The sequence below is a fragment of the Magnolia sinica genome, chromosome 9 (assembly GCF_029962835.1).
Source record: "Magnolia sinica isolate HGM2019 chromosome 9, MsV1, whole genome shotgun sequence".
NCBI lineage: Eukaryota > Viridiplantae > Streptophyta > Magnoliopsida > Magnoliales > Magnoliaceae > Magnolia > Magnolia sinica.
Genome location: NC_080581.1, coordinates 7,530,186 through 7,602,274, shown reverse-complemented (window position 1 = coordinate 7,602,274; position 72,089 = coordinate 7,530,186). Strand labels below are relative to the sequence as shown.

The 72,089-nt window shown below is 40.1% G+C and overlaps 2 protein-coding genes and 1 long non-coding RNA gene across 3 annotated transcripts; all 3 read left to right on the top strand.

Moving 5' to 3' along the window:
• The first annotated feature begins 5,414 nt into the window (after window positions 1-5,414).
• LOC131256118 (glutamate receptor 2.8-like) lies at window positions 5,415-13,865 on the top strand. The gene is made up of 5 exons (XM_058257167.1): window positions 5,415-6,257; window positions 9,198-9,475; window positions 9,689-10,001; window positions 11,397-11,803; window positions 13,453-13,865. The coding sequence occupies exons 1-5, from the start codon at window positions 6,050-6,052 to the stop codon at window positions 13,813-13,815; spliced, it is 1,569 nt and encodes a 522-aa protein (XP_058113150.1). The 5' UTR covers window positions 5,415-6,049; the 3' UTR covers window positions 13,816-13,865.
• Window positions 13,866-36,895: 23,030 nt separating this feature from the next.
• Window positions 36,896-44,327, top strand: LOC131256797 (uncharacterized). The gene is made up of 3 exons (XR_009176956.1): window positions 36,896-37,121; window positions 42,578-43,020; window positions 43,445-44,327. It is a non-coding gene; the product is annotated as an uncharacterized LOC131256797 (long non-coding RNA).
• A 1,289-nt stretch (window positions 44,328-45,616) lies between these two features.
• On the top strand, window positions 45,617-50,852 carry LOC131256796 (probable receptor-like serine/threonine-protein kinase At5g57670). Its single transcript, XM_058257838.1, has 11 exons — window positions 45,617-45,854; window positions 46,230-46,333; window positions 46,418-46,536; window positions 46,922-47,043; window positions 47,429-47,914; window positions 48,272-48,526; window positions 48,848-48,999; window positions 49,304-49,383; window positions 49,728-49,863; window positions 50,176-50,325; window positions 50,421-50,852. The coding sequence occupies exons 1-11, from the start codon at window positions 45,695-45,697 to the stop codon at window positions 50,565-50,567; spliced, it is 1,911 nt and encodes a 636-aa protein (XP_058113821.1). The 5' UTR covers window positions 45,617-45,694; the 3' UTR covers window positions 50,568-50,852.
• Window positions 50,853-72,089: the final 21,237 nt, after the last annotated feature.

The following is a 72,089-nucleotide window of genomic DNA, read 5'->3' as shown; positions in this document are numbered from 1 at the left end:
AAATGAGTTTGGTTGAGATAATCGTAGCCTCTGATTGGTGGACACTTGTTTGTCAAAACAGGACTGATGGATAATTTTCATTTTTGACCGTTCGATATATGTCCATCAATCTGATTGTCAGATAATCAAATAACCATGAATATTGGTTCATTATGCATCTAAACCGTGACCAATAATTTAGACAATTTAATTTGACCTATTTCCATGTAATTTCTTTGTGTGCCTACATATCATCCATTGCGATATGCCCGACTATCATAATTTTCCTCTCTAGATAAACTAACAATCTGAACTAGTCAGTGATGAATTTAGGGTCACACTCTCAAGAACCAGCCTGATTTCAATGGACGTCAGATTTCAGTGGATGGATAGTGACGTGACCCAGGAAATTGGAAGGAATGCAATCTACTTGGACTAGAATCCTTGGGAGCCAATTAAATATTACCGCGTAGAACGTCGGTGGGCGTTACCCTCACCATGTGGGGCCTATAAAGTGAAGTTGCGGTCTCTCGTGACCATTTGAAGTTTCGTAGAAAAATCTAAGGACGTGGGAGAAATCAATGCCTTAGTTCTGAAGGAATAATAGGTAGAAGTTGAAACCAATGTTGTAAAAGGTATGCGTGATGAACTTTCCAACAAGTTGCCCTTTTGCGTATTATCGAACACTACATTGATCTTATCACAGGGGAATATCTGCTTAATCATCCACATTAATAGATGAGTCTGAAAAATTACGAGATCTTGTAGAGAGAAGTGAAGGAACCATGAATTTGTGTATTGTTCTAGCCCTGTTGACGCCTAAGATGTTATAAAAGTCTAATACCAAGTATAAGGAAGAAAATAATAAACATCAACGCCAGAAAGTGTTTGAAGTGGATGATAACATGCTAGTTTATTTGTGCGAGGAGAAGTTTTCAATTGGTACTTATAACAAGTTGAGGAATAAGAAGATCAGTCTTGTTCCGATCCTTAGAAAAATTAAGGATAACTCTTATATTGTTGGTCTTCCCAAGTGCATGGATATCTCATGGTCTTTCAATATGGTAGACCTGTATGAGTATCATGAGCTGATTCCGTTGAATTACTCAAGTACGAGTTCTTTTCAAGCGGAGAGAACTGACGTAGGATGTGCAACGGATGCATTCTTAATAATTTGAATTAAAAGAAATCCAAACAAAAGCAAAAGTAATTCGTAAAATCCAACCCCAATCATGCATAAAGCATGACATAATTAGGTCATAGGCATGCCCTATTCGAAGAAATTCATTCCGGATAACAAGAAATTGACATTTGAAATGTGGACTATAAATCACTCGTAACTATTGATTCGGGAATCAACATGAAATGCATGACCTATCGATCTTTATGTAACGATGCTTCTAGGGTCAATCGGCTCGCAATACCAACTGAATTAATTTATTTTAGCCAAAAAAAAAAATATTGTATCATCTGTTTTAGCATTACGATTTTAGGAAAATTTTACTATTTTAGTAATTTTAAATTTTGTTGTATCTCCTTAGTTTTAGGGTTTTAAGATTTTTTAGAAATTTCTTATAATAATGCTGGGAATGTTCCAGTAAAGTTTATCTATATATTTTTATTTTTGGCAAATTAAGCTTCAAAAGAGTTTTAATATTATGGGTAACTTTCGAATTAGGATTAGAATTTTGTTATTTTTGGTAAATATGCTTCACTTATTGGAAGCCGCCATCCGTATAGAATTTGGTTTTGGAATTAAGTTCACTTGTTTTCGGCCGAAGATGATGCCGAAGATCAGATGATTCCTAAGAAGATGACACTGGAGAAGATGATGTCAGAGAAGAGTGCTGGACAGGGTGGTGGTGAGACCCAGAGGAGAAGTTTTGAAAGTTACTGTAATGCTCAAGGCCGGGGTTGAAAATGGGACTCTTGGTCAGCTTTGACCATATATAAGTGATATCAGTACACCGTATGTAGGTCTCATCTTCCCCCTTCAGTCGAATCCACTCCATCAATTCTCGTCGGAATTATGAGGAAGTATACTGCCTGAGAATGAATGATATCTTCCTACTAGGTGAACCAAACAACAACGAAACAATAGGTACTATTTTGGCTAACGTTGAGAGTTTATTTTCGTTGTAGGCTACAAATAGCTCATAATAAGGTGAAGATGACATCTTCCCAGAGAAAGCCGAGGAACATTATCAAAAGAATTGGATATACCTTCCGATGAGCCCTATCATCATGAAGCTTCGTTCCATGCTTCTTCGTAAAAAAAATAAATAATCATGAAGAGTATTGTTCAAAGCCTCTCTTGCACGCAATCTTCCTTCGTACAAATATGCGACGAACTGAAATCACGCACACTAATATCCTTGGGGTCATCCATGTATGTATGTCTGTTCCATACCGTGCATGTGTTTTTACTAGTTATTTTAGTACATGGTCCCAAATTTTTATCATATCCAAAAGGTCCGTGTCCCATCAAAAATTTTCAATGAAAGTATGAGATTTACACTTGGTCCACTTAATCTTTAGATATGCTTTAGTTTGCGGGTCTTGCATTAAAATGACCTCGTAAGATAAATGGACGGTGTGAATGAAACACTTCAATCACAATAGGCCCATAAACTCATATGGATCCAAAAAACCATCTGGCCATCATTACATACTGAGCGCTGAGTTCCGAGCAGGGTCCGATTTTATTTTTTTTTAAAAAGGGTCAGATCGAGGTCTGTAAAGGCATTTGTTGACCCTGAACTATTTATGGGGCGTTTGGCTGAGCCTATACTTAGGTCAATATCACAAAAAATTAAGCAAGGGTCTTACTGAATGGGTAAAAGCAAGGATGATCAGTCAGATAGGATGGTCTCAAGGTAAACCTCAGATCAGCGGTTCTGATTGGATGATCTCTTGACCATTGACCATCCATGTTAGCTTGCTGTGCACTGTTTGCCGAAAATGGATTGGCTACTCCCCATGCCACCAGCCAATGGCTGGTGGTCGGTGCTCTGTGGAGCCCAACATGATGTATGTATTTCATCCATGCCGTCCATTTATTTTTTCAGATCATTTTATAGTATAAGACCAAAAATAAGGTATATCGAAATCACTATAGGAAAGAGTGTTGAATGAGCTCGACCATTAAAAACCTTTTGGGGGCCATAAAAGTTTTGGATCAAGATAGATCTTTGTTTTTTCCCTTCATCTGGGCTGTATGAACTAATCAACAGATTGGATGTCAAATAAACAGTATAGTGGGCCTTAGGAGGATTTTAATGGTGGATATACAATCACTATTTTTTCCTATGGTGTGGTCCATCTGATATTAATATCCCTCTCAGCTTTGGGATCAAGACCTAAAATAATCTGTAAAAATGGATGAATGAAATGGATGAAATACATGCATCATGGTGGGGCCCACAAAGCACCGACCGCCAGCCATCGGGCTGGTGGCAAGGGAAGTATCCAATCTGCTTCCCTGTTTGCCATGTATATGTACAGTAAAAGGGGTTCTATCATTGTATTATGTAAAGATTATGTTGGGATGGATGAAAAGGGCAGAACTTACTCCAGTCCTCTGCTACCTCTTCTCTCCTTTGTGCTTCCTTCCTTCAGTCAAGATAACAGGTATGAAAAATCATATTCAAATCAGTTCAGATTCCGAATCGGTCCGGATCGAATCTAATTGAATCGGATTCCGGATCAGATCGGGTCGGATCTGGGCCAACCTGAACTCGACTCGAAAGTCTTTCGAATCTGAATGGACCTACCCGATTCGCACCGATCCAGGCCGTCGGTTCGGTTCGAATCAGGTCGGATCTAGTTGGATCGGGTCGGATATCCACCGGATCAGGTAAAAAATGTCCAGCTCTAATTATGTTAAAGATGGCTGGCCATCGGATGGGAGCGGATTAGATACGGCTCTGGCCCCACCCAAAATGGTGCGGCCTTCACAGTGGAGCCCACCTTGATGTATGTATTTTATATCCATGCCGTTCATATGTTCCGTAAAATCATTTGAAGGCATTACCCTAAAAATGGATTTTTTAAAAAAAAAAAATCCAAATCTCAAGTGGACCATACTATGGGAAACAGTGGTGATTGAAACGTCCTACCATTAAATAATTCCTAGGATCCACATTAATGTTTCGGTAATGTTTATTTTCCATCCAACCTGTTGACGAGATCACATAAAACTGGTTGAAGGGAAAAAAAACCAAGTACCAGATTTATCCAAAACTTACGTGGCACATTAATAGTCAATCACAACCTTTTCCTATGGTATGGTCCACCCGAGAATTGGATCTGCTTCATTTTTGGACTCATGCCCAAAAATGATATGAAACAACGATGAACGGTGGGGATATAGAATAAATCATCAAGGTGGATCCCAACGTGAAGTGTGATCTGACAGTGGTGTGCTAACGAGCTAACAAAAAATACAAAAATAATAATAATAATAATAAAAGGTGGATCCGAACGTAATGGCCACACCGTCTTGGGTGAGGACGCGGATTTCCTGGGAAAGCCTTTCGCAGGAAGTTCCTGCGCTGGGAACCCATGTGGGACCCACTGCAATGTTTATGCGATATCCTCTCCGTACATCCGTATTTTGAGTTCATTTAGGAAATGAGGCTAAAAATGATCCGTATCCAATGCTCAAGTGGGCTGAAAAAGTGATAATTAAACGTCCACAGTTGGAATATTCGTGAGGCCACATAAGTTTTGAATCATGCTAATATTTCTTTTTTCAGTTCATCCCAGTAGGAAGACGTTATTATCGGCATGGATGTCATGTAAACATCTCTGTCGAACCCAGGGAGGTTTCAACGGTAGGAATTTACCCAACTACCTCTTCCTTTAATACGGCCTACTTCCTTTAATACGGCCTACTTAAGTCTTACGCCTACCGTTGGAAAGTCCACGACCCATAGAATGGGCTGTGACCATTTCCCTCGGAGTAATCACTTGATTATTGACCGGTGGATATACATTCTATCCTCAGGTTTTTGGTTTTGAGCAAGTGAGGTCCACCGTAACCTTAGATGTAACTGGCCTTGCAATTGATGGGCAATGCCCTAAAAGATTCCCCCATTCAACAGAACCGTTCTTCTAAATTCTTCAGCATACCGTTAACCAGACAAAAAATGCCAGCCGTCCAAATTCGAGAAAAAAAATAAATGCTGCCAATGTCAGGATTGTCCAATCACTCATATTTTGGGTCGTGCCCCATCTACCGTGTTCGAAACAATCTGTACGGTTCTGATTTTCTGTCCGTCACTTATACCATCGTCGTATGCAATATGCATCAGTATGCATGGTTATGCTCGGCTAGAATATCAATTAATTTAATAAAATGATTCCGCGTAGGCCTGAAGAATCAGAATTTTGAATTAAAACCGGCGAAGGCCTGGACGGAAACAGTCCATAATCCGAGCCGAAACCTACTTCGGGCCCGGCCCTGTTGACAGCCCTAGTTCATCGCAGACCGGACGCTGAAGTAGACGTTTCTTAATTCGCTTACGCAGACAAACACGGCATGAAATCAAACGATCCGAGGACTTGACTTTGACACATTCTTCAGACATGGCTACCGTGGGAGCTAACCACCATTTTATATAACTTGTAGTGTCTCCCGAACCGTACACGTGGCATACAATCATGTAAATCCATACGGTTCAAATGTTAAGGGCTGGCTTCTGATGAAAGATAACTCAAAAGATGACTCTGATCTAACTCTTCCACCGAACTAATTCACAGCTATTGAATGAGTAGTTGAAGCTAAATTGGTCAGTGGTCCAAATCTAACTAGTGAAATCAGTTAAGATCGTTTGTATGGTGTGAACTTCTTGTTATGCTTCATCTAAAATGGAGGCCAAGAAAACCCCACAACTCATAAAATAGTGGTGAACTATCACCATAGTCCAACTCTCCCGATTTTTTATTTTATTTTTTTATTATTTTGTCTTGTTTTCTGTTTTGTTGGTCACCTGACTCTATATATACCGTTTACAATGAAAGAAGAAGTGAAAGAAATAAACCCAGAGCAAAGCAAGAGATACACATCATGGACATCCATTTCTTTCTATTGCCGCTACTTTTTCTTGGGCCGTCAATTGCTACCGAGCCCACTTCTAATCCATTGGTGACCGCTGATTCCATTGGAGCCAGTAACAGTACATGTGTGTCTGTGGTATTCCATGACTTCTACTCAACTCCGGCCCACCAATCGCAAACGTCAATCAGCCCATGTGATTTGAAGAACAAATGCGCAGGTACGATCTACTCTTTCCACTAACCAAATTGAGTTTCACAATAGAAAATATGAATTTAGTTATTGGTTTTTATATATTTGTAAATTTTACATGAAACCAATGTTCGATTTTTCAATTTGTACATCGATGTATGCTCGATTCCGTTGTAATTATGTCAGGTTTTAATAGCATAGATAACGGGGGATTTTAGTTTTTTTGAATTTGTTTTAAGAAACTAGGCTTTGGGGAGTAATTTCTAGGAAAAGAAACAAGAATGCCGAAGTCCACCCCATGAGTTAAGTAACTGAGTCCTACGCCATCACAGAACCCAGCCCGGGCAGCATTGGGCCCAAGTGGGCTGAGGCAAAAGCTGCCTCAGCAGGCAACTTGAGCCGATCGTACGTGTTTCAACTCTAATCTTAGGATCAAAACTATTTTACGCATGTTATTGATAAAGTTGTTGGATTAAAAAGGTTTTTTAAATTAGATTTTAAAAATCTAAAAAAAGAATCAAAATTTTGCCTTCGTTAATCAACTTGTTTTAATTGTGTTTAGTTTCATCCCACAATATTGAAAAATTATTAGAAAAACTAAGTATTTATATTAAAACTCTTCGCTTACCCTTTGTATTGAAAAATAAAGATATGTCATGGGAGCATGTGCGTGTGCGACTGTGGACGCGGTGCATCACGATGCGGTGTCGTTGATCAGACATTTTTCATTTTCTAGACATATGTTTTGTACTCATGCATATGCAAACAAAGAACCATTGCAAACCTAGCATGTGCCAACTTGCATTTATTATACCGCTCGCATGTGTCTTGAGCTCTAATGGCTACCTGCTTTTCCTTTATAAAGTCATCTCCCCTCATTTGCAAAATCATTCGAAAAATCTATCTTTTCTTTGGTTTTTTTTTTTTTTTTTTAAATTTTCTCTAAGTAAATCAATTTGAGCTTTCTTGAGTTCATGTAACTAAGATCATTAGTGCAACTGATCTAAGCCGATCGTGTAGCTGAGATCGTTAATGCAACTGATCTAAGTTGTTCATGTTAGAGGAGAGTTGTTATATCCCAGGGGCAAACTTGCTGGCACCAGTGCATCAGGGATTGTGGGGACAAATTTATCTTTAAGACAACGACAGTAACGTGCCTCAATTCTCTAGATCTTTCTATTATTATTATTTATGGTTTATTGTTTTTAAATTTTCTATTATATCTGCATATTAGAACTAACAATTTAAAGATAAATTTCTCTCTAAAAAATCTCATTGTGACTACTATATTTGAGACTCCTAGAATCAAGATTTCTTATGAGAAAAACTTTAAGAGATTGCAACAGAAAATGGAGTTATATCTGACTACCCTCAAGTTGATTTACATTATCAAAAATTCTACCCCATCACTTAAGCGATTGAACCAACAATACCTTTTAAACTATTGAAATGGAAAAATAATGACTATCTGTGTCGAAACCATATTCTTACTGCGATAACCAACGAGAACTATATGATATCTACTGTTATCTCTCCATTGCCAAAGAACTGTCGAATTATCTTGAGAAAAAATTTCAAAATGGAGGATGCTAGAACGAAGAAGTATGTAGTTAGTTGTTATATTGATTTTAAAATGTCTGATGATAAATCTATAATAAATAAGGTGCATGATTTATAGAAGGTAACTTATGAAATCTCGTTTGAAGGTATAGCGATTAATGAGGCTTTTCAAGTTGCTATAATAATCGAAAAACTTTATTCATCTCGGAAGGAATATAAAAATTCTTTTAAGCATAAGAGAAATGACATGAGTTTCGATAACCTCATTCTTCATATACTTATAAAAGAGAAAACTAGAAACAGTGATAAAAATTTTCTGGATCTAAAATTTATAACTAAGGTCTACGTTGTTGAAAATAATCATAAGGGTCAAGAAAATTAAAGTTTTGGACCATGGCCAAAGAAATAAAAGATAGACAAAATAAATAAATAAATAAATAATAATAATAATAATAATAATAATAATAACAATGAATGATGCTATATGTGTGGAAAAAATTGACACTTCGCTAACCAATGTAAGTTCTATGAAAGGTAATGAGAAAGAAATTGACTATGCACATGTTGCAGAAGAGTTTGTGGGGATCATTACTAAAGCACTCATAATTGCTTATGGCTCAAATGAGTGGTAGATTGAATAGGTGCCACCAAACATCTTTGTTACGACTGTAGTGCATTTTCCTCGTACGAAATTAAATTAGATCTTTTAATGTTCGTCTAATGGAATCTTGCAAATCTAGCGCGCGTGTGCAACTTGGTTAGCTTAAGTAGGTTCTCTTACCCAAAATCATATATAATATGTCGGAAAACTTATCCTAATTTGCGAGATATGATCATTTTTGCCTCCGATACCAGGCCTTCCCTGTCCATCTTTGCCGTGAAAGTGTCTGCGACCAGCTCTACATCAACGCAGAGTGGAGAGATTTTTTTTTTTTTTAGACTCTTTGTCAATGAATCACTTCATTCACGAAGTAGGACCCACCATGCGTGGGCCATGTGGCGAATCATGGGTTGCTATGAATAACATTACCCACCCAATCTTCTTACAGATAAAATCATTCAATGGTCAACGGTTTACTTGCAAGTCTAATTATCGGGAAAAAAAAAAAAGAAGAAGAAAAAAAAAGACCATCCATGGCTTAGCCAATGTGTGGCGTACCTTTTTAAGCGGGACTTACACCGATACACGTGGCCCACCCGACTGGAAAAAGAAAAAAAAATAAAAAATGATACAGCTGTACGTAATTGTATTACCTGTGTATCATTTTCCAAAACTCCATTGCTATATATGCCATGGTTGCACCCTTTTCTGTTCCGACATGATTTGAAGAACTCCAAAAATCACAAACCCTAGAGATTTCGTTTCTTAAGCTTGTAGGTTGTTTGACTAACATAGAATATATTGTAGGCGTTTTCTGGCTGGGAGCATCCACAAACATCTCTAAAGATCAACTGCTTAGTAAGCATTTACAGATCGGCGTTCCAATAAAAAATGGATTCAAAGAGTTCATGAAGGTGGAGTATAATCCTATGGGAAAACAGGTCGCGTCCAGTTTCCCTGTAGACGTTTTCCAGGCAGTAATAGCGACGTTGCCCTACAACATCTCTTATGAATTCATCCCGTATATTGGCAACAGCGATGCTCCGGGCTATTATGATGAACTCGTTTCTCAAGTATATCTCAAGGTTGGGTGTGTACCTATCAGCATTGATTTGTTTCATCATGTTTTTACATATTTTATGTCTGATGGGTGCTAAATTCAAATATTTTAAGTTACGCCATTCATCTTTTGGCGCTTCCATAAAAGGGTCCACAGATGAATGGTCCAGATGTCATGTATGTGTGCCATATGCAGGGACCTTGAGAGCTCAATCACTGAAACCGTTGAGTTTGAGCAGGAATATGATGCAGTTGTGGGAGATATATCAATCACAGCAGCTAGATCGGATACTGTAGACTTCACATATCAGTATATGGAGGCTGGTGTATCCATGATTGTACCGACGAAGGACAACAATTCCATGAGCCCATGGTGGTTCATGAAGCCACTAACCACGACTCTGTGGCTGACTACACTCGCTGTTGCGGTGCTGAAGGGGGTTCTGGTGTGGGTTTTTGAGCGTGAAAAGAACCAGGAATTTCAAGGCTTACCCTCTGAATTAATCGGGAAGATCCTCTCCTTCTCCTTCTCTACATTCGTATTCGCAACCCGTAAGTAGCTCTCTCTCTCTCTCTCTCTCTCTCTCTCTCTCTCTCTCTCTCTCTCTCTCTCCTGAGAAATTAGGACTGTTCATTGGGTGGATATTATGGTAGTTTTTCCCTAACCAAAAGAAAAATCGTGCCAATCCACTCATCAGGTGGGCCACGCGCTTGGCCAGAAATGGACACAGTTAAAATGAGACAGCAGCAGACTGTCTACATTCAAAATACATGTGTGGCCAACATGAGAATTGCACCAGGATGATTCTTTGCATATTTGTCACATGTGAGGCAATTGCATACAGCCCATCTACGTGTAGCAAGGATTGATTGTTATACCTGTATCGCGGAATTCACGGATAGTCTATGCATCAATAATGGAAATTTAACATTTTAATCTGAAGGCGTACCTGATTGGAAAGACATTCTCAATGCCTCAATGTCGCCGACGGGAATCTTGATCTTCCGCACCTCACACTCTTTGGAGAACTTCTCAATGGGACTGAGGTTTTCTCTCTTGTGTTAGTGAGAGGATCAGGACATGTATTTATATGAATGAGGGCTAGAAGCTTACCCATAACACTTCTCTCCTCTAGGGTCTCCACACCATTGGTTTTTTATATCCTGCTTAATAACTGTGTATAGGGACCATGGTTCAATCGTCCCGTCCCAAGCCTATTTACAATGATCACAACTATAGTTAGCATTAGTAGAAGAAATAGATATAAGAGCTGCAGTGTTGTCAGAAGATGTCTTCAATCTTCTATTTCTCCACGCTACTCGACCATTTGAGGGACTGGATCGACTAGTCAAAGGTCCCTTGTCGAAGCCCGCTCGACTCAAAGTCCAGCAATTATGTATTTGGATTCCCGGGATGCTCGACCAGTCGAGGACTAGGCTCGACCAATTAAAGGGTCCTTTGACTAGTCGAAACCTATTTATAATAATCACAACTATAGTTAGCATCAACAAAAGAGATAGATCTAAGAGCCGCAAAAACCGAAAGTGGTCCATGTTGTCCGAATCTAATCCAGTGTTAGGCTATGGGCTCCTTTTGATGTTTTTGCTTTCCTTATTATATGATAGGTGAGGCCTAATTTTGTGGAGCCCACCTTAAATCTTCTTTTTGTACTTCCTCTGATTATATATACAAAGATATATCGTGTTAAAGAAAAAGAAAAAGAAAGAAAGAAAAAAAAAAAAAAAAACTACAGTGAGGCCACTGAATCGCTCAATTTGAACAATTCAATAGTCTGATCTTAACCAATGATCATGTGTAGCCCACCTGATGGAGTCGTACATTGACAAGTTGTTTGAGTTGACTCGGGGCTCAGTTGAAAGGGAAAAAAAAAAAACATATGCAGGTATAGCACTTCTCTTGCTAACCCTTAGTTTTGCTCAATGCAGATGAGAAGCTAGAAAGCAATTATTCCAGATTCATAGTGAACTTGTGGACATTTCTAGTGTTTATTCTAGTGACCGCCTATGCTGCGAATCTGACTTCAATGCTAACCGTCGAAAAGTTGCAACCGACCATCACAGATGTAAGGTCCTTAATCACAAACGGCGATTACGTTGGGTACCAGAATGGGTCGTTTGTGTTTGAGTTGTTAAGGAATCTTGGCTTCAATGAATCAAAGCTCAAGCCTTATTCAACTGTAGAACAGTATGCACATGCGTTGGAGCATGGAAGTAGCAATGGTGGCGTTTCCGCTATCATGGATGAAATCCCTTATATCAGAGTCTTCCTCAAGAGCCATTGCCGCAAGTATACCATGGGTGGTCGGACTTACAGAACTGGCGGATTCGGCTTTGTATATCTCCATCCCTCTTCCTCTCTAATTTTGAAAGCAGAACTTTTTAAATGGTGTTTTTCCTAGTCTTAGTAGAATTTCCAAAAATCACGATATGGGGCTCTTTCGTGCGGTATGGGAATGAGCTCCTTTTCAGCATGAGTATCATTTCATGATTTGAATCCACCTGGTTTTTGGGCTCCAAGGAGAACATAAGGGATGCACATGATGAACGGAATGGATGTCATGAAAACATTGCAGTGGGCCCCACATGTCCCTTTGTAGGTTAAGATTATCCTACAAAGCTTTGCAGTAGATCTTGCCTAGAGAAAAGTCGGGTTGACATACAAAGAGATCTTGTGCGAAGAGGTCCTGTAACAGGATTTGTGCTGCTACTCCATCCATCAATACAGTGCTGACCTGACATATGGCCCGGGTTTTAAGTTCTCACTAGTGGGGTCCATGGTTCGGTGTTCCAGATTGATGGTCTATTGTGTCCCATGTGGATGGGCTATGCCTAAAATCTCCTTCTCAAACAATATTAATCTTTCGAGCTGTGGCCTACAGAGAGACGTTTAGAAGAGAAACACAAGAAGGTTCCACATTGAACAGAAAAATGCCCTGATACAAGGAGATTTAATTTTTGGGACAATCTCCATCAACAGTGGTGTACCCAACAGACCAATGATCAGGATACCAACCACAGGACCCACTTCTCAGAACTGAAAACACACGTAATTCGTATCATAAATATTGATAAAGCCATGTTTGTATCAAGCATTGAAACTAAGAGTGGCAATGGGCTGAGTGGCCCACTTAGCCCGACGAGCCCTGGCTCTGCTTTGGATCGGGCTTGAACCTATTAGCTTGGAATGGGTTATATCATATGAATATGGCATTCCAATTCTCGGTTAGGCAACCCATGCATCTTGAATGAGAACGTAGTTTCATTCCTCTAAATGTCTATTTCTTTGTGCATATGGGACACACTTGATCAACGGTTAGATTAAGAACATCAAAATAGGAAATGGGAATTTTTATTTTTATTTTAAGGGAATTTTATCAATTATCTGGCTGGATCCAAAGAATTTTTCCGAGAAATGGGCTTGGGCCTTCTTTGATAGGAACATCCGGGCTTGGACTGGGGTGAGGCCTTAGTCCTTAAGCGTAAGGCTGGGTTGGATCTAGCATCTAGCCTGGCCAGGTCCTAACCTGGCCATTACCACTCCTAATGGAAACATGATCATACTCAGGGGCGTTTGGATCGTAAGTTGCTTAAGATAAGCTACTTATTTCACAGGTAGTTTATTTTAGTTCCTACTTATTAAGAATAAAAGTATGTTTGACAAAAACAACATACGTACCTCTCTTTGGTCTCTCCTGATGCCTCTCTTCAGCAACTTATGAAAAGTAGAAAAACTAAAAAAAAAAAAAAAAACTGAAGTGATTATGTACTTTTAAGTAAAAAAGTTAGTTATAACTAATAATAAACAAACTTACTTATCTGAAATAAGTCACTTGTCTACTGCTATAGGTAGAAAAAGTAACTCATTTGGTGGTATCCAAACGAGCCCTCAATGTGATGCATTACGGGATCTTTTTTACTTCTGTTTCTTGTATTTTTTATTTGTTTTTATTTTCCACTAACCTATTTCCTTCATCTTTTGCAGGTGTTTCCAAGAGGTTCGGCGATGGTTCCTGATATCTCTAGGGCGGTCATGAATTTCAGCGAAGGAGAGAAGATGTTCGAGATGGAGAAGAAATGGTTTGGGGACCAAACAACATGTCCTGAAGCAGGATCACCGATTTCAAACAAGAGCCTGACCTTATACAGCCTCCGCACCATCTACATTATCACTGCGGTTGCTTCGGCCATTGCACTCTCCGTCTACTTCATTTGCCGCTCATATAAGCGCGGATCAATGGGCATGTTGCGGAGCAAGACTAGGATTACACCTGGACTGGAAACAATCCCCAAACACGGTACGAGTCCTGAACTTCTGCCATATGGTTTTTCCAATCCAAATTATTGAAAACCAATTGGGTGGTGAGGATCATTGGCCCAATGCAGAAAGAGGGCATGATGGGCTGAAACGCAATGATCTTTCCGTTGAAAAAATTACAGAAATAATGATTTTTTGTAAAATATGGAAACCAAAAAATTCAAATTGATCTGAAATAAGAACAGGCTGAAGCACGTTTGGAACGCTGTCCTTAAAGCATTATTTGCCCCTACTCAAGTAAATTGAGTATGCTAAAAAGGTTACAGGCAAATTGCTTCTAGGATACGACGAGTCTGGTGTAGGTCTGCGTTCAGCAAACACAAAGGTCCACTAATAGAACTCTGTTACACAATATCTTGTAGAAATAAAAGGAAAATTTCAGAAAAAGAGGCTCTGCGATATGATGCGAACGTGCAAAGTGCAAACTACGCCACTAGCACCTCTACAACTACGCTACCTCACATGCCCATGCCCTCGCACCGAGTACATGACCGAGATCGACACCGAGACCAAGACCATGCCCGAGCATGAGCACGAGGTACTAGAACACACAAGCTTGATGCACCTCAGTCCAAGAGAATAAACATAAAGGTACTCCACCTCTCTCATATAAACCAAATAATTTTCTCCTCTTTTTTTAATGTGGGACTATTCCCAAAACCCAAGAAAAAGGCATTTTGCAAACCCTTTTTGTGTGTGTATATATATATATATAATTAAAATATAGTTAAAAAATCAATATATATTAATAATCCCCCACTTGATTTTAAAAAATATATATATATTTTTTTGGAAAAATATTTTCGCCAGAATAAACAACTTATATGCATAAAGAAAAATATCTTTCGATTTGAATCTTCCCTTACTGTAAGTATCTCAGATATCTACCAGTTATTCCTAGATAATAGATCCGGAGAAACCACACACATATTCATTATGTGTTTATTAAAGTTACCACAATCTTGCTCAGCATAATTAATGACTATGTGCTTACCCTATTTCGTGAACGATCCTGAGAGAAAACTCCTAACTTTCATAAGAGACGGCACCATCTCTATGTTCATATAGGTGAAATCCTTCCAATATCTTCGTTGCTATAAGACACTTGTCCTTTAGAATGGATTTCATTAAGAGTTATAAAACTCAACCCTCTTTCGTAATGCTCAACACTTATTTATTATGGATGAGATCTTAAATAATTTAGTGCTGAAAACTTTCCACATATTAGTAACTTATTTTTAGCTGAAAACTTTCCACATATTAGTAACTTATTTTTACCCATTAAACCCGAAATTAGAGATTTTTTTATTTTAAGTTGGGTTACCATCACTGGTAAAACTTTGGTCGAAGAATTTCAACTTCATCCCTCTAGATGTTGCATTTACTACCTCTCTCAGTAGAGGTTTGGTAAAAGGTTCCATTAAGTTATTGCTTGATTTCACATAGAAAATAGTAATGATTCTATCTCGAATCAATTGTCTGACATAATCATGTCGAATACTAATATGTCTAAACTTACCATTATATGTGCCGCTATAGGTTCTAGCTAATGTGGCTTCACTATCACAATATAGTGACACAGCTGATATAGGTTTTACACAGAAAGAAATTTCTAATAAAAGATCCCTTAGCCACTCAGCCTCTTTGACTGTTATAGCCAGGACTATAAATTTATACTCCATAGTCGAGTGCGTTATACAGGTCTGTTTATTGGATCTCTAAGATACAGCTACACCTCCTAGGGTGAATACCCACTCTGTAGTAGACTTGTTGTCCCCTGCACTCGATATCCATGACATAATAAAGGTAATTGGCCCTTGCCTTTACCAATTTTGTTGAGTTAGCCCTTGCTACTCCCCTCTTTTGTTGAGTTAGCCATTGTTACTCTTCTCTTTTGTTGAGTTAACTTATCGCTACTCTTCTCTTTTATTATATTAGCATGTGCTTTCTCCCTTTATGGCTTGAGCATGTATCTTGAAATTTCAGAACTCCCATGATTCAATTTATTTTCTCTTTGGTGCAAGTAATGTGTTAGAGGTATCACAACTAGTGATTCAAATTTTATCGTGTACGTAATGCACTCTGGGTAGTGACCATCTTGGTCAACGCGTAATTCTATGGGTTTGAGTAGTGATACATAAATCGATGTAAGTAATTTGCAATGCGTATTACATCACTTGCAGGATTGGATGTCACAAATGGTCGCTCCATGAATAAATCGTGTCACATAATTCATCTGACTCATGTGTTGTACCGCCTCGAGGTATTCACGTAAATTCACGGTAGCGTTGGACACGCCGGCGAATCTCCGTAGTTATGGGATTTGGGGCGAGTCAGATTTTCTATGAATTATATTCCATATTGTAATGATCACTACGTATGATGAGTCGCACATACTTTGCTAGGCATGCATTCATATACATTAATTACGCATATTGATACCCCTCGTAGTAGTGGAGTACAGGATGTATCAGAACTCTTACAATACCTTTTTTTGAATCTCTTAAATTATTGTTGATATTAAAGGATAACCATTACTATGAGTAGGGCATTGGCCCTCTCCAATCGTACAGATGATGCAGGTGATACACAGATTGAAGTTCTATAGGATAATCTCTCTATGAAAGATTATACTGAAAGAATAAAAAGATGGTCTTATGATTTAGTTTTATATTTCCGTAATAAGCTCCCATTGAGAGGGCATTTGATAATTTGTTGAATTCTTTTATTTTAATGAAATAATAAATACGGTCGATTTTATTCTCGTGAATGGTTACCTTCATAAATGTAACTGAATGTGATCTAAATGAAAAAAAATGGTGCGATTTTTAAAGCATCCAATTCATTCAATTATTAACATTTAGTTTTCTCAGACATGATTATAAACTCTAGCCGTGAAAATTCGGGATGTTACAACAGCCCTAGTATTTTACAAGTGACATCTACTCTGTCCATAAGACACCTTCATGACTCAAAATTATCTAAATAAAAAATTCAAGTGAGCAGGGTACACTAAGGAATAGTGTAAAAGGTACACCTAAAACTTGTAGGGTTATTTGGATCACCGATTAGTGCAGTAATGTAGATAAAAAAAGTGTTATTATTACGATTTTACCACCATAAAAGTAAATACAAAAATTGTCCACTATTACATGCAGATGCTGCCAAGTTTCCTGCCAAGGTAAGGAAACTTGTAGTCATTGTACTTTTCCATGGCACAGTAAAGGTACTTGGCAATCCAAATAGGCAACACAATGTAGCTTGCCTTAGGTTTGAACCAGGTTGACTTTTGAGGTGTCCTTTTGACCTAATGAGACAATCCAAATGAATGGATTGGATGGAAACACCACAGAGCTCTCTAGATTCCTCGTAAAGCTTCCTTAAATCCACAAGGGATAAAAATAGAAATATTTTCTAATAAATTTGAAAATAAATTAATTGATGATAAAAATGAAATTACAATCCTTTAAATAATCATTTCAAAACTAGGATGGAGTTTTAGACTCAAACAACCTAAAAACCTGACTTATGGCCTGTTTGGTAACGTTGAAAATTTTAACTTAATGCGGAATTGGAAAGCAATCGGAGTTTAGTTTTGCTTGTTAACACGGAATGTGGAAAGCACTCCATGTATTTTGGTTGAATTTGCAATAAAGGTGAATGGAGAATGCACTCCGTGTATTTTTTAAATTCCAAAATTGCTCGATACTTTCTCCATTGCGTAAAACATAATCCAACTTTTAAGGTGTGACACTTCTCTAGGCCCACTATGATTTATGTGTTAGATCCACACTGCCCATCAACTTTTCTATATCGTCCTGGATCACAATCCCAAAAATTGAGGCACATCCAAACCTTAAGTTGACCACACAATAGAAGGCAGTGGGAATGAAATGACTAATGTTAAAATCTTCTTAGGGTCCATTGTGAAGTTTATTTGCCATCTAACCTATTTATAAGTTCACACCAACCTAGATGAAGGGAAAACACAAAAATCAGCTTGATCGGAGGCTTATGTGGCCTCAAGAAATTTTTTTATGGTAGGCACCCAACTCCCATTGTTTCTTGTATTGTGGCCCACTTAAATCTTACACCTGGCTCGTTTTTTGTCATTTTCCCTAAAATGATATCGAACAATGAACGGACGGTGTGGATAAAACATATGCATCATCGTATGCTCCATAGAGCTATTTGACAAGACATCCTCTCTAGCTATACCGATTAGCTAGTGGGGGTAGTACGCATTCCCACCCAAAATTGGGGGGAGCGGATCAGGTTAAGTAGCAAGTGACGTCACCAAGTTATGTGGACCCACCATGAAGTATGTGTTGTATCCACACCGTTCATCCATTTGGAGATATCATTTTAGGGTATTATGAAAAGAATGAGGCAAATCCAAAGCTGGAGTGGGCCTCACCATAGAAAATAATGGAGAGAGTGACGCCCACCATTGAAACCTTCCTAAGTTCCACCATGATATTTATTTGAGATCCAACCTGTTCATGTGATAACGCAGACATGAAATGAGGGGCCAAAAATATCAGCGTGATCGAAAACTTTTGTGGCCATTAGAAGTTTTTAATGGTGGGCATCACTCTCACCACTGTTTTCTGTGGTGGGGTCCACTCAATCTTTGGATTTGACTCATTCTTTGGATCATGCCCTAATATGATTTCTCCAAATGGATGAACAGTGTGGATACAACACATACATCATGATGAGACCCATAAAACTTGGTGACGTCACTTCAGCAGCGAGTCTAGCCACTTAACCTGACAGTAGCTAATCCGCATCCGATTGTTGGGTTTAGCGAACTGCGTAGTGTGCCACATGCCACCTACCTTGGCCTTAACCATGGGGCCTACCTTGATGTATGTATCCTATATCCACTATGTTCACCCATTTTTTCAAATCATTATGGGGCATTATGCAAAAAAATGAAGCAGATCCATTTATCAAGTAGGCCATATCATAGTGTTTCGAACAAGAAACAAAAGTATTCGATTTTGGACATTATCTTATTCAAGCATAACAAAGAGGAAGTAATAAGAACAAACATTGTATTTTATTAGTACTAAGTTCATTTACATCCCTTCAGTATCCCTTGATTCCAAGATAGATCATTTTTAATACATAAATTGAAATTGTATTGAATCTCAAATTCGGTAGTATTTCGACAATTGCTTCGATCATCTCCATAGGAGGAATGTTGTGTTGATTAACTCCTTCTCTTTTGAGCTTGTCCTTTATGTAAAGGAGAGCTTGGAGCATTGAAGGTCGAACTGGATGATCTTAGCAGCATCTCGTTCCCTTTATGAACTGGCCACATAGTAGCTTGGTTGCATGACCCGCGCAACCTGTTTGTCTGTTGCGCAGTCTGCGCAACCATTTAGTGTATTGCGCGGTCCGCGCAACTGCTTTTCTTCTTCGCTCCTCACCTTCAGTCTTCTTTCCAGAGCTCTACTCCTCTTCCAGAATCCTTCCTTCTCAAATGAGAGGGGGAATGGGGTATTTATAGGCCTCCACACGTGTCAACCCTCGATCTTTATGCCATGGGGTCCACTTTGCATCAGATCTGACCATTCATCATGATTATTCTCTGCTCTTGATTGCGCGACCCGCGTAACAGTAATATCGTTGCGCGATCCGCGCAACCCATGATCAGCTGCACCACCAGCGCAACGGCTCACAATCAGGTAACACTTTGCGCAATCCACGTAACTATTATAAGTTGCGCGACCCATGCAACATCTGATCAGTTACGCAACCCGCTCAACAGCAATCACACTTAATTTTCTTCCTTATCTTCTGATCTTCAATCTTTCTTTTATGCATCTTCTGATCTTCAATCTTTCTTCATGATTTTTATGCTCCAACAAATGCCCCTTTGATCTGTTCTTTGTTCCCCTTGAATTAAAGAATCAGGATCAATTTTCTTAAACTTCTGCATTCCATGAGGTCGTTGCGCGACCCGCGCAACGAGTGCCTGAGTACCGTACTCGACCTCATTCTCTATAAATAGTCGGCCAGTTTTCATTTCTTCACTTCTTCCCTTTACAGCAGAACGTTGCCTTTTTTCTTTCTCCCCGCAAACAAGTACCTGTTGCGTGACCCACACAACGATTTTTTGTTCGCACAAGGACCTGAGCTGTTACGCCGCCCGCACAACCTAGAACCCGTTGTGCGAACCGCACAACCGCCACTTTGGCTAACTTCCTAGACTTAACCAAATTTCTAAATTTCTTCAACATGGCCCGTACCAAGAGAACCTTCATTGTTATCAATCCTCCCTCCAATCAACCTTCCCACTAAGAGTTGCCAACCACTGAACCTTTTCAAGCTACAGCATCTCAAGCAATAGAATCCCCATCATCTCTAGCTCAACCTTCACGTAAGCGATTCAAAACGACCGCTAGGCACCCTGCTTACATAAAGGAACCAGTACTTCCCACCTTTAACTTCACTAAATGCATCGAGACACTTCCCTCTCCCATTCATAGAGCGATCGCGATCGATGATCTTGAAAGACCCCCAAAACACGGTCGTGAATACGACTAGGACGAATGGGTAAAAACGACGGTGCATTATCAGACGATTAGCCAGAAGCCACCCGCCAGAGAAGATACCCCTCCACCTTCTAGACCAAAGAAAAACCGTCGCAACAAAGCCTAGGAGTTTCAAGAGAAAATTAAAGAACACAACAAGAAGAAACTCCACAACTCCTGGGAATCGATCTGTGCCGTTCAGGGTGTCATAAAATTTGATAACCCCTACAAGCAGGGCTTTGTAGTAATTCGAGTCAGTATCCACCACCATCACTCCATGCTGATCTGCGAGCCCGGGGATCATCTGACCGCAGAAAGATTGGCCTACACAGAGTCTTGGTCGTTCAAGGAACCAAGACTATTAGAAGGTATTCTGCAGCCGCCGAAACCAAGATAGTAAATTGGCGGCATCCATTCCATGATTTTCCTCGTCCCTTCCTACGACCTTCATAGTTTACATTCATCCTGCTTTTATGAAACACTCAAGCAACATTTTAGCTATCGCCGCCTCATCTGGAGCCCGGAGGAATTCAGAACAAGAGGTCTTCTGACTCCTCGCAATTACTATTCTGAATGGGCTACCGCAGTTCTGGTGAAACACCCTGGGACTTTGTCGAAGATTAACATTTTCACCGCAATTGAAGCGACGTCGTATTCCTTCTACAAGGAATCTTCTATTGTGAAGGCATTCCTTAACTATTGGTGCCCTTCGACCAATTCTTTCCATCTCCCTGAAGGTGAAATGAGCGTCACGCTTTGGGATATTCACAGGATGATCGGTTTGCCAATAACCAAAATTTTTTTTGACGAATTTGTCCCCACCAATGAGGAACTTGCTTTCATCTCTTCGCCTGCCCGCATCCCCTCCATTTCAGAATCAACCACCAAACTTTTCAGGAAAATGTCAAAATTTTTGAACATCTACAAGATTAAGCCCATACAATGGCTGGCTCACTTCAGCAGAGCTCTTAAGTAATTTCATTACTCTTTAATTAATTCCTTTATTGCACCTTGATATATATCTTCCATTCGATTTGCTTATCTTCTTTTTTTCTTCTAGGTTTAATGGCAACCACTCTCGAGAGCTTGAGCATCTCCGGAAGGGTATGAAGGGTCGTGCTGAGTATTCTCTTTATGGGGAGCTCACAGCATTCATTGCTTATTGGCTAAGCGTAGTGGTCCTCCCAAGCTCTAAGTCAACAGATGTCATTCGTCCTTCGTTGTTTGCAGTTGCAGATGCCATGACTGAGGGAGTTAAGTATTCTCTTGCTCCTCCCATTCTTTACTCGATCTGCAGAGGCTTTGGAGAAATTGCTTCCCACATAAAAAAATCCTTCTGTCGGTTCTGCTTCGACTTACATGCCATGGCATTACTTTCTTAGTTGGCTCGGTGTCTACTTCCCATGGACTTTTGAAGTACCGAAAAAGGCTTATGTCCACCCTTCCCAAGTCTCTCTCTACTTTTTTCAAAAGAGATCCATGGCAAAGAGATCTTACGATTGGGCAAAATATGCCATTTTCTCTGATGCCAAGATAAACTACTTCCATTTTAGTCTACCTCGTTACACTGCAGATACAGAGAAGTCAGATACGGAATCACTCACTTTAGCAGAAAGGGGATTCTTTCTATCAATCTGATCATGCAGTCTCCCATCGAGAGAAGGGATGGAGTTTTGGCGAGAACCGTATTATCCTAGCCATTTTGCCCATCAATTTGGCTTTGATCAGGCAGTGCCAGAAGATTGTGGGCTGGTTACTTGAAGAATGCGGAGCTATGACACTGGCCCATTCAATTGGGCAATGGTTTGGAAACAATTATTAGGCCAAGCTAATTCTTCCTTCATTATTCCAAGCTGCGATCGTACTCATAGGGCGTCATACAACCATATGAGATGGTGGGTGCACCAATCATACTTGGTTAGAAAAGGGTCTGATAGTGACTAGGCCCATATGGCTCCCACCCCCTGAGCTTAAGGGTCGCACCATTGAAGCTGGAGTCGGTTTCATCACAGAGACCAGTCATGCCCCCTCCACTGGTCATCACTGTGTCATGATATCTGTGGACGAACCTATTCGTGAGGTAAAGCCTGGTAACACTCTCGAAGGATGGATACATATGGTGATACTCGTGAATTTGAACAAATTCATCTCCATCTCCTTGAAGAGAAGAGGTTACAGAAGATACTTCCCCTCAGCCAGAGAATATAGCCAATCCTCAAGATCAATCATCTTCTTCTACCCATCTTCACCAACAGCCAACTTCTCCTATCTCTAGGACTGTTCACCCTCAACAGCAGCAAACCTCTTCTCATGTCTCTAGGATTATTCACCCTCAGCAGTAGCCAACTTCTTCTCCGATGACAAGGTCTCGAGCACGTGCCCAAGTTTCTCCTCAAGAAAGGACCACTGCTACTGCTTCTCCGGTTTTGGCCACCACAGATACTCAACCGGAGAGTCACTAGTCTCTTCCTTCCAAAGGGAAACAAGTTATTGTTGAGAAATCCAGCGAAGAAAATTCGGACGATGAAAGTTCAACTTCTTCGTCTGGACATACTATTTCTGATGAAAGCGAGACAGAGGGAGAAAATCAAGAAGATGATTATGAGGGAGTAGTTGATATCAGTGGTGAAGATGATATAATTGCGGAAGATGTTCCCGCTGATGAGGGACATATCCTTCCTTCCTCTGAGGCCGTTCCTGCAAAAACTTCTCCCATCGTATGGGAAGAAGAAGAACCCCTAAACTATGGGGAATATGTTTATTTGCCATGTAAGAAAATCTTACTGTCTTTGTTTACTTTTGTTCTTTTTCTCTTTTTTCTCATCTTACACATTCTATTTCAGGCGATCACGCTATAAATACGGAGGTAGATAATACTTCTCCTCTAGATCTACCCCCTTGTTGCACCAACGGCCTCACCAAGATTCTCAATACCTCCACGAGCGGTAGCACGCGAACTTGCTTTTCTAGTGGAGCCAACTGATTTACCCATTCCCACTACTGTCGCTTCAAGTACTGAGGCTAGGGCTCTATCTTTCGCTGAGATGGTAGAATCTGATCCTTCTCTTACTAGAGAGACGTAGCTGCTTATTGTTCTGGTACCAGTAAAAATTATATCTTTTTCACCGTTTACACTTTCTATATTGCTTGCACATACAGCTTTATTATAACTTTATATTTCTTATTTCTTAATAGGAAATTTACCTCAAAGTGGCAGAGCAAGTTCTAGCTCTATTAGGACTTCATCAAACGTGCTATCTTTTGAGAAGGTTTCTGTGTACAAATTGGCACTGATCAGAAACTCCATTTTGGCTATTGTTGAGATGTTTAAAGATCCTGATCAATGGTTAGATTTGGCCGTTGCTTTAGATGTCCTAGATAGTGTGCACGGATGGCCAAAGTCGATGTTTCTTCCATACGCGATCCTCTTCTAAGATTCCATAATTCGATAGGTGCTCTGTCATCAGCTAAAACCGTGATCATTCCGCCTGAGATTTTGAAATACAAGAAGCAACTTGCATACTCTAAGGAGAAAGTTTCTCAGATTGCTCCCATTGTCTCTCACCATGATCAAGAACATTATCTTTGCGAGAGCAACTGAAGACTTTTACTGATGACAAGACAGCTATCCAGGATCGCATTACTCTTCTGAAGCAAGAAATCACACAATTGGAGAAGCAAAGTTCGGAGGTAGATTTGAACATCAAAAGAGTAAAAGAGAAGATGCAATGCAGCCTTCATTCTGTAGACTCTGAAAGATCTGAATTGGCTAGGAATGAAGAACTTATTGCCTTTTTGGAAGAAAAGCTAGCCGACAACCCAGATCCTACAAGAATGGAACATGCGGCTGCTCAAGTTAATCTTCAAGAAAATTTGTAACAATACTTAGCAGCGCTAGGCATTACAGGAGAACTATAAGATGTATAACTTTGATATTTCCTCTTTTTGTTACTATAATTACTTTCAGACTTGTAAATTACACAAGTATCTCATGATATTTTGATAATGATGCTCTTGCCTTGCTTATGTAATGATTAATGCATTATGATTGATGTATTATGCCTTTCTTTTCTTTTTTTTATCTACTTATGATTTGTTAGTAAGGGATTTCCTAGATGATCCTTGTCTTAATTGGCAGTGCTAAATTTTAGTTTAGTCAGTTACACACAGTTTAAGCTCTTGAGTAGTGGAGCCTACGTAGTTTTTTAGACTCTTGAGTAGTGGAGTCAAGTCTCACGTGATGGTCTCTGTAACTCTTATGAGTTAATTGGACTTCTCACTGCCTAGGGAGTTCACAAACCGCAATCCATCAGAGGGGCCCAGTGAACCTACCGGGGCCATGAACCCGGTTGGAATTATGCACAGGGTTGGCCGCAGTAACTCTCTAGAGTTCACGGGGCTCACAAGGCGACCTTTGAGGTACCAAATCTAGGGTCGTCAATCTATCAATGAGTAGGTTTAAGCTTTTCCTTATGAGTTAATACTGAAATCAAGCCAAAGATATGGGGGGCTTATGCATGGATGGCCTATCTATGGTCATGGCCAAAGAGCTCACACTGCGGCTTGCGTTTTCTTCGTCTGCAAGGTCGAGCCCATTTACGGGAGGGCATTTTCCTCCGTTTCCCATGACGCTGCCGGAAAGCATATAGACTGCATTGGTCTCACGCGTGACTAGCCGTTGAGGACTTTTTAGCCTTTAAAGGCTTTTGGTTACTAGCTCTATCAGCTGCCCGCATGGGTATGCGTACAATGGCCTTCATCGGCTTTTTAGGGTCACTGGCTTCTCGTCATTGCTCGAATGATGAAAATGATAGGTCTTATGCGTAGTTGGCCATATGAGGCTTGACTAGGCTGCCTTAAGAGATAATATTAGGTGATCATCGTTGTTGCAAGAATGATAGACATTTCTGACTGAGATTGATACGTCACCACTTCTGCTAATATCTTCAATGGTATCCATCTGTGCTGTTCATAATAAATTATCTTGGTGACAGTACCAATTTCAACAGAATTTTGCAGAACTCGCTTGATGATGACGATTAGCATTTTCTTTCCGCAACACTTGTTGGTACATAGTCTTATCTTGATGTGCTCACAAATTTCTTCTTTATTCATTCCTCTGATAGTACAAGTCATGGTCTTGTTTTATTCTTGCCCCCTTTTGAGACAGGATCGTTATTCTGATAATGTTCTGGATCAAAATCAGCCATTTCTTCAGGGATGATATCTTTTGATGAAGCGAGCATTAACCAGTAGACTAATACCTTGTCCATCTTGATCCATAACTCTGTATACTCCATTGAAGTACACTTCTTTTATTAAATATGGCTCGTACCATTTAAGCTCAAATTTGTCCCATATTCGACGGGTGACCACTATAGGTCTTTTCAACGTCAGCACCATATCCTCCTTTTTGAAAGAGCGATATTTAACTCGTTTATCAAAGGCGGCCGATACCCTTACCTGATACGATTGCAATCGTTGTTGGGCTGCCATGCATTTCTCATCAAGCAAATCCAGTTCTTTTAGCCTTATTTTTACATTTTCATCATCTGTTATGGACTGATGTACTGCCACTCTGAGTGACGCTACTTATCTTTCAATTGGGATCACCACTTCTACACCATAGACCAATGAATACGGTGTCACTCTTGTTGTTGTCCGATGAGTAGTTATGTATGCCCATAATGCTTCTGGTAACCTTTCATCCCAATCACGCTTGTTTCCCGTCACTATCTTCTTCAGTATCTTGACTATCATTTTATTAAACGCTTTTGCTAATTCATTGGCCGGGGGATAGTAAGGTGTTGAAAACGACTGATGAATGCTGAATTTCTGACATAGCTTTTTCATGCCTTTGTTTTTTAAGGGTGTACCATTATCTGTGACAATTTTCTTCGAAATACCACGGTGGTATAGTATTGCGTGTCGGATGAAATTAACCACATCTTTTTTCTTAACATTACGTAATGCAACTGCTTCTGTTCATTTGGAGAAATAATCTGTTGCTGCTAAGATATGTTGCTTTCCTTTGGACGAAGGTGGATTTATAAGACCAATGACGTCAAGTCCCCAAGCTGAGAAGGGCCATGAAGCAACCGACTGATGTAGGTCTTCCAGAGGAATGTGTATAACATCTCCGTGAATTCGACATTCATGACACCGCTTTACATAATCTATTACATCTTGAAATATGGTAGGCCAATAATACCTCGTTCGATGTATTCTATGGAATAAATTTCGACCAGCTTGATGTGCCCCACATTCTCCAGAATGTGCTTCTCGTAACATCTGGCCCGCTTCTTGTTCGTCTAAGCAACTTAGCAGCATTCCGTTGTGAGACTTTCTGTACAATACCTCGCTGCATATGATGAATCTGTTTGACCTTTGTTTAATTTGTTATCTCTGTGCTGGATCTTCTGACAAGATATCATATTTGAGATAATCTATGAAAGGCTGACGCTAATTATCTGTCATTACCTCTAAACATGATACAGGAAGTGTTTCCACAGCTTCATCAGTGACTTCTGAAGATGGCAAAAATCTTCTCTCTTCTATAGTGACTTGGAGAGGGCTTCGATTTGGGCAGGACAGGGTCGCTGCCAAACTGGCCAAAGCATTTGCTCTTGCATTTTCAGATCGCGGTATGTGCTTGATTTCGACATGACAGAACTATTCTACCAACTGCTGGGTTTTCCGACAATATGGTAAAAGTTCTTGCTTTCTTACCTCGGATTCAGTCGTTAATTGATTTATAATTAATTTAGAATCTCTAAAGATATGCAGCATTTTTATCTCCATTTCTTGAGCCATTTCTATGCCAACAATGAGGGCTCTGTATTCGGCATCATTATTTGTGCATATAGTACCCAACGTGAAGGAGTAAGGTAGCAAGTCACCTTGAGGAGTAATGAATATCACTCCTGCCCCCGCTCTTGATGCTCGAATAGCGTCATCAAAATACATCTGCCACGGGCTTTACGACTCAGTCAAAATAACTTTTTCATCTGGAAAGTTATCACTGATGGTTTCACATTCTGCTACAGGGTGCGCTACAAGAAAGTCCGTCGCTACTTGTCCTTTTACCGCCCTTGCCGACTCATACGTAATAGTATACTCTGAAAGCAACAACATCCATTTGGCCAGTCTCCCAGACAACATCGGCCTTGTATTAAAAACTTTATCGGATCTGTTCTTGAGATCAAAGTTATATCATGGGAGAGATAATAACGTCTCAATTTCTGAACTGCAAATATCAGCGCCAAACACTCTTTCTCGATCGGAGAGTAATTGCATTCTGCACCCATTAGAGTTCGGCTTAAATAATAAAAAGCAGTTTCTTTCCCAACTTCATTCACCTGAGCCAACAAAGCTCCTAAAGAATTCTCAATAGCAGATATATACAAAATCAGCAGCTTCCCTTTTATCGGAGCTGTCAGTACCAGCGGCTGTTTCAACAATTATTTTATTGAGTTAAACGCATTCTAGCAAGCTTGGTCCCACACAAATTTTGTACCATTCTTCATCAAATGGGAAAATGGCTGACATCTCCCTACTAGATTTGAAATGAAAAGGCGAATATATGCCAGCTTTCCTCGTAAACGTTTCAATTCTTTTAGTGTTTTCGGTAGCGACATATTTTGAATAGCTTGGACTTTCCCTGGATCGATCTCAATGCCCTTATGCCGGACAACAAAACTGAGAAATTTACCTGAAGATACTCCAAACGCACATGTAGTTGGATTCATCTTCAGTTGTTTCTTTCTGAGTCGACGAAAAACTGATACCAAATGTTCGCGATGCTCCTTATGATCTCCTGACCAAACCACCAAGTCATCACAATAGCATTCAACATGTTTGTGCATCATGTCTTGAAAGATATTCTGCATCGCCCTCTGATATGTCGCCCCAGCATTTTTAAGACCGAACGACATAACTTTATAATAGTAAATTTCCCATGACGTTCTGAATACTGTTGGTTCTTCATCTTCAAGTGTCATTCTAATCTGATTATATCCTGCATAGCTGTCCATGAAGGACATGATACCATACTGGATCGTACTGTCAATCAGTAGTTTAGTGATCGGGAGAGGAAAATCATCTTTCGGACAGGCCTCGTTCAAATCTCTGAAGTCAACGCACACCCTGACTTGTCCGTTTTTCTTCTTCACGGGGACAATATTCGATATCCACTTAGGATACTCGACCTCCTTGATAAACCTGACCTTTATTAACTTACTGACTTCTTCTTCTATTAGGGGAACTAAGTCCGGATGAAATTGTCTTTGCGCTTGCTTAACCGGCCTTTTCTCTTTAGAGATATTTAATCGATGCAATACTACAGAAGGTTCTAAGCCCGGCATTTCTACATACGTCCAAGCGAAGACGTCTTTATTTTCCTTGAGGATTTGAACGTATTTTTTAGACTCTTGCTTAGAAAGACCGGCGCTGACGAATGTGTTCCTTGGCTCTTCTTCAGTACCCAGGTTTATCTCTCGCAAACTGTCTATTGTTAGCTGCCCCCCGTCTTCCATCTGCTTCGGAGTCATTTCAGGATGCTCAATTGTTTGAGGACCCTCTTCTGATAATTGTTTGGTTGTAACCATATTCACCAATGACTCTGCCCCCAATCTTTGAAATTTTCTTCGCTTTTCCTGAACGACCCCAATAGGAATTTGAATTCCTCTCCCATGATTCAAGCCGATGAGTTCTTCTAATCAAACCCCATGCTTTTCATGATTTTCTTGATTGTCGGACTATACTTTTTGAGGTCTTGCGGTGTTAGTCTACCGCGGTACACATTATTCTTGGTCTCCTCCTGCCTTCGCTTCCACTGAAACATAAAATTCTATTGGCTCCAGGTGTTTTACGCTAGCTTTGACCTGAAATCTTCCTGGGGCGGTCGAAAATGGCTTATTTCTCTCAACATACAGCAATGACACTGTATAATTAGACTGCAAAATTTCAGGGTTAGTGGCGGCTGCCTTGGTTGTCTCAGATGTTTTGGTACAAAATAAATTTTTTTTCTTTGCTTCTGTAGTCCTGGATGATTCTGCATTTTCTGTTTCTTCTTTAATCATATTTACTTGACTGTCCTTAAGGACTTTGCTTTCATCATTCTTTCTTTCATCTTCGGTGAACCCTTCATAGTAATTAGCATTCGCAAAGAAGGACTTGGCCTCTGTATATAGCTTCGCATCGGCCATTACTTTATACTATATTCTATCTTTACAGTATTTGAAGCATTAATGCAACGTAGAGGATACAATGCTGTATTGATGGATCCATGGCCTTCCTAGGAGAAGATTGTATGTCGTCACAGCATTTATATATAACGTGGCACGCAACATCAGTAATAAACTCTCCTATTTCTAGCATCACTATAATTTTACCAAGTGTACGCTGCCCATCTTGATTGAAACCCTGTATCATAATTCCACTAGGGCATAAATCTGAATGACGATAACCCAGTTTACCCAACATCGAGAGTGGCTAAAGGTTCACCACAGACCCATTATCTATCATAACCCGCTTGACCTTCTTCCCGCGAATATGGCTTTCTATCATTAGCGGCCCATTATGCTCTATCTCGCAGATCAAATCGTCATCGAAAAAAGAAACGACCGGTAGGCAGTTTTCTTGCTCATCATGCTCTTCGCGTTCCATCTCTGCTAGTAAAGTTTCTCTGACATTATGATTGGACAATGCTTAGACTAAGCTCTGCCGAAATTCCTCTGACAACTTAAGTGCATCATATACGCTTAACTGAGCCGGTATGCCCTTCAAATGACTTACTACGTCATAGGTCACCTTTGCCGTCTCACTCTTGTTTTCTCTCTCATCTCATCACTCTACCTTTCAACGACTTCTTTCTTTATAATCCTTGTTTTCTGCTTCACAGGACTTGTTATTTTCTTTCTCGATCACAACGTAATCACCGCTACTTTCTTTGTCGTCTTACGTTCCTCTTTCTCTTTCATTTCTCGGCCCTTTTCTCGGATCGTGAGCACATTCATTGTTGCCATTGTACCCCTTTCTTTTTCTTTGCTAATTACTATTTCGCCCCTATCTATCATTCGTTGTATTTTACATTTTAATGTATAACAATTCTCCGTTGGATGCCCTACCAGGCGATGATAACGGCAAAAATCTCTCTCTTGTTCTTGTCACATCTTCAGGGCATTTGGGTTCAGGTAATTCTATTGTGCTGGCTTTTAGCAGCTGGTTCATCATAGGAACGACATCGTCCTTGTCGAATGCAAACCCCTCATGAGAATTGAGCATCCTAGGCCTTTTTCCACTGTATCTATTTCTTGATTGACATGCTTCTTTTCATTCCGGCCTCTTTTCCCTTGAGTCCCTTGTATCTTTGCTTCTCTTATCACGATCGACGGTATTTACGATCATCCTAATGGGCACTCTCCTAGCTGTCTCATGGTGAAACGCTGACATCTTATGAGTCATCAATTCCAAAGCATGAGCCTTAGTGGCCAGGTCACGGAAAGTTTTGATGTCGACGCTGGTGAGTCCAAACGCGATTCCCGTCTCCATAGAATTCAGACACATTTTGACATGTTCTTTTTCTTCTGGTAGCTGCCTACACGAGGCTCCCAATGTCTTTCATCTATTTATAAACTTTTCTACCGATTCTCCTTCTCTCTGCCACACAGAAGCCAATTCTGTAATACTAACGTCACGTTCCAAAGAAAAGAAGTTTGACATAAAGGCGTCCTCCATTTGTTCCCAAGTATGTATCGACCTTGGGGCTAAGCTGGAATACCATCAGAATGCCTTGTGTGTCAGTGACGACCCAAACAATCGTAAGCAATACTACGGTATTGTAGAAAAGTTCCCCATACTAGTAATGAAGTGCATTAAGTGTTCTTCTGGCGATCCTTCCCCATTAAACTTCTGAAAATCTTCTACCTCTCTTAGATATGACGCTCGGTACCTGAAACGGCTAGTATTTTCACGTTCTCTTTCTACTCTGACAGCTTCTTCAACGACTTGTCTCACTTCATCTTGTATTACGATTCTCGTAGTGGGAACAGACCCTCGTGACCCTGCCCCCTGAAGTGGAAAGCCTTCAGGCTGGTTTTCTTATCCGTTCATCGTGCCCATCATTGGTGGAGTTATTATTTGGGCTACATTGTATGCAAGGGTCGCTAAAGCCTTTCTAAGATTTCTACACTCTTCCATTAGTGTTCTTTGTGCTTCTGCCATTGCATTCATACGATCTTCTGTAATTGGTATATTATCTTGATTTGTCCCGGCCATATACACTGCAGCTTCTCTACTCTTTGATGAAGTCATAGTTGGAGTGGGGCGGGAATATGTTAACATAATAGGACTTACGAAGAGAGGAGAGGCTGGAGTTTCATTCGACTTCTCTATGCTTCTGGTGCCACTGATGGATTGAGGAGATACAGACATTGGTGAGCTTGTCTGGGGTGATACCGACATTGGTGACTTGCCATTAACGCTTTACCTTTCTACTCTCTCGTCCATCTGACCCTTGGGGAGACCAATGCCGGAAAGTCACGTGACGCTAACTGCGGGACTATTCACTCAGGATATATCGCAGGAGGGGCGAGTTCAAGATTTTTTCTAGCTGCATTGCGCGTTATCAGCCCCCTAACTCTTAGCGAAGGCAGATCCATCCCGGGGCTTCTTGCATTTCGTGCTCTCATCCTGCGAGACATTACGACGGTCCAACCCTTATCTCCTTCCGATAGTTGAGGCGAAGCAGATACAACCATAGCTGTCGCTCGAGTCAGGTTGTCATTGCTCGTAGGAAGTCGAGTCATGTACTCCAGAGGTCGATTCAGTGCGTATTCTATCACGAATCCGCTCGGAGTGAAACGAAAGCTCACTTTTCTTGCAGAAATTGCCATTGGTTGTAACTTGTAGTAGAATTCAGAAACCTTCAGTTATAAAACATAGCTATAGTTAGTATCTGAAAGATCAAATAATCTATCGTAGAGATGAAGAGGAGGATGTTTCCATTGAGAGTCGCCATTTTGGCGTCAGCAAGACGCCAAATTATTATGAAAGTTCTTAACTATCTTGATGTTAATGTTAAATAAGATAAATAGTCCCCAGCAGAGTCGTCATTTTGTTTCGAACAAGAAACAAAAGTATTCAATTTGGGACATTATCTTATTCAAGCATAATAGAGAGGAAGTATTAAGAACAAACATCGTATTTTATTAGTAGTGAGTTCATTTACATCCCTCCAGTATCCCTTGATTCCAAGATAGATCATTTTTAATACATAAATTGAAATTGTATTGAATCTCAAATTCGGCAGCATTTCGACAGTTGCTTCGATCATCTCCATAAGAGGAATGTCGTGTTGATTAACTCCTCTTTTGAGCTTCTCCTTCATATAAAGGAGAGCTTGGAGTATTGAAGGTCGAACTGGACGATCTCAATAGCATCTCATTCCCTTTAAGAACTGACCACATGGTAGCTTGGTTGCGCGACCCGTGCAACCTGTTTGTCTGTTGCATGGTCCGCACAACCATTTAGTGTGTTGTGCGGTCCGCGTAACTACTTTTCTTCTTTGCTCCTCACCTTCAATCTTCTTTCCGGAGCTCTACTCCTCTTCCAGAATCCTACCTTCTCAAATGAGAGGGGGAATGAGATATTTATAGGCCTCCACACGTGTTAACCCTCGATCTTTGTGCCATGGGGTCCACTTTACATCAGATCTGATCGTTCATCATGATCATTCTCTGCTCTTGATTGCGCGACCCGCGTAACAGTATTATAAGTTGTGCGATCCGCACAACATCTGATCAGTTACGCGACGCGCTCAACAGCAGTCACACTTGATTTTCTTCCTTATCTTCTGATCTTCAATCTTTCTTTTATGCAGCTTCTGATCTTCAATCTTTCTTCATGCTTTTTATACTCCAACACATAGGAAATAGTGGTGAGTGACCATTAATGGGTCAAATTTTTTTTATGCTACATGAGATTTGGATCATCCTCATTTTTGGGATCAACCCCTAAAATCATTTGGAAAGATGGATGGACTACGTGGATAAAACACATACATTATGACGGGGCTACACAATAACGTCCAATAGCTAGGGGCCATCGTTAGTATGCAATTTGGATCTACCGAGGTGCATGGGACCTAACTGTGAAGCCCACGGTTATGTATGTAACTACATTCATGTTATCGATCCATATTAAAAGCTCATTTTTGTGCATGATCCAAAAACTGAAGCAGATCCAAATCTCATATGGGCATAGTACAAGAAAAATTGGTAAATGCCCATTAAAAATTTCTTGCAAGTTACAAAAGCTTTGGATTAAGATGATATTTGTGTGGCCTTTTCATGTAGGTGTTTTTTAACCTTATCAACAGATTGGTAAATAAACATTTTGATTGAATCCATGAAAATTTTAATGGTAAGGATTCTATCGTGATTGTTTCATAAGGGCAAATGTGTCAACTTAACATATTCTAAACATTTCAGGCATTAGTTAACAAACCAGTTGTTCGAAATTCAATACTAGGTTTTCAACCTCATATTCAAACTTTTCATTCGGATTTCAGATTCAAACTTCCAGCTTCAGATTTAACAAATGGGCCCTTAGTATAAATAGAAAATATAAATAGAAAACTTACTATTTATAGACAATTATCAGCTCTACTGGACTTTATAGTTTTTGGCCAAAAATAGAAAGTGCCCAATTTGGCTTAACTATGTTATTTTCCTAAATTTTTAGAGTTATTTTCATGTTAGGGAAGACTCCTAAAATTCAAAGGATCAAAAGTTATAATCAAACTAAAGCTTACTATTTATAATAAAAATGAAATTAAAAGAAACTTTTGACGATCGACAAGACAGAATCTCATAAATCTAGTGTGGGCAACCTGACATAGCATGTTGGTTGCGTAAAGTAGCTTCTCCTCCTCTAAAATTATAAATGATACGTTGAAAAACTCATTCCAATTTGCGAGACAGCTGTTTTAAGGCTCCAACGGTCCAAATCATTTCTTCCTCTGATTGGGCCTTCTTTGGTCCACCTTTGTCATGAAAGCGTCCGCCGCCCGCTCTGCATCATAAAACAATTGGGATGCAAGTGGGCGAGGGAGGTGAGATCAATGGACAACAAATGGTATTATACAATGCATGTGCATGTCCTACTGATTTGTTCGCTGTTCTAATTTCGACTTCCTGTAATCTTCACAGCATGGCCCACCTTTTTCACGGCTAGAATTTGATCTCCGCTGAAATATATGACACGCCGGTGGAAGATGCCAGTGTTGTAATTTAAATATTCAACGTTGTAGGGGAACATTCCTCGTTGCATGAAACTCAGCTCGAGCTTACGTTTGAGAGGAAGGGACTCTTGCAAAAGCTTTTAAGATTGGTGGTCACTCACCCTCCGAAAATGTGGTACTGATGTACGGCTATCTTTATCATCCAAATTGTGGGTCCCGCTGTAGATGGAGCATCTCTAAAATCACACTGATCAAGCAATATTAACCATCCAATTTTTTTCTTTTCTTTTTTTATGTTCCATCCACATGTGTGTCAAAGATCTGGACGGTCTAGATTTCTGTATAACTATGTCATCTATATGTTTGAATTATCATCACCATTTTTCTAAATGGTGCACAACAAACATAATGGGTGCACCATTTAAATTAAGTGACGGTGACTCGTCCTCATCACATCATGGCACTGATCTATACGGCTGTCAGTAGGGCTGTTCACCGGTCGAGCTAGCTCGAAAAACTCGCTCCACTCGGCTCGAGTCAGCTCGAATTGGCTCAGCTTGAATGGCCAATTCGAGCCGAGCCAAGCTAATTATTTGAAGCTCGAGTTGACTTCAAAGCGAGTTTGACCAGGGGGCATTTCAACTCGACTCGACTCCAACTCAACTTGACTCGACTCGAACTCGACTGGACTCGAAGCTCGAACTCGAGCTCGACTCGACTCGATTAATAAATATATTAAATATTATATATTATATATATTATATTAATATAAGTTTTAACTTTATTTAAAAAATAATTTTAAAAAAAAAAAATTTTTTAAAAAAAAGAAGAAGAAAACAAACCCTAGAGTCTCTACCTGACCATACGCACCCCCTTTCCCTTTCCCTTTCTTCTCTTTCTCTACCCGCTACCAGCCGCACACCCGCCCAGATCTCCACCACCAGTTTTCATTTCAGCTACACAATAGTATGATTTCAATATCTTGAGATCTACTTCTTAGGTGAGAAACCCAAGAAATCCGAGATGGGTTCTTCTCAGATTTGTTAGAGCTTCAAAGAAATCCAATGATCTAATTGGCTAGAACTCTTTACTTGGATTTCTGATGTGTTCTGTTCTGTTTCTTTTTTAGTACTTGGATTTCTACTAGAGGAAGAAGATCAAGAACAGATCGGTTCTTACAGGTTTCCTCATTCGATTTGAAGCTTTATTTGATTTTTTTCATTGGGTTTTGCTTTGATTCTCCTAAGATTTTTAAAATTTACATCAATGGAGGAGGATTAAGAACAAAATCCATTACTCTCTCACCCAACAAGCTCGAGCTCGACTCGACTCGAACCACTAGCTCGACTCGAACTCGACTCGACAGCTTTGACAAACAAGCCAAGCTTCAATGTTGAGCTCGAGGCCGAGCTCAAGCTCGAACTCGAACTCGAGTACATCATGGACAAGCCAAGCCGAGCTTGGCCCACCTCGGCTCGATGCCCACCGCTAGCTGTCAACCACCCAAATTGTGGGTCCCATCATAAATGGAGCAAATACTAATAATCAATCATAACCATCTAATTAATAGCTATCAAATGGATGCATTAATGGAACATATTTCTAAAATGGCACTGATAATCCATCCTAACTATCTAATTAATGGCCATTACCTTATACCCTAAAATGATATGAGAAAAATGGATGGACGGCGTGGATAAATAGATAGGAAATGGATTGGCTATGTGTTTCAAGTGTCATTGCTCTATGAGCCCCACCAATGGCTGATGGTCGGTGCTTTGTGGGCCCCACCATGATGTATGTGTTTCATCCATGCCGTCCATCTATTTTAAATTAGTTATATCCCGATCTCAAGTGGACCACATTATAGGAAATGGTTTTGAATAAGCCTTGACCATTAAAAACTTTTGGGGACTATAAAGTTTTGGATCAAGCTGATCTTTGTTTTTTCCCTTCATCTATGTCTGTATGACCTAATCAACAGATTGGATGTCAAATAAACACTACAACGGGCCTTAGGAGGATTTTAACGGTGGATGTCCAATCACTATTGTTTTCCTGTTAGTGGTCTCCTTTATCTTCTTCCCGTGCAGATACACTCGACGTTCTAAAAAGAATGGGCCAGATTTTGCATCCACATCTATCAACTCTTTAAAATGACAAAATAAAAAGGGATGGACGGCGTGGATAAACAGATAGTCGGAGCCCACAGATCCAGAGACGGGCACGGGTACGACGCAATCCACGTTCCTCCTCTTAAAAAGACATTAATACCCGAGCTTTTTCTCAATAACCACACAAATACCCTCCACGGAAGGCACGAAATCCAAAGCTCCCAGGGGTAATCCCAGTCTTTTCACTCTGGAGTGATGATTTCTCCACCGGTGACACCACTCGCATAGATTCACCCCAGGTGAAAGGTAGAATCTCTGTAGCAAAGCTGCTCCGATATTCTTCGTTCGCCCCCCACCGAAACGTTACGTATCGGAAATGTCGGCTCGTGTGCCTGCCAGAAAACGTTTCGAGTTTTGGGCGTTTCGGTATCGGAGGTATTTCCGAAACTATTCCATTTGACATCTCTTCGTGTCGTTGTCTACTTCTGTTTCGGTAGGGTTTCTAGGGTTTGCAGAATTTTGTTACTGTGGATGAAGAAATGTAGGTTACGGATGGCATTTTTTGTAATTTCATTTTAAAAAACGTCGGATTGAGGAATAGATTTCTGCTGTAATGAACTGAATTTTCCGTATTTGGATTGTTTTATGCTGTGATTTGTCTTGATTGTGGGACCGTCAGTTCGCACAAGTGGGGCCCATGGCTTGGCCATCCGGACCGTTTATCTGATTGACCCCGCCGTAGATGGACTGTGCCCCCAAATATCTTCCCCAACGTGAGCACTGCACCGTACTTTTTACATGTGGTGCATGGTATATTTGAGTCTTGCATAATGTGGGCCCCACCATGCAATCGTACACGTGTAGGAATGAGGTTGATCCACTCACCAAGAGGGCTGTACGCGAATGGTAGCGAACTGGATTTGACGGACGCGGATCGCTGGATCCGTGACTATGGGGCCCACCATGATATATTTGCTTTATATGCACACTGTCCATCCGTTTTGCCAGCTCATTTTAATGAAGCACATCCAAATCTCAGGTGTACCACACCACAGGAAACAGTGGTGATGGAACGGCCACCATTAAAAACTTCTTGGGGGCCACAAGTTTTGGATCAAGCTGATATTTATACTATTGCTTCATCCGGGTGTGTTTGACCTTATCAATAGGTTTGATGGCATATAAACATTACAGTGGGTCCTAGGAATGTTTCTAGGGTAGGCATTCAATCACCACTGTTTCCTGTGGTGTGGTCTACTTGAGCTTTGGATCTACTTCATTTTTGGGCTCGTGACCTTAAATGAGCAGGCTAAACGGATGGGTGGCATGGATAAACAAATACATCAAGGTGGGCTCCACAGTTACGGATCCACAGAATCTGCATCCATATTTGATGTGAATTTCTTGTTTACACCGTTTGCATGGAGTCTTTGTAAGCTTAAGCTCTGTGAGGCCTACCGCAATGTCTGTGTGGCATACGCTCCACCCATCAGTTTTGCAAAATCATGTTAAGAGTTAGGACATGAGCCCAACAATGAGGTAGATCCATAACTTGAGTGGGCCACACCACTAGAAACAATGGAGATGGAAATGCCTATCATTGAAACCTTCCTATGACCCACCGTGATGTTTATATGCCATCCATCCAAACGTATTGAATGTGGACACTGTTTACGCCTGTCCATGTTTATTTGCACACACCCATTTTCCAATTTTGGGAATTGAAAGTCCATCTTTATCAATTCCCTCCATAGACCATCTTCTGTTTTCATAAAGTTGTGGCCTGCTTGTTTAATAGATTGGCCTACTTTTGTGCTAGGAGTCTAAAATATCTACAAGGTGTGGGCCACCTCATGCACAGCTCAAGTGTCCCATGCACATGGGGGTCCAAATGAGTCATGTCACTGGACCCAACTGGTATCTGGATCCATTGGATTGGGTCTATTTCAACACAGGCCGCCAACTTTCAGACGGGTCCAATCTGGAACCTCTCATGTCGATCTGACCTGTCCTGAACCTGACTTTTTAATGGGTCAGGTTTGGACCACCTACAAACAGACCCAACCTGTTCCTTTGTCATACCCAGTTCTTTTCCCAGTATATTTTAGACTAGTTATCTATAATCACTTCTTATTGCTTTCGGAAACTCACATGCTAAAAGTAGCATATTTTTTCTGAAGTATCTTACTTAAGGCAACTAACCAATACCTAAAAAAGCATGTGGTGGGCATTGTTTCAAGGTTCATATTCAGGAATTATTCAGTGAGGCAACCATCCACAATTCAGGAAAAATCGGAGAAGTACAGGAAGTTTTGGTAAAAGGCAAGGTCAACAAAACATAAATTAAGATAGGACATTTAAAAGTAAAATGGTTATGATTTAAACTTAATGAGAAAAATTAGATGGTTAAGATCAAGGTTTTAAATCGGCATATCGGGTATAATGTCGATCACCATTGATACAGCTTGTATCGTCTCTGTATCAGTCTGTTTCGGACCTTTACGGGACAATACAGATGTATCGTTTATAGGCAATACCGGTATGCATTGGGCGATATGTACCTGTTTTGGACAATACTGAAAAATTGGTTAAGATTGCTCTAGCAGTGAGAAATTCCAGTTATGCTCCATCTTGACCTGACTGGATGTGATGTTTTACCAATCATAGCTAAAAAATGATATAGTTTTAATTGACAGGACAGAGTAATCGCAAGTCTAGAACTATGGAAAAGTGCTTTTAAATCTAAATGTTTTAAAATCACTCAGACTAAAACAGACTATGGAATGCAGTTTAGGCAATCATAGCAGCAGTAATGAGGAACTAATTAAGATGTTGACCACTTTTACATCATGGGTTGATAGTTCGTGAGAACAGAGAGATTGAGAAGGATATTGCTCAGAATTGGAGCTGGGTGGATGAATTGGAGATGTTCCTGTCATTGCATACCAGTCAAATTGAAGGGGAAATTTTATGGGATGGCCATATGACTAATCACACTTCATGGAACAAAATGTTGGGTATTCAAGGAATCACATATTGATACAACGAGTGTAGGTGACATAAGGACATTGAGATAGATGAGTGACAAGATGAGGAAGGATAGTATTAGAAATTAATGCACTCGAGGGAACATAGGAGTATCACCAGTGAGTAATAAGATGAGGGAAAGTAGAGTTAGAGAGCTTGGCTATCTAAGTCGAGTTACTGGGTGACCCGAACTCAACTCGGTTTGAGTTTAGATTGGACGAAGTCAACTTGGTTCGGATCGAGTTGGGTTGGGTCTAAATGAGTTGGACAAGTCGAGTTTGCCGAGTCGAGTCTTCCCATGCCCAACTCTAGTTAAAACATTTGTATGGCCCACCATAACGTTTATTTTCAATCCAATCTGTTCATAAGATCACGCAGACCTGGATGAAGAGAAAAAACAAATATCATGTTGATCCAAACCTTCTGTGACCCCTATAACTGTGTCAATGGTAGACGTTCAATCTCCCGCTCCTTTTTGCTGTGTGGTCCACTTGATCTTTGGATCTCTCTTATTTTTCGGTTCAAACCTTGCCACGAGCTCACCAAATGGATGGACGGTTTGGATATAACACATACCTCATGGTGGACCCACAGAATTTGGTGACGTCAGCACACCAGCCAGGTGGGTGGTGTGTAGTACACCAGCCAATCCTCTTCCATGAGTGCTGGCTTAGAAAAACTCCATTACATAGTAATTTGTACTTGATTGCTATCTCAGTTCCTGAATATGGCATACAGGTCAATGCAATCCTTCCTATTGAATATGGAAGGATTGTCCAAAGAGACTGTTAGCAATAGAGAACCCCAAAAATGTTTTGTCTACAATGGGAACAAGTGAGGAGACGAGGCAATCGATGCAATCCCTTCTGTCCAGTATTGGAGGGCTAGCTGTTGCAATGATCCCAACCATTGAGAACAATGGAAATCCCACCATTAAAATGGGAACACCTGGAGATGCGAAGTTGTCATTGCAAACATCTGACTGTGATGGGGTTCCTTTAGTAGGCCAAAAATTCATTTCCGATGATGCTGCTTATGAATTTTATGTTAATTTTGCAAAGCGGTGGGGCTTCTCAATCCGACGCCAGTGCACTGTTGGGAAAGAGGGCATGGGCCGGGGTATTTTTAAACAGTTTTTTGTTTGCTACTGTGCAACAATGCGCTGCAAAGGCCTCCAACAAGACCAATAAGAAGAGGAATCGCAAAATGTGGCATTGCAAGTGTAAGGCATATATGAGAATTTATGTGGGGATGGACTCAAATGCCCAAGAATGGGGCATTTCTGGCTTTAGCAACAATCACAATCATGAACTATTAGACCCCAGTGAAGTGTGCTTCCTTCCTGCCAATCGCACCATATCCTATACTGATAAAACCTGCATCTGCAGATTTGTAAAAGCTGGTGTCTCTGTGCGGCAGATGATGAGGCTGTTGGAGATGAACCAGGTTATTTGACTTTTACTGAAAAGGATGTGAGGAACTTGCTACAATCTATTGGGAGTCTTGATTGAGAAAACAATGCCACAGTGCTGCTTAGACTCTGTAAGAACAGGAAGGCTGTGGATCCCAACTTCAAGTATGAATTCAAGATCGACAGAAACAATAGGTTGGGGCACATTGCTTGGTCCTATGCATCATCCGTTTTCTCATACAAGGTTTACAGTGATATGTTTTTGTTCGACACAACTCTCCGTTTGGATGCCTAAGAGATGCCACTAGGAATATGGATTGGTTTGAACTAGTGTTCGAATTATATTCGATATTATCGAAATATCTCTGATATTATCTTTATCTCTAACTTAGCGATACTGATAACACCGGTAGCTATACCGATAACGCTGGTAGTATCAGAAATTCCAGGTATTAGCAATGTATCGCTAAGTATCGCCAACGTATCAATATTGCAAATATAATTGCAAATATTTTCAACTATGTAAACTCTAGGTGTCGCTTGTATTGCCAATGCATCAATATCACCGATGCATCACCAATATTTTCTTACAATGGCACATGCTCTTTAGGCCTCATTAAATGGAAGCTTGTTATGTATGCATTCTTTTTGCAATTTTTTTAATTATTATTTTTAAATATACAAATATGTACATTTTAACATATCCGGAAGTTTCACCGAAAATTCCACCATTTTTCTCATGTTCCCCCACATTTCTAGTTATCAGCGATATTGTCGGCGATATCGATATTATTTCCGTATCCCTGGCCAGCAAAACTTGTAGCGATACCGATACTTCGAACACTGGTTTGAACAACCATGATAATGCTTCTTTTTTTGGATGTGCCATTCCATGTAATGGAAAAGTTTGTTTCTTTTCTTGGGCTTTGAAGGTAAATGCTATATCAATCCTTCATGGCATCTCTTCTCCGTAGTTTTCCCAAGCTGATAGGCACCTCTACGCATAGCCACATGTGCCAACCTAGCACATCCAAACCATGCATCAGGTGTGATCCATTGTGTAGACCTGGCCCAAAAGTAGGCTGGTCTACTCATCAGGCGGGCCACATATGTATATTTAAAGTTGATCATTGTCAATGTTTTTCATGTATGACCCACCTAATGAGGCTATATCATCATCATCACCATCTATGCCTTATCATAACTGATTGGGGTCGGCTACATAAATACTGCTCTGCTGCCACTTTATTAAGGACCATATCTTCAGTTAAAACATAGGCCATCTAGCCTGGTGTTTTGTTGAGAGTATGTATATGGTGGGTTATATCTGATGGTTCAGATGTTCAAAATACAAGTAGCACATGTAGCAGTATATATTTAGTGTTTGTGAGTCTCACGAAGTTTCTCTTCTTTCTTCAAAGTCCTAACATGACTAACTATATTTGTATTGCAGACATTTTTGTACTTCATGGATGGAAAGGTTCCCCAAACTATTGTCACCGACCATGATCTACGTCTTAAAGAAGCGGTTGCTGCTGAAATGTCAAACACAAAACACGCATTCTCTGTTCAACTCATAGATGTGAAGTTCTTTGATTGGTTATGCAGAGTCGGGCCCCATTATGATGAATGGAAGGTGGAATTCTATAGGATTTATAGGCTAGAGACTGAGGAGTTTGAACTGGGATGGAGAAAGATGGTTGATGCATTCGGCTTACGTTCAAATGCCCACATTGCTAGTTTGTTTGAATTACATACATTCTGGGCACTGCCATATTTGAGAAGCCATTTCTTTGCAGGAATGACGATGGACCAAACAGAGGCAGGAAATGGCTTCATCCAACGATTCTTGAGAGGAATGACGCAATGACGCGCCTTTCACATTTCCTACAGCAGGTATGCCTCTCCTTAATTAAAGGTTAGTTCTGTAGTTGCTAAACCCCAGAGATCCATGTGCTAGTGTGGTGCATATATGCTGGAGATCTGTTCTGTTCGTCGGGTGGGCCCCACCGTTGCTATGCCCCAGACTGAAATTAGGCAAATGCATTAGGCGAATGTGAAAATAAAAAATAAAAAATATGGCTGGCTAGACAGGGACTTTCAACACTGCCCATTTGACATACAGCCGTACAGGTGTGGCCCTCATTTGTGAGCCAGCCCCATAAATGGTTGGGACAACGTGATGAATGGTTATGATCTCTTACACTCATGCCATGTTAGCATGTATGGCATGGGGTAGCATTCATCACCGTCAATCATGCGAAGCTCTCAACGCTTCACCTCATTTCAAAGCTTTCTTTTCTTTTCTTTTCTTTTTCAGGCACCGTTCAGTGATATTAGAGATCAACGGGTGGGACATCCAACGATGCAACAAAAGATCTCAGACATTCAGCTCAAAGCAGCAGCACCCACTGAATCATAATCATCTGTCAGCCTCACACCATACGCCTTCCACATGCCCCAGGAAGAGCACACGTCAGCTGGATAATACACATTTTTCCAGATGAAAGAAGGCTATTTTCTTGGGAGACACCATACGAAGATTGGCGGTGGCCACAAGGTGATTTGGGTGGCTTCCAACTAATCCCTTAGCTGCAATTGCTGTCTATTTGAGTTCTCGGGGATCCTATGCCGACGCGCTCTCCATGTTCTTTCAGTCACTAACTGCTTCCGCATCCCCGACCAGTATCTACCTAGATGTTTGGCTGCATTACTTCAATGCCTCCAAAACCCATCCATATGCACCCAAGGGACTTGCCAAGCGGGTTCAAGTTCTACAGTCTATTTGCTTGGACTATTATAATAGAATCCACCTAGACAGAGGAATGCTTCGATTGTACTAATCAACACTTTGTGGGTCTTTTATCCCATCTTAAAGAGCAGCATTCCGTACAAGATGTGAGAGACTGCGATGGATGGGTGGGGTGGCGAAGGCATTGATTGGACCTTGGACGGAATATGCCAATGGTATTATCCAAGGTTCAATGACCGTTGGATGGGAGGATTTGGAATTTGTGGCAGATGGTGGTAAAAAAAGTAAAAGATGTAGATAGGGGCCTCGTTATGATCAATGTGGGGACATGACCCACGAAGAGGAGTGAAAGGTAAGGGAGGGGATTTGAGTTTGGTTTGTTTTAGAGCTATCAAAATGTATCTATGGATGAATGATGATGGTGTTTTCGTGGAAATGTTTAATTCTTTTATCTGCTTTTCTTGTTCTTGTGTAGTCTATACACCTAACTTGTGGTGTATATGCAATTCATAGCCGTTGGATCACAGATGATTGTGGTGATGAGTGGGCTGCCGTTGGTTTTGAGGTATTGGCCTGCTGTGTTATGCAGCAACCTGCCACTGATGGTGGGTAGGAATCCCAGTATCCATTTTGAAACTGGTATTTGAAAATCATTTTATTTGAACTGTATTGGGTTTCCCTCTGCTTGATTACCATGAATACCCAATTTGTCAGTTTTTTTATTTAGTGGGCCCCACCTTTCAGTTATCCATACTGTTCATCTGGTGGGACATGTCTTGGAAGAATCATGCCCACAAAAGCTTGTCACTGGATTATCTCACTTCTTCACCATTGAATGTCGATCATGCTCTGTTTGTAAGATACCACTTGAAAATCTAGGATCATCTGATAACGTGAATACTCGTGGTGCGGCCCATCATTGCTGGGTCCCACCAGAGGAACGGTCTAGATCCTAAAAGGCGAACCCCATTCCTGTGAATGGAAGACAAATTTAAAGAAAATGCTGATATGCTCACGGGCACGTCTGTTAGATCTGGCTACATGGTGTACTGGGACAAAAATCAGGCTGGTCCACTCATCAGGTGGGCCATATATGAAAACAATGGACGATTATAAAAAAACCCAATAGGCTCATTCATCATACAAGTGCGTACAAGAGCAGTTCCTCAATTTCTAGTCCGAGGTATCTAAAATAGTGGGATCTACTTGAACAACCTAGAGCTCGCATGTGTACGCTATGTTGGCAGTTGAGTAGCTCAAAAACTCTGGCTGTGTGTGTGTGTGTGTGTGTGTGTGTGTGTGTGAGAGAGAGAGAGAGAGAGAGAGAGAGAGAGATGTGTGTACGTGCTGCAACTTTACTATCTTAGAAAATGTATTTAATCATCCAATTAGTAAGCCTAGTAGAGATACCTGTCCACCCAATCTCCCAAACATGATTTTAAAAATACCCTACCTTTTCACTATTGGACGTTTCTTCTGGCTTCTCTATCAAGATAAAATCATGCCCACCTTTGCTTCTATTCCAAACATGGCCCACCAAATCATGGACAGTCCCAAAACTGGAAATTACAAGCTATCACAATCAGTCCACTTATCTGTCTTCTTTCTTGCCACAGCACAAAAGCTACTTATGCTTCTTAAACAAGTCAAATTTGAATTGAGAGCAATGGTGGTCACTCACTCTCCCCTCTCATCATCTCAATCATCATCTTTTCTCCTTACAAATTCTCACAGTAGCAAACCATTCGACTATACCAAACGATACACAAACGGTTTTCTCTTTTCTTCTTTTGGTGAACGAGTTCTTTAGAGAATTGAATGAACCAATCCATCGAGTTTGGAAGCGACATGGTTCCTTCTAATAGTATAATACTTGTCGGTGTTCCTATTGATGTACAGGCGAGCACCGAGCTTCTTTCATGGGCCATAGAGGTTGCGGCTCAGCCCGATGACACTGTTGTTGCACTACATGTTCTTGGTTTGTATAGTAGTATGGTGAAATCACCATGCTTGTTTGGGTCCTGCTATGTCTGTCTCTCCATCTGTGCAAGATCTAGAATATTCATCAGGTGGTCCCCACCATGGGCCACGTGTAAGATGAATGTGGGATGTTCGTCAATTTCTTCTAACCATCTGCTTCTTTTTTTTACATTCTTGTATGGCCCACCTGATGAATGGCCAGGCCATGGCGTACACACCACCAGATGAACGACGAGGATCACATGCATGCGGAGAGTAGGATTTAGAGCAGCTGTTGCATTTCTCTTCTTGTTCTATGTTTTTTTTACTTGGTTTTGAATTTCCTTTGGATTCAAACTCTGACAAATTTCACATTTGATGGCTGAATTAACAGTTGGGAAGGACAGTACTGCAATCGACATGAATAAAATGCGTCGAGCAAAAGCATTTGTGATATCCGTTCTTGGGGAGTTCGCCGAGCTCTGCCAATCTAAGAAGGTAACCTACAAAATGTGTTTCACAGCTGCCGAACCCAAATTCGAAATATTCAAAATCAAAAGCTATACAATTTACAATTCGCAGGTGAATTTGGAGGCGAAAGTCCGGTGGTATTCCAGTATTAGAAAAGGTCTTATTGAAGAAGCGGCATCCCTCGAAGCTGCCTTTCTAGTCATTGGTGGCTCAAGAAACAGATCACAAAGGTGAGACTAACTGTAAAATAATTCATTCGTTAGCGCCGCGTCTGGATTCCCAACTGCCTTGAATTGCAAATTTCAGTTCAGCCTAGTATTGATAATCAGGATCTAGCCCTCCCTCTAATGGCAGTTACATTTCTTTCAAATCCAACTTGAAACTGAAAATAATTGCAATTTGAAGACAAAGTAGGATTTGGTTTCGTCCGCTTTATTAGACTAATAATTGCAATTTGATGGTGTTTGGATGCACGACTGAAAGTAATGTAATTTCCATTTGGACTGATTGGTTTTTTGCAATTCATTGAACTGATTATTGCAATTGGATTTGACAGAAATTGAAGAGAATAGGCTGCATTGATTTAATCTCACAATGGTGTATATTTGAAATCAGGACATCACTTGAAATTACGAAGCATTGCTTCAAGCGTTCGCCGGAAGGCTGTTCTGTAGTCGCGATCAGAAAAAGAGGACTGCCTCACCAATATTCAGATTCAAAATCCATGCCTGATGAAGGTTGGTGTATTTGACTGCTTCAGATTTAGGAACAACTTGCAAACATGCCACACACATGCCATTCATCCTGTGGGTCCCATAGCAAATGTGCACAACAAAATTCAGGCTGGCCCACCATTGTTTCATCCCATGCATCTTTTGGTACCCTTGTGGCCCATTTGACAAGTAGGCCAACCTAATCTTTTGGACTAGGAAGCATTCACCATGGAGCCCACCTGGTGAAATGGCCCTGATCTCTTGCACATTTTCCACTTTGGCACACATGGGGGGCTTCTTGGGAACTTGCAGAAGCTGTTTCCAAGTAGAATTGCTCTGAATTTAGTGATCCTGTTTGCTGCAATTCATCAGTCTCTGGCACTACTAAAATCCGTTACTTCAATGGCAGGATTTCACCATTCAAGCTCAAAAGTAACTAACAAAGATATCCAAACTAGCAAATCTCTTTCCTCTCTTCAAAAGCTTCTTAAATCAATGAAAAAGGGTGAGAACTCATTCAACAAGAGTAAGAGTCTTTGGCATTCTCCGACTGAAAGCCTAAGCGAAAAGTATTCACCTAGAGCCGTTCTGGATGGGCCTGAAGTTGGGGTCCACGTCATGGAGGACTGCTTCAGTCCAGGGGATTTCAGCAACATTGACTCACCTCCATTGGAACCGAAATCAAGCGAGTTCAACCACCGAAGTACACAAACCCGTTCCAACATCTGGAAGAGCTTGTCAATGGTCAAAATCTTCTCTCCTTTGTTCCGATCTGCAGTCTATGATGATGTAAAGGAGAAAGAAAATTGCCCATCTGATGAAGAAAACCGGCTTCCTTCATTGAGGTGCTTCAGCTATGAGGAGATTTCGCATGCTACAAATAACTTCCACCCAGGTAATACTATTAGATTATATGGTCTTCAATGCATGTACGTTGCAATATATTTAAGTGTGAGAGTATATACATTGAAGACAGTATACTCTTAAAAAATACTAATGCAACATTATATGATGTGTCGATGGAAACATGTGGGGCCCACCTCATGGTAAAATAGTGACGATCTGCATAACAGGATATGCCATCCCACAATTCCTCCCCTATAAGATGGTCTGAGTTGTCTGATGAAAATGGCTATTGCAACCGATTGGGGGTTGCAGATGGACTATTATATGGATGATCTTGTTCCAAAAGGTGGGCCCCACATGTACAGTTCAACGAAAATTGTAATACTAATACATAGAATACTGGCAGATAATATGGTGGGCAAAGGAGGGTATGCAGAAGTATACAGAGGCAATCTCTATGACGGACAGACGATAGCAGTGAAGAGGCTATCTAAAGACAATACTGATGAACACAAGGAGAAAGAATTCCTTACAGAATTGGGTGTAATTGGGCACGTTTGCCATCCAAACACGGCGTTTTTGATCGGCTGCTGCATTGAAAATGGGCTCCATTTGATTTTCAATTTCTCGCCAAATGGAACCTTAGCATCAGCATTGCATGGTGAGGCCATATGCTATTCTCTTTTGCCTTGTTTCTCCGATCCATTTGGGTCCTTCAGTTATGAAAACATATAAAATGTTAGATCGAGTCATTCACACAGTAGACACTACAAGGTACCCAAAATCTCCTCCATCAGATGATCCTAACAGTCTGATCAGGCCCGCGCTAGATGCAGAAGATCGGTTGCAGTCATCCATTTCGATTGCATGACTAGGATCATTAGATAGGGGAGATTTTGAAGCTAACAAGATCAATGGATTAGATGTCTGAAAGGTGGGCCCCCACCTGTACTGTTTCAAATGGTTGTGTAACATGTCTCAGGTAAGGAATCACTAGAGTGGCCTGTCAGATACAAGATTGTCATTGGAGTTGCAAGAGGCCTCCATTATCTTCATAAATGCTGCAAGAGACGTATAATCCATCGGGATATTAAGGCATCCAATGTTCTTCTTGGACCAGACTTTGAACCACAGGTGAAGCAGCTATTCTTTATTGGTGCACGTTTGGATGCACGAATTGCAATAGCTAGTCTAATAAAATGGAAATGACCAAATTGTAATCAACACAATTTAGTATTAGTTTAGAGTGGTTTGGCTCCAATTTGTATTTGCATTTCTTTCAAGTTGGATTTGAAAGGAATGTAACTTCAATTTGAAGTAATCACTCATTATGAATGCTTTGCAATTTGATTCACTTGCACATCCAAACACAGTTAAAATATTTAACCATAGAAGTCCTTTATGATGCTGAATTTCAGTTGGGTTTTTCTTACTATAGATTTCGGACTTTGGGCTAGCGAAATGGCTCCCGACGCAGTGGACCCATCACTCTGTCATCCCAATAGAGGGAACCTTCGGGTAACATCTGCTATCCTTCTTGTAGATCCAGTTTCTTCCAATACACATGTGGCCCACCCAACGAATGGACTGGCCTGATTCTTGGGCCATGGATCACAGATGGTTGGGCCTGCCATTGAATGGCCAAAGATGTTATACAATCACCACAGGGCTCCCTTCTTGTAAGACAAGTCCACAAGTCATGCATTTTGGATCGATTGGACTAATATGATAAATCATCAAGTCATCTTTCTATTGATAAAAGATGAAATCAAGATGACAATGTATGAAGAAATTCAAAAGAAATGCACATGCATACACAGATATAACACCAAAAATGTGATAAAGTTATGTACTTTGAGCAGGTATTTGGCACCGGAATACTTCATGCATGGCATTGTCGACGAGAAAACGGATATTTTTTCATTTGGGGTTCTGCTGTTGGAGATCATTACCGGCAGGAGACCTGTTGACTCCTCAAAGCAGAACATTCTCTCATGGGTAAGCAAATTCATCACGCCAATCATCAAATTAGACCATGTTTAGATGTTTGATTGAATTCAATTGCAGTAGATACCCAATCCTGACTTTTTGAATTCGTGAGCTATTACATAAAGAGTAACTGGCAGCCTCCAAGTTGCAATTACACACAGATATGTGATTAGGATGTTTCATTATCTTCACGAATTGAAGTCACACTGACCCCACTTTGGCAATTTCCTCTATCAAGAATTGCAATTCAGTTCAATTGAGCATCCAAACACACCCAATTCAAGTTCATTGATTGTTAAGCATTAGATGGCCATTGTTCAGGCAAAGCCTCTCATAGAGTCTGGAAACATCGCTGATCTGGCGGACCCCAAACTAGGAGGCAAATATGACATGGATCAGATGCACCGGTTAGTACTCACGGCTTCCTACTGTGTCAGACAGTCTTCGATATGGCGCCCATCCATGAGTGAGGTAAACTATTATTTTCTGTGCAATTGACCCACCAATGCTGGATTACAGTCCAATGTTATCGAATGATGTTTGTGGCATTGGATATGGCGTTTCAGGTGTTGCAGCTTGTAACGGACGGGCATGATTCTAAGATCACACTGAGCTGGAGGACGTCCGAATACAATGCCGATGAGTTGGATGATTATTCGATGAACATTGATTGCCAGTGTCCAATTAGTTACAATTTCGAAGATTATCTGTAGCTCAAGAACTCAAATACTTCCATTTGTGATACACCATGGTAGTGGTGCAGATACATCATAGACTATGGATTTTACATATGATTTTGAAGCATCGGACACTTTATAATACGTACAGGCCATACGATTGGGTTAGATTTGTTGTTGTAGGCAGCATTCGAGCTCAGTGTGAAGTAGCAGCTTCCTTGGGCCGAAATGACTCTAATTTATCCATTTCTGAGTTTTGGTTTCACTCTAATATACTGCATTTGTTGCAAGTTCAATCCAATCCTTAAAATATTTTAGGAACCTTGTTGAGGTTTTCTTGAATTCACTTCCATATTCATTTCTTCAAGTGGCTTTGCATGTTTGGGTGTTCAATCAAAATGAATTGCAATGACTTATTTAAGTAAAGATGCAAAGGTCAAACTGGTGCTCGTGCGGCTCTGTTCCTTATGGTGGTTAGCCTTTGAATTACTACTTCAATTTTTCAAGTCCAACTTGAAATGAATGGGATTGGAATTGATGTTTGGTTGTCACTGTTAGTTAACATGGTGGAACAGACTTTGGATATTACAATTCAATCCAATGAGCATCCAAATGCACCCAAAAACACCACTGCAGTTGCAACAACAACAGCTCCATGGCACTAAGCCTCAATTGAGATCCCATGCTTCAATCTGGCTGGCTTAGCACTTGAAATTGTAAATTTAAAAAATAAAATAAAATCCCATAAGCGGCTCAGTGATTAAGTTGTCCATGTACAGTTCCAAGTGGAAAGTGTATCAATACGTTCAAATGGACACTTGAGGATAAAGTCCAACCATTCGATCTTGTAGCACCCTATCAGTGAGCAGCATCTATACTTCTTTTTCTCAGTGATTTGATCAAAACAAAAAATGGTTTTGGTTGAATTATCACATTTTTCATCCACATTCAACTGGGCATCTCACAAACTTGTGCCTGATTCGAATCTGCAAATTGGCTTTACCAAATCCAATTCAAATGGAATGAATATGAGTATGATCATTTTGGACAGTTCCTCGATCCACAGACTTTTGGAAGGTCTACTTCGTTGCTTGATTCACCGGGCTTTGATCTCGAGTGAGAAACTTCTTTAATCATTTTCTTTAGCCTGAAAGTTTTTCAGTTGAATAGTTACGAGAGCTAACCTTCCCTTATGCCTTAAAGTCCCTTTCAGCAAGGTTAGGAACACTACCTAATCCTCACCGCCATGACTTCGCTAGTGCTTCTGGAGGGGAAACCAAGCTAGCCACCAGCCTTAAACAGAGCTAGTTTTCTGTTAGGAACTGAGGAAGCACACAGAGCGGATTTAAGCAAAGTATATGCAATCGCACAAACAAACCCAAATAAGAACAATCTGAATTTTACATGAAAAAACCTTTGCAAGAAAAAACCATGGCATAAAGCAGCAAGTAATGTACTATGAAAGCGGAATTACAAGAGATAGATGATCTTACTGATTCGAACACGCCTCGAATCTCCTTCAAACCCTAGCTTTGCTCTTGAACCCTTACGAACATTTTAGAAAGCCCTAATACACTTTAATTCCTCCTTAATCCTGATTACACCGGGTATATATACTACCCAACCGGAATAGGAAACAAATCCTGCACTTAAGCAATTCTACGCGCGCGCATGATGAGACCTTCGATGGCATTAACAAACATCAAAGCCCCATCGATGACATCGAAGATCCTTCGATGGCATCGAGTAGCAACTTCCAAAACTGTCCGGCAAGCAAATAGGATTGTTCCGAATTTTCTCGATGGGATCGAATGGTCTGTCGATGACATCGACAGACCCTGTTACAGACAGATTTAAGACATCAACAACATTTCCCACCTAGGTGAAGCCGAAGCTAGAGTTCGAGTAGAGCCGGTTGAAGCGTCCGAGCAAGTCAATCCAGTTGATTCTGGTGACCAAGAGGCAGGGACCCATTCAGTTTCATCCTTCAAAATTCAATCCCTGACGCAAATGACAAGTTCAAAGCTTCAGCCCCACACCTGTGACCTGGGCGGTCAATGTGCTGAACCCACCCAAAGGACCATCAGGCCTGGGCTGCATGTTGGGTCGCACCAGACTGGGCCTAGCCTTGAATTTTGGGCCCAAAGGCGAATGGGCCTATCTTTGGCTTATCATCAACAACATTTTTTAATGAGGCGCAGCCCTTTGGGCCACCACTTTTTTTTTTTTTTTTAATTATTTTTATACTGTTAATGCTCATCTGTAATGGGCCTGGGCTTTGCTCTGTACCTGACAAATGGACCGGCTGGGAATGGACCTAGCGAAGCCAGGCCAAAACACGGCCCATTAACAGCCCATTCCTAGTGTCGGAAGCCTGGTATCAAACTCAATACAGCAATTTTGCTATACAATTAATGAGTTTGGGGTACAGTACTTTCATGTCATAGCTCAACATGTCCTGCACACGTACCACCCGTTGCCACATGCGAATGGAGGTGGAGAAGTGATGCCTCCCAAATTCACATATCAAACAAAAAACACCCAACCTATTTTCCCAACAACCCAAAATCATGCGACAGGTTTGAAGAAAAGTCATTTTATGGTGTCACCCAAACAGGTTCTTGGGTTAGATATTCAGATTCAGTCGCCAGTTTGATCATTGAAATTATTTAGGTATTCCGAATATTTTTACGTATCTATGCCTCATACAAGAAGATATGGCAGAATGAATGCTTCCAACTATGGTTTGCAATGGGCCCAACGTGCTGAACCTGGTTTTGGGTCACTTTAGCCCTACTCAGCCCAGGAACCTCATGTGTACATGTGCTATATTCTGGACATGTTTTAGCCATCGAGTATCGCCATCCACAACTGGTTGTTAATTCAAGCAAACCCATGGATTCCTTGTGTGCACAACTGACAACCACCAACTCTGCCAAGATGATGTGCAAGAAACTAAAGAAAAACATGAAGAAAGTAATTACAACTACAAACCATAAGAAAAGATATATGTGGTTTATCATGAAGACATATATCTATGGGCAATGGCAAGAAAAATCATCCACTATTAAGGAAAGAAATTACAATTTGTTATAGAGAAAAAAACACTCACCATTCCGACGAAATCCGTGCCGAATCACCTCCCTCTTTACCTCAAGTGTATTGAAGGAAAGAAAATGGAAACCTTACAATTATAAAATTTCATACAGAAAGAAACATGGTCTGTACATAGTTGAATAGGTTTTGTTCTTAGTTGGATAAGCTGTAGAGCTACAGTTAAATACGTAAGGCATGGGGCCCAGCCTATATTAAAAGCCCAATGGGCCTAGAAACATTTTTGTAGACGGTTACTCTAGTTATAAATAATTAGGGTTTGAGTGTGAAAAACAACCTCTCCCCAACCTCTCTCTAGATCTCCATAAAATCTTTTTCCTCTTTCCTTGCATCTGTTTGTATACTATGGTACACTACTGGAAATTTACATGGTATCAAAGCAGTGATCGGCTGCATCGTTTCGTTTCAGAAGTTTTGATCATCATCAACCGCTCATTGTAGACTGCCAGTTTTATTGGGTGAAGGTTACTAGATCTTATTCTTCTCCTCCTCTGTCATTGAGAACCAGTTGGGTTCTTCTACTACTATGTAATGCTTAAGAGACTCAGCATCTTCCTATCTGTTGCATCCGTTGTGGTGGCAGCTTCCGTCTTCATGAAACGTTGTATCTTCATTTGTTGCATTATAACTAGTTCTTTGTGGCCCACCTCCGATATCAGACGTTGCCTTCCATTCTCTTCTGCATCCTGATTAGCCTATGGGCTAATCTTCACAACAGCCATCTGTTCATCATGATCATCTGAACCCATCAAGTTTTTTATTGGTTTGTATTAGTTGTAATCGAATTTGGATCTGTTGTAATTTTTGCTGCAGTTTCTTATGATCCAAAAGCATTTAACCTAAGATCAACATTGTTGCTGTTGTTTGCATTATCAACCATCTGATTGATTGCGCATCACATTGCTCAATCATTATCTGAGTTACTATTGATGTATGTTGTTTCGATCATCTCCAGCAATCTGATCACCATGATCATCTTCTCTTCTTCTACCATATATGATTTGGAATTAATTATTGCAAATCAATGGATAGTGAACCCAAATAAACCTAAGTAGAATTGAATTGGAATAGTTAGTTTAGTTACTTTTTTAAGCATTAATATATAGGATTGGGTTTCTAAATTGCGACTACCTTTTATAATTGTAATTTCAGAGCTACTTCCCCATTGTCAATACTAGAAATCATCATTAATTCTGTCATTTTCTCTTATTGAACCAAACAATACAATTTTTGCAATTTAATTAACTTGTGCTCCTAAACACATCTTGGACTTGGTATTTTAGCCATATTTCCTTGTTAATACTAATGCAATATGCTCCAATGGTTCTAGTTGCATTGGTTAACTTGATAATTCCAATCTATTGATCTGAACTGTCCATCAAGTCCAGAACACATTTCACAGCCACACTGTAAAATCAATCTAATTGAATGATCCAATGAATCCATGATTTGGCCTTTTTCCATAGCCATCCTTTTTCCCATACATGCGGCATGTGTTTAAGATGTCATCCACTCATTCGGTGGGATCTACAATGGACGGGCCAGATGGATCATAATCAATCCATCAGACGATGCTAATGGTTGGTGAATGACTTTTCTCCAATGACGTTTAACAACTTCTAAGTCTTTTTTTTTTTTTTCTAACCGCTAATTGCGATCCTCAGAAGTTGTACAATCATCAACTACAATTCCCGTAGCTATGTGATAGGTATAGCCTAGCTCCCCATCCGTGATGTGGCCCAAAAGACGAAGGGTAGGTAGGTATCTCTTACATAAGGGCCACATGTATGGATGGAGTAACGGATGCTTTGCCTGACATTATTATCATGGTGGTAAGGATGATTTCAATATGAAACAACAAAAAGTAAAAATAACAATAAACGGAGGGCGATTCGTGTGCACTGTTGGTAGAATAAACTTGTTCTGCAACTACGTGTGTGGGGCCAGGGGGATGTATGGCCCACATACACTCGGTAAACACATGTGGGCCACTCTACAGGAACAGTTGAGATGAAGACACCCATCATTAAAACCTTTTAGATTATGAGAAAGTGAGAGACTAAAAGTTTATATATATATATAGGGTTGATTGGTTGTGTTTTGAGCTTTTTTACTTCTATTTTGTGTTAATTTTTCTCCTTTGCAAGTTTTTCTTTTAGTGATAATGTGCTTGATTAAAATGAGGAACTATAGAAATTGAAAGGTGTGGCTATGAAACTATTTGATGGGCAGGGTCCTTACGATATCATTGATGACAATGATCCCAAATTGGTGATAGGACAAACAAGACTTGCAAGTTACAGAAATCTACATGCGACCCAAATTTATTTTAGATCAGATATGCTTTCTCATGTTAGATGATCAGATTCAAAGAAATAAGCATGAAATCACTTGGCACTAACAATCTATTTTTGGAATTAGAATTAAGGACGATCATTAAGTTAGGCAACAACTCCTATAGTGAAGATTTCTTAAAAGTGAAAGTTCCATATGATCAAATGGATAGAATTGGTATCGAGATGAAAAATGACATTCAAATAGTAATCATCTATGAAAATCTATAAATCAATTTTCATACTACGAGATTATTAATTCAACAAAATAAGCCTCTTATAGAGGAGACGGTATATTACTACAAGAAGACTCTTTTAGAAAAAATAAAAAATAAGGATATTGAAAACTCGAAAGTAATTCTAGAAAGGTGGAGACAAGATATAACACATTGTTTTCACAAATACATGGTCAGTCTTATTAAGAGAGAGAGTTTGTGGCCTAGGAATGAATCTCAAAATTTTGATAAAAACTTTAAAAATTCTAACAACTCTCGACCACCCACCAACAATAACAATCAAGGCAATTCTTAGATACTTATAGTCCAAAATCGAGTTTAAGTATTATAATTGTAAAAGAATATAGACATTATGTAAGACCGTGGTCCTATGGACCTGATCAAAGCACCACACTACTGAAGATAAGCAAAGAGATAGTGAAGAGAAGATTGAATAAACCATTCCTGCAATGTAAGCTTCAAAATCAGGTGTATATAAGTGGTATATAGATTCTACATGCTCAAATTACATGACTCTAAGAGAAGATCTCTTCACATATAAAGAGTTCGGTTTGAGTGCATTGGGTATTATCATGAAGATAACACATCTCTTAAAGTCAAAAGGAAGGGGTGATTATAGAAACCCCACTTGAACTAATAACTCGATGAGGCATGGATGATCCCTAAGTGCTCGGCATCTAAACCCTTAATCCACTATCTAAGTCATAGTCTAGCCATCAACTTAGCCTTAGCCAAGCCTAAACCATTTCCCAAGCCTAGCCATCACCTTAACCTTAGCCAAGCCTAAGCCATCATACAAGCCTTGGCCATCTTTCTAAGCCAAAATAACAAATTTTGGCTATATTTAAAATAAAGTCAAACAACGCAAGGGAAATGTAGAAAAATTCAAAAAATAGAAATAAAATCCTAATACCAACCGGAAGCTAATTTCAGATCCAAACCATAGTCATTTTAAGGACCAGAAGACAAACCACACAAGTGGGTAAAAATTCAAGGCAAGCTGAGGGGGTCACGGCACTCGAAGTGCTGCTACAGTTTGCAAGCTTAGACCAGTCATCTTTATCTTCACCGAATGAGATAGTTGAATTAGGACTACTAATACCTTAAGACTTGTACCTGTTTACCTTTTGACCACCCCTCCCAACTAATGAGAGTGTCATGTGACACCTTCCTTCCTCCCCACCAATCACCACCCTCCACATCACCTTTTACCCCCAAAAGTCCTAACATTTGCCAAAATATCATCCAACGGGGCTATAAATACTTAATCATCTTTTCATTTCAACACACCAAAAAACTCACTAAGAGGGTAAGAGTGAGAGAGAATGAGAGAAATAAAGCAAGTGAGTGAAAGTGAGAGAGAGAGAGAGAGAGCTTGAAAATGATAGACGCAGGTGAGATTTACAAATAAAGAAGAGCGTTGAGAATCAACATCAAGTCCTAATTTAATTTAGTTATTAAGCATGCTTTAGTCGAGCAAATTAACAAATTGGTTAGAAAATTTCCTTCTTACATTATAGTATTATAGTATTAGTAGGATTAAGAATAATGGGCTATCTTCCGCATGTTATGTATATCTATTAAGTATAATAAGTAAAAATACTTTCTTCTTTCCGCAGTTTTGCTTGTGTTATTTCCTAGCTACCTGGCCTATAGAGTTTTGTACATGATATCAAATCCATTTATAAGATGCACCCACCTAAGATGAATTGACACACCAAAAATTAGTCCATTCTAAAAATTGGGTTGGCCACACCACGTGATTTAGAGGTTTTATCTTAAGTGGTGTGGCCCAACTGAGTAGTTTATCGGCCTCATTTAGGGCTTCCAGGAGAGCACGAGAGGAACACATGATGTCATGTACACATCATGTAACCGACCTCGAAACGATTTACACTGCAACCAGCCAATCAACATCAAACAATGGTGGAATTGGGCCCCACTTGATCACTCCACCTCCCACAAAGTCAAAGTGGGGCCCTCACCATTGAATCTCGATCATTCACAAAATTACATTTTAGCCATAAGCAGACGTTTAAAGTTCAAAGGAGAGAAATACCATAACACGTGATACGTCGCAATCGACTGACATGCTCGAGCTTGCAATGTACCAAGTGGATGTGGTCCGACCTTCAACCACCCCTCGTTAGAAAATTCAAACCCTTTTAAATCTATGAGATGAGGACACGTGGCAGATGAGGGAAAAAAGGTTGGAAATGACCTTTTTCTTGGTTCATGTAATACGTATGGTACTATATCAAGCTATGACAGAGTACGTAAAATTCATACACATGCACCCACCCAAACTCCACGTGCAATGCATGTTATTATAGTCCAAACTGTCAATGGGACAGTGCAGGAATCGATTAGATTTTTTTATTTTTATTTTTAATTTTTTCTTTGTTAGCACACCCCAATGTCAGTTCACACATCACTGTTAGCCACCCCCACTAGAGAATCGATTAGATTATCCAAGCTATGAATGGAAATTTTCTATTCTAATCTGAACCGTTGAAATCTTTATTTTAACCATCGGTTTGATTGTTGATATAACTGACCATCAGGATCATCTGTTCAGTGTGAATTTTGAGCTAGGCACCATCCATTGTAGGTAGAGCATATAGGACGGTTTGGATTGACGCAGCCTTTCGACGAATGAATATGATGTTGCGTACTTATGTAGAGAGTGGTATAATTCGCATTTTCTAATCCACTTCATGTGTTGCAAAGGCACACGTGTATGAGAACACAGCCAACCATCACACAATTATCATTGTGTAAACGCATCGTCTTAAATATGAGGCTAGTCTGCTCCTCAAGTAGGACAAACACGTACATAGAATTTGGACCGTTTGTTAAATCATTTTTGAACCGTTCATATATTTTGTACACCTCTGGCCCACCAATGACTTGATTATTTTGATTTTTCCGACAACGTACTTACTAATATGCAGCCACACGATGATCGTCTCTGATCTTGCACACGTGTACCTTGTTGCCACGTATAAGTCGAGTTTCCAAAATAAGCGTACTCCCTCCAGTGCACACGTGTAGCTCGTATTGTTGGATACTCGGAAAGATTTTGGCATTTTGCAACGAGAAATTTCCTACTGGACGACCCATTTATGGCCCACCAGCCATTTTAAGCCCACTTCTTTTTAAGCTTCCAAGAATACTCCCCTGTGTACGGACGACTTTTCAACGGACCAAAATACCCCCGTCGTTAGCGAAGACGAGCGCTGACGCTCCTCGACATGGCCCCCGCAATGATGTATTTATTATATCCACACCGTTCATCCATATTTCGAGATCATTTAAGAGCATTATCGAAAAAAAAAAAAAAAAAAAATCATATCCAAAGATCAACTGGACCACACCACAAATAGCAGCGGGAAACTTGATTTTCACTGTTAAAATTTTCGCGGGGCCCACCGTAACATATACTTTCCATCCAATCTATTCATAAGGTCACAAAGACCTGGATGAAGAGGAAAAACAAATTTAATATTGATCTAAAACTTCTGTGACCCACAAAAGGATTTCAATGGTAGACGTTCAATCCTCCACGGCCTTTTACAGTGTGGTCCACTTGATAGCTAGATCTGTCTAATTTTTCGTCTCAAGCCTTAATACGAGTTCGCCAAATAGATGGACGGTTTGGATATAATACATACAACATAATGGGACCCAAAAAAGCAATGGAGATTACAACTGGAAAAAAAATTAAAAAAAAAACAGAACAAAACAAGACAGCCTGATCTGGTCGACCCCGACTCGCTGTCCCACCCATGTATTTTTTTTCCTGTTTTTTTAAAAAGTATTTTTTGCAAGGAGAACTTTTTCTTTCCTACATTTTTTTTCTAATACATATTTATATAAATATGTATATATAAGCATATAAATTTTTTTTCTCTCTTTTTATATGCCATCCAAACCGTTCATAAAGTGAGTGCCAGCAGGATGAAGAAAAAGAAAGAATTATCCTAATCCAGAACTTCGGTGGGCCCAAAGAAGTTTCCAGTGTTAGGCGTTGCCATCGCCACTTTTCCCTATGGTATGGCCCACTTGAGCTTTGGGTCAGCCAGATTTTCGGGTTCACGTCCAAAAATGAGCTCTCACAAATGATGGACGGATTGGATGTTACTCATGCATGACGGGGGACCCGACAGAGCTTTTTATTGCACAGACCCAGAAATTCGCATCCCATCGAACCCAACCAGTTGTATTGCAAATGGAACAATCCGTGGTTTTTGGGCCCATCCCAATGGATGAAAATTCAGGCCCACCTTGATGTATGTTCCTTACATCCACGCCACCCATCCGTTTTGAAATCTTATTTTAGGCTATGATCCAAAAATTGAAGCATATATAATTATTAGGTGGGCCACACCACAGGAAATAGTGGTGATTGTATACCCACCATTAAAAAATTCTTGGGGGCCACCGTGATGTTTATTAGCTATCCAACCTTTTGATAAGCACACAAAGACTTGGATGAAGTTACAACACAAATATCAGCTTGATACAAAACGCAGGTGGCCCTTGGGAAGTTTTTAATGGTCAATCACCGCTGTTTCATGTGATGTGGTCCATGGGAGATTTGAATCTTCTTCATTTTTTGTTTCATACGCTAAATGAATTTTACAAACGCATGGACGGCGTGGATGTAATTGATATACTTCAAGGTGGGCGCCACAGTCACCAAAGCCGTGGACGCCGGGTCTTTGTACGGGTATGGCTCCGCAACTTGCGCGATTATCGGACCATGAAACTGAGGCCCAGGCCCAGCCCATGAACCAATAGACCCAGCAGCAATCCATTCCACAGAGGGTGGACCCCGCTCTGCTGCAACCCGACCAAACAGTACGATCATAGCAGCACACGTTGAAAAGATGTGTTCGTTTTGCCTCTGTCGCGGCTTAGCTTTCACCGTGCATCGACACCTACTAAGGCCTAGATAGTGAGATAGATTGATGATTTGAACCGCCATTTTCTCGTTACTGTCACAAAAGAAAAAGGTGCTAACACATAATCATGCTATATTGATGATCCAACCCTTCGATTTTTAGAGTTGCATGCGATCCATTAAAAAAGTTATTTCATTGTTTTAAATTGTTTTACAGATAGCAATCATATTTCTATTTAGGTTTCCTCTAATAGTCAAAGAAGTATAGATCCACAAAGTGGACGGTTCCGATCATTATACTATACAGAATTTCGGCCCCAGAGGGCAGCGACACATGCTGCTTTCTCAATCGCGATGGAGGTAAAGCCAACTTAGAGTAGATAATTTACTCACGAGAGCTGGAAATCCTGACCATACTTCTCGTGTGAGATGGACGGAGGTCTTCACGATTCGTGCATGTGATCTGGGCCATTCGAAGCGGAAAGGCACCCGGACCAAAAATCAAACAGGTCCATTCAACATTGAATCTGGACTATTCATTTTTCTCATGAAAAACATACAGCCCTCAGAGAGCAGACCAACCTGATATCTCCACCAGTGCATGACAACAGCACAATCTACCCGATGAACAGTCCGGATCTCTCACACTTATGACACGTGCCACGTGTGCCGCTGAAACCCCACATCCAATCTCATGCGATCGAGTACCCATAGCATTTCGCTCCGAGCTAACGTAGCAGGGTGGACCACTGTACTCGCGGACCACGTGAAGCAGCGTACGCCGCACCAGCATCTTCTCTAACAGGGTGGGCCCACCAGCATCGAGTAGCGCCAAGAAAAGATTGCAACCTCACATGCTCCCCCACCGTCCACTCCTACCCCATTCAACTTTTCAATAAAATTGACGAAAATAACCCCCGTTTGACATCGACGGAAGATCTATCCCCTCAGGATTCCGGGGAATCGTTATCTTCAACGAGAAAAACTTATATACTCTGGCGGAAAATGATGGTTGATACGCAGGCACTTAAAATTGGGCAAGTATCATATAATTAAACCAAATTAAACCGTCCAAATTGTGGGTCCTACTTTAGATAGAACCAAGATAATATCTGATTCTGATTATCCCTTAACATTAATTGGACACTACAAATAAAAATTTTCAGCAGTATAAAATAAACAAAATGTCCTCTCATCAGAATTTAAGATAACTCAATCAACCGGGTTTTGAGGCTGTGATCAATTCCTGGTAGGACCCACAATTTGTACAGTTTTGTTTAAATCAATGTCTGCTACGTGTTCAATTTCAGTGTGACTGTGTATCAACCATCACACTCTGCCATGGCATGAATAAACGTCCCATCTTCAACTGTTCAACAAGGTCGGTAAAAGCTAGGAAATGGGCGGCCTGATCGTTAGCAGAGCCGGTCGGAGTGACCTTGAGTTTGATCCATGGTTGTTGTGTTATGTTGTAAACCTTGTGCCTGTTTGGATAACGAATTATCAAAGTGTTATAATGTAAAATCATCCTAATTATGGTTTTATTGTACCTGTTAAACATGTAATTTGATATGTAATTAGGAGGTTAAATACAGATGTAATAGATGACGAGTAAAGAAATTTGTAATTATTTCAAATGTATAATATATTATGGTAGACATCTACAATCCAAACATAAGAAATATTTTTTTCTTATTAATTTGATATTAGTAATGTAAAGGTATGATGGTAACACTTTCACCATGCTTATAAAAGCATAGAAATTCTCAATTAAATTAATTTTTTAAGGTTTTGGTTAAATTATTTGTTGACCAATAGATAAATATTATAGTTTATAATCATTGTACTTTTATAATTCATTAATGTAATTATAGTTTACTATCCAAATATGGATTGATACTGTGAAATAAATGAATACATAAAATCTTAAGAAAGAGAGTTAACTAGAAATTTATGCCAACCCTCAGCTAATTTATGCGAATGCATTCACTTTTCTTTCTTTTGTTTTTAATGGATATAAGATAAATGTGATGAATGCACCTACTTTTTTATCTTTTATTTTTAATGGATATAAGATGAATGATTGTGTAGGGGACCTAGCTTTATAGTATGCGAGACAACAAAAAATTGTAGTCGTCAAACAAAATTGTAATGGGCCCAATCCATGGTGATTTGATTTGTTTAGCATATTACTATTGATGGGACTCTCCTTGTTGTAAAAGAAAAAATAAAAACAAAAACAAAAACAAACATATGTAAAACCATAAAAGGAAAATAAATTTTTTTTAAAATTTTTTTTTAAAAAAAAGATAATACATGCTAAGATTTACATGGTTTGGCAATATGCCTATATTCAGGTGACAACAACATTAAGCTTTCTTTTTTACTAAAATAAGAGAAATCAAGAGAGTACAATGCTTACTTCTCTTACTCTGCAACTTTTTTACTATATAAAGAATCACTCATTAAACAATCATGGGAAGAAGAATCTCAATACATGTGTTTCTTATTGAACAAACCACTTCAAGAGAGAATTTGCCAAACTAAGCTTCACACTTTTAAAATAAGAAGAAAAAGAGTAGGTTATTTCTTCGTAGGATGTTGTCTAATGTCTTAAATTTGTTTGTAACAGGGTTTATCGATGACATCGATAGACCACTCGATTCCATCGAGCAAACATTGATGTCATCAATAGATGTTCGATCCCATTGAGAAAATTTGAAAAAATCATTGTTGATTACTAGACGGTTCGGAGTTACTACTCGATGGCATCAAGGGTTCTTCGATGTCATTGTCTGTTCCTTGATGGTTGTCGATCCCATCGAAGGCGCGCACAAAATTGCAAAAGTGCATGATTTGTTTCATATTTCAGTTGTGATAGTTTATATACCGGGTGTAATCAGGATTAGGGTATGAATTAGGGTTCTTTAAATGTGCTTAAGGATTTGAGAGAGATTTTGAAGGGAAAAGGCTTGGGCTTCTTTTTTCTTGGGGCTTTGATCGATAAGGTTTTCATCTCTTTTAACTTCATTTTCATAGTGCATTTTGTGCCGTGGTTTTTCCCCGAAAGGGTTTTTCCATGTAAATTTAGATTGTCTTCTTATTGAATTTGTCTGTGCGATTATGATTATCTTGTTTAATTCCTCTCTGTGTGCTTCCGCGAGTCTCAACAAGTGGAACTATGAAAAAAGAAGAGCTGAACAAGTTAAATCAAAAGGACAGTATCTCAATCCAATTATGTCTAACGGATAAGGTCATCTATAATCTTATGAGAGAGAATACTATGGCGGATACATGAGAGAAGTTAAAAAACATCTATGTGAAGAAGTCTCTTGAGAGTCATTTGTATCTAAATTATAGTTGTTTCATATGAAGATGACTGAGGGACTTATGTTGAGACCCACATCAGTAACTTCTATGAGCTTGTTTGAAAATTGCTAGATGTGGATGAAGCGATGAAGGATAAAGATCAAACATGTATTCTATTGATTTGTCTTCCAAAATTATATGAGTCATCCAAAGACTCTTTGTGCACCAGTAGGATGACTATTAGCATTGAGACGATTATCTCAGCTCTTCAATCGAAGGCTATGAGTAATAAAAGTGGTGACGTGTGTGTTTCGACAGATGCACTGGTTACGAGGGAAAATTTTTTTGAGTGGAATAGTGGACTTTACAATCAAGATCAAAATCCAAGGGCAATGGCAAAGGAAAATCGAAGTGTTTGAATTATAGCATGATAGGACACATGAAGAAGGATTGTCAATAGCCTAAGTCAATAAAGGAGAAGTAAGAGAGTTCATTTAGAGAGGTCAATACTTTAGAATCTAGTGAGAAGGCATGTGGTAGTGACGTGTAGACCGCATCAAAATTTGAGTATTTCAATGATAAATAGGTTTTGGATATAAGGACTTCGTATCACATGACCCTTCACAGGAGTTGGTTCACCAATTATAGTGAGTGCGATAGTGGCCAGGAGTTTATAGACAATGACAATGCTTGTAACGTGGCTAGTGTTAGATCGATGCGCATCATGATGTTTGATGGCGCGGAATGTATCTTAACTAATGTGATACATGTTCCTAATTTAAGGAAGAGTTTGATATCTCTAGGTGCACTCCAGGCACTTGGGTGAAAATTCACCGGATTCGATCTTTAAAAAAAAAAAAAAAACTTAACTTGCAAAGGAGACACTCGTAGTCATAAAAGAACATAGAAATGGTAACCTTTATAGGTTGATCGGGAGCACTTCATCAAATGGAATTGCAGCGGTTGTAGCGAATTCTACGTCTGCACATATGTGGCATACACGCCTGGGTCATATGAGCAAGAAGGGCATGAAGGTTTTTTTTAACCGTTATTTGATTTCAATTTTTAAAAGTATTGATTTTAAGTATATGCGAGTATTGTATATATAGTAAATAGTTAAGTTTGTCTTTTAAGTCTAGAAAATATGTTTATAAGTGGGTTCTAGATTATATGTATTTTGACGTATGAGGGTCATTGCCCGTAGTTTCTGGTGAAAGGTCATTATGGTTCATTACGTTCATTGACAAGTATTCCAGAAAGGGGTGAGTTTAATTTCTGAAAAGTAAATCCGAAGTTTTCATTAACTTCAAACAGTGGAAGGCGATGATAGAAAATTTGTCAAGACGAAATGTGAAATTGTTAAGGACAAATAACGGTGGGGAATTTACTTTTACAGAATTCAATCAGTTTTGTAAAGATAAAGAGATCATGAGACATAATATAGTATGCCACATACTAAAGCAGAATGTTGTGGCTGAGCAGATGAATCGGACTCTTTTGAAGAGGGCTCGATGCATGATGAGTAATGTTGGGATGGACAAGAAAATGTGGATTGAGGCCGTTAACCTCACATGTTACTTAGTGAATCGGTCCTCTTCTATGGCTATAGATTGTAAAATTATAGAGGAAGTATATAGTGGTCAGCAGGTAGACTATTCGAAGCTGCGAGTATTTGGTTGTGATACTTAATCTCACGTACCATCAGTTAAGAAAGATAAGGTAGACCAACGGGATAAAAAGTATATCTTCATGGACTATGGTGGTGATATAAAGAGTTACAGGCTATATGACCGGGTCACATGGAAAATCGACCTTAGTCATAACATTAAATTCAATGAAGGATCCTTATTTTGTTAGGATGAACACAAGGAAGAAGAAAATTCAGTTGTGGACATTCAGATAGACGGAGATGAGACACGAGCTGATACTGAAACGTGGATCACAGAGATACAAGAGCAGGTGTAGTAGTCACTTGTGAGAAGGAGTCTGTTAAGGGATCATAGGTTATCGACTAGATATAGAGATGACTTGAATGTTGTGTTTGCCCTCATTACGGATAAGAGGGATCTGTCTATTTTCAAGAGGCACTTGACGATGTAGATGCCAAAAAGTGAAAAACAGCAATGTATGACGAGATTGACTCCATATATAGGAATGAGATGTGGGAGCTAGTGGAGTTCCCATCAGTCGTGAAGTGATCGGGTTCTAATGAATCTTTAAGAAGAAATGGGATAAGACAAAGAAAGGCTTGAAGAGAAGGGATACGCTTAGAGAGAATGTGTTGACTTCACTAAGATCATCGTACATGTTGTGAAGTAAGTATCTATCATATTTGTATTAACGCTGGGTGCCAGTGATGTCATTAGAGGCAACTAACAATGTCACTCCTCCTTTGAAACGAGATGGTTTGGTGGGTCCAATGCGCAATAACGCTAATGGTTGTAATTAACAACATCAGTAGATTGGGTCAAGCGTGCCGATGCATGGCCAGTAACATTGCTAGAGGTGACAAACAATGTCGCTCCTATGATGCGATATGGGTTTGCAAGAGTGAAGTAAAAATGGCTCATGGCGGTGAAGGTGGGCAATGAGAGTACTAAAAATTCCACTTATAAAAGGCCTCGATTAAATAAGAAGATCAGATACCATGTAAAAAAATATGAGGAAGAAGAATGAAGAATTTTGAATTTTAATTTTTTTTTTAATTATTCTTTTTTCCAAGGCATGGTGTGATATATATACATTAAGATGAGTGTTTGTATATAACACAACTACTTACAAGAGAGATGAGAAGTTGTTTCAACACAACAATTTACATGAGATATTAGAGTCCTAAGAATAGTCAACCATAAATACCTTAATTTCAGAATATTCTAAATTAATCTTCAACAAGATCCTCATGTTGGCCTGATGAACCAACTTATTGGACAGGTCGTACACAAATGGCTAGTTAAAAGTTATTCACTTAGCAAACGATCGGCTATTAAATGTATCCATTGATGAACGGTAAGCTATCTAACCGATTGGATTCAAGCATCTCTCAACAAAAGAAGTCCAAATATCAATTGCTAGGATGGCCCCAATTGGTTAGGTTGTCTAAACAATTGTTAGGATCTCACATGCATATACAACATTAGAATGTGTTCACCCAATAGGTGAAAATACGTATCTATAAAACTCTTTCAAAGTTACAACATGGTAATTCATTGGTTGAAGTGGGACCAAGGTGAATCATGTGCCATCACTATTAGCATATTATTTTAATGATATGGACCACTCATTAGATTAAGTCCATCATAGATAGGATTGAAGATCACGACTGATTAAAGGTCTCTTGATCGAAGATCAATGGCCGAATAAGTTAGGCTCTGGATTGCTGACAACATATGATTTTTCCCCTCATGCTAGTATTCTAATTGCATATTCAAGTACTTCTTCATTTGTAATCTATATCACTCTATTACACACAGTCACACTAGCTAGTGCAAGTATTTATATCCTTTTAGTATCATAGCAATTTAGATTAATTGCATGTTTCCATTTAGAGAAACCGGCTTCAATTCAACTGTTCTCTCGCATAATGGGTCTTTTTAATTGTTGTGGGAGACTCATTCAGTTGGAGTAAAAACAGGGTCGTGTGGTCATGCTAATGTACACAACATGTACACACACATATATATACTCTTTTTTTTCAAAGTAAAATTTCATTAATCACATGAGATTTACAGCCCTTTGGGTGTGCCCCAGCAAAAAGTAAAGGGTCACACCTATCATGTAACATGAGCAAGAGAAACCAAAAGGAGAAAAACAAAAAGAAGGCAGCCAAACGAGGATAGCACCCGTCGACTACTGAGAATGAGTTTTTTTTATCGCTCCCAAACTTAGCTTATCCAGGAAGATCGATGTCACGCCCCAAACCTGGAAATCGGATTCACAGGAATCCCGATCTCCAAACCCGGTGCCGACAGCCTTCGTAGTACCCCATTCTCAGCTCCCACCATCCATACGCCAGGTTCCGATCCTGGGATTCTATAAGGAGGATTTTCCAACGTACATTTGTCTCATGAGAAGCATAACCACTAGTATACCCAAATCATAAAGGCAATATCATCATCACATATCCACTAATATAATCATTTGAATACAATGCTGAAAGGGAAATACATATATCAAAGCTCCAGAAGACAGCTGCACGCTCCAAGCTCAACGCTACTGTAACCTAACCTCACCTGCATGCATCTATCGTGCATAAGCTTATAGAAAGCTTAGAGGGTGGTGAAAGTGTGTGTAAGGTAAGTGCCAAGTATATAATAAAGCTCATAAATCATACATCATCGGGATAAGTGAAAATACTGATAAGATCATGAATCATACAATATCAGAATAAGCGGAAATATACTGGTAGTCCATGAGTCATATAATATCAGAGTATGCAATGCGGATCGGCTATACAAATGAGAAGTCATAGAGAGTCAAATATCAGATGCCGAGTGTACAATGCAATATGTAAATCCTGTTAAGTCTGTCTAGGCCATATAAGTATAGAAAACATAATGACCTAAAATGCCATATGCATACGGATGCAATATGCGATGCAAATAAAATGACCAAGCTGGAGTGTGAGGTCGGGATGATAGTACGTATTATCGTAGGCTACGGGGTCCATCACAAGAGACTTCTATCCAAACCAGTCTCATACCTAAATTTGGATAGTCAGTCTCAATGTGGTAAACTCCTGGTCTCAGGTTAGTCGCGCGCCCAACCGAAATCCTAGCCATGCGAAGATACACGTAACAAATAGTTGCACACCACTAGCCCGAGTGGATAATGAATGAATGAATATGCAATTCCTACTCAATAAGTCTACATATCAGTACGGTTCTTCTTTGGGATCATCACCGGGGTCTAGTACACTCAACACCATATGCCACCCCATCAAGCACACAACTGGGGTAAGTGGAAGACACCTCACTATTTGCCTGGCCAGTAGTCTGCCAATACCTACCCGGCTCGTCGATAACGGACCCATTCCTCGAGCTGGTCAAACTCAACCTAGTTATGCCTACTCCCTCGAGCGGGTAAGGCCATACCCCCTCCCAACCGATCACGACACAGTGAGAGACGCGGCCTCCTGGTATTCGGTACTCGGTATATCTACTCGGTCTCGACATTGGGACGTCCTCTGGTACCAAAAGGGTTTAAGAATTTTCACCCAGGGCCATCTATGGCAGCCCGATGCTCAAACCAAATATTTTTGGTGTCCCATTTGGCCATCCACGACATGCCTGTGAAGGCTACGGCCCTGATGTCATAAGGGCATACAGTAATCACAATACACAATGCAAGATACATGAGTCATACAATCCAGTCATGCATCAATCCTTGGCATATCGTACACTCATATAAGATAATCTCCGCCTATTAAGGAGTCTCATAACAACCTGTCCAATGACATATGCAATGGTCAACTACATCTCATAACAAACATGCAGATGATGCGTATGGGCATGTATCATGATGCTATGCAGTCACATACTCATAATTGGTATCAATAACCGGTATCGACAATCAACCTCAACAATGTGGACATTTAACCAACATTGTCCCCAAGGAATGGCCCATATAGAGCCTAACATACAGTGGACTCATAGCGTCACACAAGGACCAAATATACAACACCATGGGCCTCACTCAAGAGCTTAATACACATCACGATGGGCCGCACTCATGGGTCACATATACATCAAGTGGGTCGCATCTCACGGGTCTAATATACATCGCAATGAGCTGCTCACACAGGCCTAATATACATCAAGTTGGGCCTCATCATATGAGCCAGAAATATATCACAATGGGCCACATCTCATGGGCCTCGAATACATCACAATGGGTCTCGGCAATCGGAATCGGCCTCAATAATCGGCCTCGACAATTGGCACCGATAATCAGTACCGATAATCGGCATCGACAATCAGCATATAAATAAGGCGGGGTCCATAGGTGGACAGCTGATCAATCATAATATAAAGATCGGCCCACGACCTGGTTATATCAAATCTGATGGCACGGAGCATTCGTCTATGGCAAATAGGCCCACTTATTTGGGTTAACCCACTTAGAGAATGGTGCGAATGGGCCTCACAAAGCCTATGAGAAGGTCACAATGAGGACATCTAACTATCATTGCACATCAATGTGGACATCTAACCAACATTACTCCCAAGGAGTGGCCTACATAAGGGATTCATACACAACGTAACGGCCACACACACATCACATTGGGCATCATTCATGGGCCTCTCATAAATCGCGTTGGGCTTCCTACAAGGGCCTTAAATGTATCACAATTGGCTACGCCCATGGGCCTCAGATACCTCTCAATGGGCCGCGCCCATGGGCCTTACATACATCATAATGGGCCATGTCCCATGGGCCTCATACAATCTTAATGAGCCACATATACATCACATCAGGCCTTGCCCCTGGGCCTCGAATACATCACATTAAGCCTCGCCCATGGGCCTCGAATACATCGCAAGTGGTCCTCAAATATACTTCACAGGTGAGCCATATACCTGAGCCTAATACAAATCATTATAGGCTACATCACATGGGCCTAATATACATCACTATGGGCCATAACCCATGGGCTTTAAATACACAATAGGTGGGCCCTACACATGGGCCTCAAATATATACAACAGGTGAGCCTCAATAGACGGGCCACAAATACATCAAGATGGGCCTAATCATATGGCCCTCATATATACCAAGGTGGGCCTCATACATCCCTAAAAGAATCATGTGGAGGGATCATTTGGACCATACCACAAATAGCAATAGAGATAATAATTGTCATGGTTAAATAATTCACAGGGTCCACTCTGAAGTTTTTTTTTTCCAATCAATCTAATCATAAAGCCATAAAGGCCTGGATTAAGAGGGAGAACAATTCCCCATTGATTCAAAACTTCCATGACCCAAACTGGTTTCAATAATAAACTTTCAATCCTCCACTATTTTTGTGGTGTGGTCCACCTGATCAATGGACGGTATGGATGTTGCACACGTACATTATAGTGGGTCCCGCCCACTGGATGGGTCAAGTGCGTGGAAGGCCCATATAACACGTGGGCCTGGAATTTGAAGCGCAACAGCATCTCTGTTGTTGCTATGGTGCGGCCCACAGGAGTACTGGATCTAGCAACTCACAGATGGATGGTGCAGATAAGACTGTAAGTCAAGGTGGGGTCCACACGTCCCGTGGACATACAACACATCATCAAAGTGGCCACCTAAATCCCGTCCAAGGATGAACGGTTTGGATATAAAACAATCCACACGGTGGGGACCGTAGTACTTGCTGACGTCAATAAAGCAGCTTTGTTGCGGGTAATGTACACCAACCAATCAGATTGGTGGGTCCCACATATGGCCTACTAGATAGTGTTTATCTGCCGTCCAATCTGTTGATAAGGTGACACGACCCTCGATGAATAAGAATTTTTTTTTATATATATAATGATTCAAAACTTCTGTGAACCCAAACTAGGTTTCAATGGTAGTCGTTCAATCAACACTGTTTCCTATAGTGTGGACTATTTGAGTTCCACCTACAGCTGATTTGGACGGGGGCTCACTACCTAAAGGGGGCCCACCA

Excerpts from the sequence above, each read along its gene's own strand:
- LOC131256118 (XM_058257167.1), top strand. The coding sequence starts at position 6,050 with ATGGACATCCATTTCTTTCTATTGCCGCTACTTTTTCTTGGGCCGTCA. Across the intron at positions 9,476-9,688 it reads TTTCTCAAGTATATCTCAAG|GAATATGATGCAGTTGTGGG; the intron begins GTTGGGTGTGTA and ends GAGTTTGAGCAG. Across the intron at positions 11,804-13,452 it reads GAACTGGCGGATTCGGCTTT|GTGTTTCCAAGAGGTTCGGC; the intron begins GTATATCTCCAT and ends CATCTTTTGCAG.
- LOC131256796 (XM_058257838.1), top strand. The coding sequence starts at position 45,695 with ATGAACCAATCCATCGAGTTTGGAAGCGACATGGTTCCTTCTAATAGT. Across the intron at positions 46,334-46,417 it reads AGCTCTGCCAATCTAAGAAG|GTGAATTTGGAGGCGAAAGT; the intron begins GTAACCTACAAA and ends TACAATTCGCAG. Across the intron at positions 46,537-46,921 it reads TCAAGAAACAGATCACAAAG|GACATCACTTGAAATTACGA; the intron begins GTGAGACTAACT and ends ATTTGAAATCAG.